Source organism: Diabrotica undecimpunctata, chromosome 5 (assembly GCF_040954645.1).
Source record: "Diabrotica undecimpunctata isolate CICGRU chromosome 5, icDiaUnde3, whole genome shotgun sequence".
Classification (NCBI taxonomy): Eukaryota; Metazoa; Arthropoda; class Insecta; order Coleoptera; family Chrysomelidae; genus Diabrotica; species Diabrotica undecimpunctata.
Window position 1 is genome coordinate 11,199,415 of NC_092807.1, and position 72,089 is coordinate 11,271,503.

Here is a 72,089-nt window from a genome sequence, read left to right on the forward strand (position 1 = left end):
AAAATTAAAAGAACGTTTAAAGAATGTTTAAATAAGTAAAAATTCTACAAAAATAAACTGTATAGAGGACAGAGAACTGTAAATCTACCTGTACAGAGGAATTGATATTAACACTGAGATTCACCGGATTATTTTGCATTCACAACTGAAGACTGTAAAAATGGAATTGAATTTGAATTATTTTGTATTTCTATTTTATAACATTGGAATAAGAATAAATTGTAAATAATGAGTTTTTCGAAAACTTGTTACCTAATATGTATCATATTTTCTATTATTTTTTGATTGAGTAAAACAAAAATTTTATCCTTGGTGTGAATTGAACCCCAATCTTCTTGTCATTAGACCACGTCTCTAACTATTACACCAATTCCACATACAATAATTGTTTTCGGACGGAACATACTTACCTTTAGTTTAGTCAAACATTTCAGTTGAGTAATTTTAAAACAACTTGGGAGACATTAAATATGTAGTTTTCATTGGAGGAAATAAATGTGAACTTGGGAAATAAACGAAGGATATAAGTAACTTTCACTGTAGTTTCAGTTTTGTCAATAATATGTCCTATACACATTATTTATATGCTTTTTGAGACACCTTCTTTAATGAGAACATAATCACCAACGTTTATTTTCATATTATCATCGTAACCCTTTTGGGTTATCTCTTCAACATAACTTATAAACGATCCCATACTTGATTCAGTATCAGCGGAAGAGAAAGATTCTTCCCATTTTTTTCTCTGAGTCAGAAGAATCTTCCATGTCTTAAAGTTTACGTGTCTTTGATTGAAAAAGGTTTTTTTTTACAACTTTTTTTCGCTCTCATTTTCATCTTTATTAGTCGACCCTTCGTCTTCTCACGCTGATGTCTGATTCTGAATCCTTTTATATAAGACATTTTTGTTATACCAAATTTTTTGGAGCTGTTTATTTCACCGCGTTTTCTAGTTGCATTCTTCTCATGCCTTACTTTTAGATCAATAATGAGTGCGTCTTTAATAGGTGTACCTGTTAATATTTGACTTTTACGTTTTCTGTTCTTTCCTTTTTCTTCTTTTCTAGCTTCTGCTCAATGATAAGGGTCAACTTGTTCTGGAGAGACTAGCAACGACAACGATGATAAAGTTGACGGAATTTCTGAGGCCAATGAAGGCCACTGAAATGATGCAGTTGCCACAGGCTATTAGTTAGTTGCTGTATTTTTATCCTAGCAGTTTAGTTGACTAGCTGTGGTGCCATATCAGGCGTTTCAGTAACGACTTGTTTTATTGGTAACGTAGCTGTTTCATTTATCATCTGCTGTACGGGAAACGGGTTGATCAGTTACTGCAGATGCTAGAAATTGTATTAAGAGAAGATCTGCCAGTTGACTTAAATCCACTGATAATGTTGTTTGGAATAAACGCAAGTGAATAAGCTTTGCCCAAAAGTTCAGCTATTTCATAGATAGCCAGGATTAATTATCATCCAATCTTCTTCTTAACGTGCCCTATCAAGTCCCCTTGACGTTGGCGATTAACATGGCGAGACTGTCTCTGTCTTGAGCTATTCTAAAGAGTTGCTCAGCTTTCCTAATTCCTGTCCACTCCCTGATATTCTTCAACCAAGAGGCCTGCTTTCTACCAATTCCTCTGCGTCCTTCGATTTTACCCATCATAATAAGTTGAAGAATATTATATCGGTCTCCCCTTACTACGTGTCCAAAATAGGCCATCTTTCTACATTTGATGTTATCAAGCAGCTCGCGAGCAGCATTTGCTCTCTCAAGGACTGCCACATTTGTCATCATAGCCGTCCATGGAATTTTTAGTATACGTCTGTGCAGCCACATTTCAAAGGCCTCCAGACGATTAATGGTGGATATTTTTAATGTCCATGCTTCGACACCGTATAAGAGGACTGACCAAATGTAACATTTAACCATGCGCTTTCGAAGTTGAAGTTGCAAGTTATCATTACAGAAGAATGACTTCATTTTTAGAAATGTCGTGCGGCTATCTCGATTCTACGTTTTATCTCTTGATCTGGATCTAGTTGTTCAGTAATATGGCAATCAAGATAATTAAAACTGGACACTCTTTGAATTATATGACCATCAACATATAATCGTGCATCTTGATGTGCTAAACGGCTAAACACCATGTGTTTTGTTTTTGAACAGTTTATGTTTAGGCCAAACTCTCTTCCCACTGTATCAATGGCATTTAAAAGGCATTGTAATTCATTCATGTCATCACTTAAAATAACTGTATCGTCTGCATCTCTGATTGTATTTATCAGAATTCCATTAACTTTCACGCCCCATTCCCAATTATGCAGCGCTTCTTTAAATATTCTATCTGAATATAAATTAAATAACAGTGGGGATAGTATACAACCCTGTCTGACACCTCTTTGTATTTTACATATTTTTGTTGATTTTCCGTTTATGCGAGCTGTCGCTGTTTGACGCCAGTATAACTTTTTTATGAATCGTATGTCTTGACTATTAACTCCTTTATCTTTTAATATTGTAATTAAATCATCCAATCATTGCAGGCTTTATTAAAGTGAGTTTTTAATTACTTTATTTAAAGGTTGTAGTTTTCCACTTATGTGCAGGGGTAAAGTTAAAAGTATAATTCGGTTAGACTTATGATAATAGACTTATATAATAATGTACGACTCATGGTTATCCATGACCCAACATGTTTTTATTACTGCTCCTGCAGATCCAGGAGGTTCTCCTTTTAACATTCTGTCCTTAAAATGGACTCTGGAAAATACAAGGAAGGGCGCTACAGAATTACCTATTGCATTAATAAAACAGCATGCCGTCAACAATACCCCTCTTTCACCAGAAGTTACCCGCCCAACTTGTTTCAAGCCTTTCGGACCTACTACATTTGGACGATTGTGAACAGTGGTAAGTGCTGTCTCATCCAAATTGTAGATATTTTCTGGACTTGGACCATTACGAAATGTTTTAAAAGCAATAGCCAAATTTTGTGTCATATAACCGTACAACCAGTCTACTCCAGCCTGTTTATTTTCGTGCCATGAATTTCGAAAACACCCAATTCATATGCCAACTGCATTACATTCTTTCTGGTTAAGACATGGTGCATTTTTACAAGCGATAATCAAATAATGTCTTAGTTGATCTTCTAACTCATTCGAGACATGACTGTAGACGAATTATTCCACGTTGCAAAAGGCAGAGAAACTTTTAGAAATGTGGTCGCCAACCTCCGTTAATGGGGACGGCATAGGAAGAAGAAGAAGAAGAAGAAGCTTATTCTGAAATTGGCTATTTCTGATGACAAAACCCAAAGCACGATAAGCTTTGTTAGTTATTTCATAAAAGTGTATATTGAACTTCATGTTGATTTGGAATTTAACTCCAAGATCCTTCATAACACTCACTCTCTTAACTCGATCATCAATAATATAATAATCTTCAATAACACTATTGAGTTTTCGCGTATATGAAACTACTGCACACTTTTTAACATTAAGAGTCATTTTTGAATCGTTAAACCATTGAATAACTGATCTTAGATCATCTTGCAATTTGACTGCATCTTTCTTATTAGAGATTGTTTTAAAATCATCGGCATACATTAAGCTGTTACAAGATTTAATACAGTCTGGCAAAGTTAATAAATAAAATAAAGAACAATGGTCCTAGTTTGCTCCCCTGTGGGACTCCTGAGGGTGACACATATTGCTGAGAAAAGCAATTACCTACTTTTACTGTATTTTTTCTATCTGACAAATAGCGCATATTCGCATATAATAACGCATATTCAATGAAATTATTCACAACGTTACACAAAAACTTTAAATTGTTTAAAGCAAACCACGTTTGACGTTGATGACACGAAAGAGATGCCTCTGTTGCTGACGTAGTTGACTCCGCCCGGTATGCGTCACATGCGCAATATCTTATCTCTTGTGTTTGTATATCGTGTTCTTTCTGGTTAAGCCATGGTGCATTTTACAAGCGATAATCAAATAGTTGATCTTCTAACTCTTTCGAGAAAATTTGATTTATTTCATAGTTTGGCGTAAATATAAAATTTAATCGCTCTTCTTCAGACAAAGCTTTGTATTTAATTCATCAACATATCTTTTAAGAGTCATATGCATTACATGAGTCTGAATGACTGCTGTCCTTACTGACCATCCGTTATTAACTACATTAAGGTTTTCCTTGTATCATGGGTAAATGAGGCTATTTTTCTGATGGATTTTCTATTACGAACCATTTTGGTTTTGAAAGAAAAATACAAAACTAAATAAAACATACTTTACTACTACCATATGCAATTTAGTACAAAATTATTATTGTAAATCATGCATCTTTTCATTGTTTTCCTAACAAAAAATAAAATATCGCATTGTTCCCCACTCCAGTACAGTAGTGTAACACTGTATCCCTTCATAAGTCGTAACTCTGTGCCCCCAACGACTATTATTTTTTCATTATGTGTAATATTGATTTACTAATAGTTAAAACAGTTTTTAATGCGTATCAATTACTTACTTTGGGGGTACAAAAACATAAAAACACTTACATGAAAGAATAAAAACAACCTGACTACCAGCATGAAGGATCTACTAAGCTGCTAGTTCAATCAAGTACTGAAATATTTAAATACATTACAATACAATATTTAAATTGTATACTTTGTTAAAAAACAAAATATGCAATTGTTTTGTACTCACTGCTAATAAACTTGATATTGCCGAAATGCCCATAAAATTTATTGAGACATGAAATTAAAATAAACTCTGCAGCAATTTATTTGGGAGTTACCCAAATAAATTGCCTGCGATTGGCCCACCCATTGTGATATTAATATTTTAATTAGTACGTGTAACGAAGGCGGTCCTTTACCTGACTAATACATTTTCAAGTACTGCCTACAAATCTTTCGATTCGTTAATATTAATCAGTAGTGCCGGACCCTGTGATTCATAACCAACTAATGGTGATATGAATAATTTGAAGGTTTTTGCGGATTCTAAACTTCAGAAAATGAAGGATAATATTTTTCTCTCGTTTTTATAAAGATTCTCTAATTTAACTAATTTTTATATTGTCTAACCAATCCACAAAAAAATATTCCAGTTCCACTCAACCTTGTACGTCGGATGTAGGTGTCAATTTTCTACCAAATGAATATAGCCGAACTCTTATAAATTTTATGAGTGTTTCATTTCACTAGATTCAATTATCTGTTAGACAATGGATTAATAGAATCCCCTAAAGTTGTATATTATGTAACAACCCTACAGGGTGGACGATCATTTTTTCTTGTGAATTATCCAAATTTGAAATTACAGTAAATTGACGATTATATATATATATATATATATATATATATATATATATATATATATATATATATAAGAATTACTGGATATTAGTGACTGTCAATATAAACAAACAACACAGTTTATTAGGGTTGCAGTCAGAAAATTGGCCAGGATGTTAATGAAACACTCTTATGACTTTTTGTCTAGCTTTCGGAATGGTTTCATTTCTTTTTCAAGACACTGTAATAAGAAAAAAAAAATGTAAATATTTATAAAATATCACAAATCTTCAGTGCAACTTGAGATTATTTATAAAAGCATAGACACTCAACATTATTAACACACACACACACCGTTTTATAAACTTTCATTCTCAACATCCATCTAAGATGAAAACAAATTTGGTTTTGTCCCTGAAAACTAGGGTTATCAACTTGTCACACATCGAGTTCAGAGACAAGGGAATAAAAAAGCTGAGATCTATATTACAAGAGAACTCCTATCCTATAGGGCTGTTAAATAAATTCATTTTCGGTTGTCTTTTTCCTTCGCATATTTCTGAAAACCAAAATTTTCATAACAATGAGGTCCGACAATTGACGTTGACACAGAACACATCAGTGATACCATCTAAAATAACTTATGGTTGCCTACCCTACATTCCAGTTTTGACACCGAAGCTAATGAAAATCTTCAAAAATGTTAGTGGTTTAAAAATTACAACCAAAAATGTGAAAACGGTATCGAAGTTATACACAAAAACAAAAGATCCTTTCACAATACAGGAGTCATCGAATGTTGTTTATTCTATACCGTGTAATAATTGTAATAAAATATATATAGGAGAATCATCTCGTAATTTTTACAGTAGGGTGATCTCACATCGTAGCGATATAAAAACCAAAAAAATAAATGCGTGTGCATTGACAGAACATGCATTAACGTTGAAACATGAATTTAATTTCGAGGATTCAAAACGTGTTTTCTTGGAAATGTGTTCCATAAAATCTAGTACATCTTGCATCAATAAAAAGTCAGACATAGATAAACTGAGCAACATTTATTGTTACTTACTGGAAAAACATCCACAATAAAATTAATAACTACCTGTACCCACACAAATTACACTTATATGCATAACATGTTGCATACCATTAAGACAGGTTTAAAAATTAAAATCACCTAAGATGGGCCTCTAGTATTTCTTAAAAAGAAATATAATATTAAGTACACCTAATTACTTTTTAATCACAGGATTTTTTCTTTTTGTTCTCTATGTGTCAGAGTTAAAACACACCACTAAAAGATGACAAACTAACTTTTTACTATCTGTACCTAAATTTTAAAGAATTTTAAAATGTATTTTGTCCACTATTTTATATTTTATATGTGTGTTAATAATGTTGAGTGTCTATGCTTTTATAAATAATCTCAACGACTAGTAAGTTGCACTGAAGATTTGTGATATTTCATAAATATTTACATTTTTTTTCTTATTACAGTGTCTTGAAAAAGGAATAAAACCATTCCGAAAGCTAGACAAAAAGTCATAAGAGTGTTTCATTAACATCCCGGCCAGTTTTCTGACTGCAACCCTAAAAAACTGTGTTGTTTATATATATATATATATATATATATATATATATATATATATATATATATATACGAATGATACAATTAAACCTAAAGCTAAGATTATTAATACTATTACAAGAATTAATATTAAAGGGTTCTGGGTTGAACCGCGTTGATTAGCACTGCGCCGAGCTTTCTACATCCTTTCTGATGTCTTCTTCGGGGTTTCCGAGGTCTCAGTTTTCCGATACGAGAAATTGCTTCAGTCTTCGTCAAAAATTCTTTTTATTTCATCGAACTTCTTAAATAATAGCTTCTCTCATTATCAGACATTCTAGTAAGTTTCGATATCGTTTCACTTTTTACAAACATTCCTATAGACGAAACTCTATAAAACATTGTATGTCCAACACTTATTTCATCTTCCAAAATCTGCAACAAGATTTTTAATTAAATAAATATCAATCTATTGACTTTTCTTTATATAAAGTGTTTAAATATTTAACCGATCTGTTGAGTTAGCTTAGGTTCATTTAAATACTCCACTTAACATCGATCTAAAAAGTAGAGTAAACTCAGACTCCATAGAGTAAAGATGAAGATGTATCGTTATTCTCGCTTAGCTTCTGGAATATTGTTAGCTGTTCTTGTTTTTTAAAGGTCCTTCCACATAAGTTCTTCTCAAAATAAAAATAATCAAAAAATTCGCAGAATAGAGAGTTGAGATGAATTTTGACTTGATAAAATGATGTCGCATCAGAATACTGTTGTCTCAATGGATTCTTCTTCTTCTTAAGGTGCCGTGCATTTCTGCATAGGCGTCCACCGTACATCGTCTTGTCAGGTGAGATGTTAAATAGTCAGGATTAAATAATTCTGTTTTTAGCAGCATTGCGAAGCATTTCATAGCTGTGGATTCCTGTCCATTGTCGAATATTGCATAGCCATGACATTTTTTTACGTCCCAGACCTCTGCTACCCTCTATCTTCCCTTCGAGTATCAATTGCTGAAAAGTATATCTTTTTCCTCGTAATATGTGTCCCAAGTATGCAGTCTTCTTACTTTTTACATAACTAAAAAGTTCCCTATCCTGTAAGCCCGCTCTTCTGAGTACTTCCTCATTTCTGACCCTGTCCGTCCATGATATTCTAAGCATTCGACGCAGGCACCACATTTCAAACACTTCAAGTATGTTAATGGAACTGGCCTTTAACATCCATGCTTTCATTCCGTACAAGAGAACAGGCCACACGTAACACTTAAGCATCTTGTATCGGAGGTTGAAGTCCAATTTGCGATCAGTCAGAAACTTACGAAGCCTCAAAAAAGTATTTCTGGCTTGTTCAACTCTGCTCTTTATTTCATTCTCGGGGTCCCAACCCTCGTTCAGCAAACAACCCAAGTATTTAAATTGCCTGACCTGTTCGATTTCTTCTCCAGAGACAGTATATCTTTGCGTTGGGGTAATCATTTCTACTTATAATCATTGTTTTTGTCTTCTTGATATTTATTTTCAAACCCTGAGCTTCACTTGCAAGAGTTAGGTCATTTAAAAGGCATTGAAGATCTTCGATGTTATCTGCCACTATGGCTGTATCATCGGCATACCTGATGTTATTAATAAATATGCCGTTAACTTTAATACCCTTATTAGAGTGTGCCACTGCTTCTGCGAAGGCTTTTTCTACGTATAAATTGAACAGCATCATTGCCAAAATCTGTCGTTGGGAATGTTTGTGTTAAGAATTTGGATCGTTTTATTCGAAGGATCTTCGAGTATGACTAGAAAAAAAAATCATTTATGACGGGTATCTGTAGTTTGATGAGATACATTTCGGGAAGTTTTACTGGGAATACTTGCAATAGGTCTAGATCTACAATCATCAATACAAATTGTTATTGTGGTATTTTAGATTGAGAAGATTAGAGTTACGATGAAGAATATTTTTGTGCATCCGAAGTTAATTTTATTTGCGATCTACAAATTCTACGTAGATATATTAGTTATTATAATATTTTGGATTAAGTGATAAAAGATTTTTGAAAAAGATAAAATGTAGAAGGTTTTTATAAGTTAAATCTAATATCTTTTGACTAGGTTTGTAATTTGCTGTTAATAAATCGATTCGAGTATTTCATATACACTGCGCTCCAAAATATTGGAGCATAATTTTAAAATTATTATTTTGAGTTTAATGAAAAAATTTTTGTTTGTTCTTTTCTGCTTTATGGTTGTTTTAGAACATCTTAAATAAAATACTTTTCTTTTTTTACAAAAAATGTATCGAAATTAACAATATAACATCACAAATCTAAACATCTAAACAAACAACTGATCTAAACAAACTAACATTATAAATTAATGACGAAATTGAAATTTTTAAAGTTGAAGAAAATACTAGTACCGTGTACTAGTATCGAGTATTGACTCCTCTGGCATTTATTACTGCTTGACAACGATCTCTCATACCGAGAATAATCATTCTGATTTCTTCTTGATCAATTTGATCCCAAATTTCAATCAACCGCAAAAACAGTTCATCTAATGTGTTTGGTGCATTAGGTAGTTGTCGTAGTCGTCTACCTATGATGTCCCAAACATGTTCTTTTGGGTTGAGGTCAAGACTTCTCGCAGGCCAATCCATTACAGGAATTCCAACCTCGTGACGATACTGCTGCACAATTCTTGCCGTGTGTGGCCTGGAATTATCTTGCACAAGCATGAAATTATCCCCAATAAATGGTGCAAATGGCACGACATTGCTCGACGAATGCGATGTAAGCCGACCGCGATCTATTCTAACTAATTCCGTACGAGCCTCTAAATTAATCCCTTCCCATACCATTACCGAGCCACCGCCATACTGTACAGTCCCTGTGGTGTTACACTGTACGTAGCGTTCCCCAGAGCTTCTCTACACTCCGTTTATCCTGTCATTAGAAAAAAGACAGTACCTGGATTCATCGGTGAACAATATTCTTCACCAATCGTCATTATTCCAATCAACATGTTCACGAGCAAAATGCAATCTTTGCCTTCTATGGTCTCTGGTCAATAATGAGCCACTTGGTGCCCTTCCAGGGTGTAGGTCGTTTTCGGCAAGTCTTCTTCTCATCGTATTTTAACTGATTCTAAAGTTATAACGATCCAAAATATAATTTTGTAGAGAAGTACTGGTAACAAACATTTGTCTCAGTGTACGAAGTGACAAAAAGGTCTTGATTAGGAGTTGTAACCCTTCTACGGCCTTGACCGGGTCTTCTCGAGTTACTTCCATGTCACCTCGGGGGAACAATTAAGGGTCTATACACCTTTTGTTGTCTCCGGGTGCTCTGTAGAGTGCTTCGGAGTTAACGTCGAGAGCTCCTCTACCTAAGTCCATTTTCGGGTTATGGACTTAGAAAATATTTATCTTCGGTGTCTTGCCTTGAAAAAGGCAAGATATTTCTTACATGACAATTTCTTCGTCGAAATAAAAACACCAAGTTAACTTAAAACAATTGTCAGCCACAGAGTATGGAAAATAAATGCAGGAAGCAGAGCCCCGAGAGCACTAAGCTCTCGGAAAGCCCGTGAGGAACTGCCCTGGCTGACCTGAAAATCGCCAATATTTATATCCGCTGTTCGAGCGATAAATAGGGATTTCCAGGTCAAGAGCCAATGGGAAAATTCGAGGCGGGGCGATGCGCATCGAAATGCGTACTAGTCCACAGACTATGGCATTCGATGACATCCAGTAACAGAAAAACGTGTTAACACTCTTGAAATGATTCACTGGATGACGTTAAAACGTTCAGCAAGTTCTACTTGAGTGTATCCTTCTTCGCGAAGAGTAACGATTCTAACACAGTCACTTTCTGACAAATTTCGATTTTTTTGCTGCTGGTGGTTCATTTCAAAGAAAAAACACTTAATAATCTTGAAACCCCCCTTTAAACGTTCAGCACAACGTAATCCAACCCAACTAAATTCGAAATAAAATGAAGCACAATTAGTACCTACCTATGTTTTAAATTTTTTTACAAAAAATGGTAAAAACATCAGCGTTTTTTACCGTTCTTTCGATAAAGTTTACAATATACCGGGGGTAACAATAATATATTAGCACAAAAAACGAAACATTAAAATTATTTGATTGACCAGGGTTTTTAAAATTATGCGTTATTTTTGGAGCGCAGTGTATTTCCCTTTGATGTATAACAATAGATTGTCGGCACATATTCTTCTGTTTAGGACCTTCTCAATATGTTTTATGATGTCCAAGAGGTTCACTTAGATTTTTAAACACTTTTATTGCGTCATTAATTTTTACCCGAGCAGTTGTTTTTGTATGAATTTGTATAATTTTTTAAGTGGTACTAGAAATAAATATCAAGCAGAATTTCTGCGTCTCTCGTAATTATAGCAATTCAGTTTTTGTTTTATATTAAAAACTAAAGACGAACTCCCGTATTCTCTGGATGCGACTGAAATACTTCACTCTGTAGTCCAATAAAGCTCGTATTAAATTAATGATGAGGCGGTCGATACAGTAATAACCTCAAAATAGATTACGATTGTCAAAGAGAGGAATAATATGCCCTGAAGATAAAAGCAGTTCTTCATTAAAGAAACTTTTAGTATATTGTAAAAGTTTTAGGAAGGAAGTTCTACAGATTAGTTTGGTTAATTATTAAGAACAAAACAATGACGTAATACTCTTGAAAGAACAATGTAAAAGTTATGGTTTTTTTATTCTCGATACAAAACTTTTTAGTATGCACCTTTATTTTATAACTACAATCTTGCTTTCGGTGTTGTCATATTTCACGTATAAACTAAGCAAAAAAAAACCGTCTGTCAATAACTGAACGGGAAACAGAATTTTCTTTAAAATATTTAATTATTTTTTTATTTTTAGAGAGAAATTAATAAATTTTATAGTTTTGTACTATCAAAATGTAGATGCTTTCATCAAACTACGTGTTTACTAATGGTAAATAAACAGATTAATAACTTTTTTGCGACAAAATAAACCTTTAAATATTATAAAATTTATTTAACTGATTAAGCGTCCTATTTATAGACCACTGAAAATTTTATTTTTTTTCAACCCTTAAAATTTGTTTGGATTTTAACCCTCGGTTAGTGTTCTGGGGTATACCATACCCCAGGCACTCTATTTATTTCTATAAAATGGAAAGTAGATAAAATAGCGTCTTCTAGCGCCTAGTAGCTGTAGTTTATACATGTTTTCTCACGATGACGTTGTTACCAGATGTACATACAATTTCAGTTTGAATTAGGAGTTGCTCAAAGACGGTTGGGGTGTGTGATACCCCGATACACTACTGTTGTAACTTTTAGTTGTTTTGTGTTCTAGAGGTAAATTTAATATTTTTGATATTTTTTCGAGATGTATTATGATTTTTATTTTTCTTTCAGATATACTGAATTAGAGAATAATTATGTTTTACGAACAAGAGCAGGAAAGGTTAAAACGTTTATGGGCGGAGTTTGGCAGTATTTCTGACGATGATAAATCGTTCATTGATAGTGAATCTGAGGAAGAACAAACCGCATTAGAAAGTCAAGAGACAATCATATTGGAAGAAATGGCTCAAGGAGAGATAGCACACAAAAGAGAGGATTCTGAAGAAGTGAAGGCTGAAGAAGAAAGTGATTGGGCCTTTCGATAACTGGTTTACCAGTTATCCGCTTATGATCAATCTACTTTAGACTCATCATCTTACATCGGTTGGAACGGTTAGGAAGAACAAAAGGCAAATTCCAAGAGCACTTCTGAACACACGAGGAAGAAAAATTCACAGTTTAAAATTTGTCTTCAAAGAAGATATAATGGCTATCTCATATGTGCCAAAAAAGTCAAAAAATGTAATCCTCTTTTCTACATTGCATCATGATGATACTATAATTGAAGAAACTGCCGGTTAAGAAGAATTATGCCGACCATTGCTACAATGTAATATTTATTATATTGAATTCAGATCTCATTTTATAATTCATAGTATTCATATACATTTTTTGTAGCCTCTATTAGTTCTTTTGTATGTATTTTACTTTATTCCTTTTCTACATCCAGTTTTTCATTGATCCCAAAGCCTAATTTTTCCCCAACGCGACTACATTAACAAGTTTCCCGACGGTTTCTCTTATTTGGCACATTTCTTCCGCTAAAAACAAATCCCGCGCCAATCTAAACTTATCTTCTTTAAAACCATAAAAAATGCATCCAGAAACGAGCAACGTTAGAAAATCGGAAGCATCTAGAGTTCGGAGCTTGGATAAGAGTAAAATCCAGGAGTTTTCCATGAATTGCAAATTAGGGCACTCTCGGTATACGGTACACGATGCCAGGCCAACTTGTGTTCTCCGTATGAATATTAAAACGCGCATGAAGCAAGTGAAACAGCCACACTAAATAAATAGATTTAGCCTAACTTAGTTATATGAAATGATATTTGTTATAACGAGGGAGAGTTATAATGAAAATTTTGTTCACGCGAGCGTGTTAGAACTTTTTAAACTATATTTTTATCTTTTGGAAGTAAACCGCACGCGTCACATTGTTGAATAAATCTCTACCAGATTTAAATACGAATCAAACTGACACTACATTAAAAATAATTACCATCAACCACGCAATGTGCTACTGAACAAAAATATACCACGTTTATAAATTCATTTTTTGAACTACATGTTTCCAATTGAGTATAAAGATGCATTATTTTGACGACACAAGTAGAAAGGGAACTTATAGACAAAAACGGCAAAAAATTTGGAAAAAAGAATTGGACGATTGAATAAAGATATTGCAAAGCCCGTTCCGAACCGAACCGAAAGGTTGTGGGAACATAAAATAAAAAATGTTTCGCCAAACTGATATTATAGGAGAATAAAAGTTTAAAATTCCTAGAAAACCTTGTTCTCCCATATACGTCGTAATTATTTTAAGTATATTTTATAACTGCAATCAATATATTGACAACTCGAATAGTTTGTGCGATTGTTCCGGTCGTCTTTGTTAAATAGCGATATAACTTGTGCTCTTTCAGGCACCATTCAGGTACTTTCAATTTAAAGCAACACCAATTTATCAGTGATAGTTAGGTTATTGCTAGACGTGAGAACATGGAGAAGATCGGCGCGGGACCGACAAGGTTGGAGGCATAGTTTGGAGGAGGCCAAGGCCCGATTTGGGCTTTAGCGCTATTGGAGAGAGAGAGAGAGTTAGGTTATGTACAATAACAACAAAGTCTATTTTTGTTGATAATTGTTTTACACTTCTTCTTAGTCGTTAACCTGATGCAGGTATCGTGATAGCATGAAGCTATTAGCTAAATTTCCCAATGTTCCTCCACGTTTTTCTATCTTCTGCCATTCTAGAACATTCTGACAATGGAGCGCCAATGGTAGCAACAATATGGTCCGTGTATCGTGTGGGAGATCTACCTCTATTTCTTTTGCCTTTTACTTTTCCCTGGATGGTAAGTTTTTCAAGACCATTTCTTCGAAGCACATGTCCAAAATAGCTTATTATTTGTTCTGATATTTGTGTTCTTAGTCTTTTCTTTATGTTTAGCTGGTCCAGTATGCATTCACTTGTTCTTCGGGCCACCCATGGTATTCTCAGCATTCGTCTCCAGCAGTACATCTCAAATACATCTATGTTCTTTTTGTCGTTCTCAGTAAGGATCCAGCATTCCGATGCATAAGTAAAAACTGGAAAAACTAGACTTCTTACTAGTCTCATTTTTGTATCGGTAGTTATTTCATGGCTTTTCCAAATTTTTGTTAATTTTGCCATAGCGCTTTTTGCGATTGCTGACCGCCGCTTTATTTCTTCAGTACAGCCTCCTTTGTTGGTTATTAATGAGCCCAGATACACAAATTTATCTACAACAGCGATATTGTTTATCATGACCAGATGATTTTGATTGTTGTTAGCTCTGTCAATTATCATGATTCTCGTTTTATCTCTGTTTATTTTAAGGCCCATCGTTAAGCTTACGTCTTCTATCCGTTGTAGCAGGTGAATCAATTCAGCTTCAGAACTATCGAGGATAGTAGTATCATCTGCATATCTCAAGTTGCAAATCTTCTTCCCGCCAATGGTGATGCCACCGTTCCAGTCCTCAGTAGCTTTCCGCATTATCCATTCACCATGGATGTTAAATAGAATTGGGCTTAGTATGCAGCCTTGTCTCACGCCCCTTGTGACCCTGAAACTATCGGTTAGTTCCCCATTTATTATTTACACTTACTTATATTACACGTAATTAAATATAAATATTATATGAGTTACTAATTACTTAAATTAAATTGCTCGTTTGAAGATTGGTCTGATATGAAGATTTTTGTTAGAGGTTATGAGGCCTGCTTTGAATAGTAACAATTGTGGTGTATGTTCATTGGATTTGGGCCGTGATAAGAAACCAATCGTTGCTTGTCATAACTGTAAAACTAGATTGCACTTGGTAGAAAAATGTTGTGGGTTGTCAACCATGCTTATTACATATGTTAAGTTAAGAAGAGATAAGCAAACTAAAGAATAGATTGTGTCTCAGGGAGGCAACAACCCTAATAATACATACAGTGATGTTTAGAATATTCCTGAATCCAATTTAATCAATCTCAATGACCGTATTGATCACGATAAGAACTGATTAAGTGAGATTTTTAACAGACTTGACTAGTAGCAGGATGTAGCTACTATGCCATGTTATACTGGTAAATAAACCCTCTGGTCGAAATAGGTCAGTCAAAGTTATATGTAATGATCTTCTTCTTCTTCTTCTTTCTCTTTATAAGCAATTCTGCATGTTAATTGGCGGATTAATACCTCTATGAAAGGTTGTCACTCCATCTTTTGCGCGGCCGCAATTATTTCTTGCTATTTTGACGACACGGGTCTCCTCCATTCTGCTTATTCCATACTTTTTTTCTATTTTGTGTCCATTCATTTATACACTGTACGTTACATTTTCTTCTAATGTCTTCACTTCTCTTTCGATCTCTCAGCGTATTTCCTGTAATTCTTCTCAGTACTCTCTCTGCCGTTTCCAGTAGTCTTTGCGTTGTGGCTGTATCAGGTCTTGTTTCTGAGGCGTATCTATGTCAATATTGGCCATATAAGAATAAAAAGTAAAACACTAATAAAAATACCAGTAAAATTTGAAACGCAAGAGTTTATTTTTTGGCCAGTGAAAAAATAGTTTACCAAGATACTAAAAAAAATCAAAAATAGAATTGTTTAGGGTAAAGGAAGGAGAGATGGACCATCTTTTAGAAAACTGAAGCCTGTTTCTTTATTAAATAAACATTAGAATAGAAAAAAATTGTATAATATAACTTAACATTGGTATTTGTTTTGGTGTAAGTAAAAACTAGAACTTATAATTCTTAAACCTAAAAAAAATATAATGCACTGGCACGTCATCGGTCCATATCTCCTCAACTGTGGAGGTGAGATGGACCACTAGGAGTAGGAGAGATGGACCAAGTTAAACGTTTTTCTTTTTAATAGCAAAAGACTTTCCGCACTTGTTACAGAGATTAGCAAAGCCAGTACAAGTTTCATGTAACCAGCGCTTACAAAAACTACATTATAACCAGTGATCCTTTGTACATGTTTGGCGATAGTCCTCGTTGCACCCAACACAGTCATTTTCAATATCACTCATGTTTTCATCACCAACATCTTCAGATAGTGACGATTCGCTTGACTTTCTCTTACGTTTTTGTTTTTTTTTTATAGGTTTTGAGCTTTTTTTAATCAAGGCATCCTTCTTCATTTTAATAAAGTCTTGAGCAGTAATCTCTCCAGTTATTTTTTTACGAACTCACTTTACTGCTGCTGCCAATGCAGGCACAAGCGTTACCTCATCAAGAGCCTTTCCGGGAGTTATATCTTCATCAGTAATTGATGACTTGTTTGGGCTACCGTGCAAGGATATTTTATAACTGATTCTAGAGGGACCTGGTTGAGGAGATTCTGATCTAACTAGAAAATTCATTGTTTCTGTTTCTGATGGGGTGTGTGTCAAAAATGCATATTCTGGGAATATTAATGGATTAAACGGATAAATTCCCGTGGATTTAAATGTAGAAGCCGCATTTTGGACAGTTGCTGAGTTTCCCCATGCTCGACCTAAGAGTTTACCAAACTGAAGGCGTTTTATAAGCCCGTTTGTGTTATTCTGTACCATAAAACGGTATTCAGCATAAAAGTTGCTTTTAAGTGACTTAAAAAAAAACACGATCTAGAGGCTGTAGGTAATGTGTTGTGTGGGATGGCAAACAAAATAAAATTATTTCGTTTTGGTCTACAAATTCTAGTAGATCCAGGTTGGTCGTAAGGATGTGAGACCATCTAATATTAATAAGGTTTTACCTGGAGGCTCTCTCGGCAAAAAGTGTGTTTGTAACCATTCTAAGAAAATGTCACTGTTAACGTATGCTGATTTTTTCGACATCCTAATCTTGGAACCCGGTGGCATACCATAATGCCACTCGTCTTTTTTATTTTTCCCCTGAAAAATGCAATATGGGAACAAGAAAATTCCTTACACTGATCGTTTTACCTTTTTCCCCAGGGCTTACGCTAGGAACACATTTTGAACCTTTTTTTTCTGCTAGAACTTGACCGGCTCTAGTATTCAGTTGTAATCCTGTTTCGTCAGTAATAAATATGTGTCCGGGTTTATCATAAAAATTATATTCGGTCATAATTCTCTCGAGATCAGAAAATTAGTTATCGACTGTTTCTTTGGACATTCCTAAAGCTCGTTCAATTGAGGTGTTCTCAGTTTTTCTAATTGAAATTTCAGGTCTCCATTTCAAAAAGAGTTCTAACCATTTTTTACCAGCTTTACCTAAAAGTAGACAATAAGTAACTCTTGTATCAGATTTATGAATTTAAAAATTTACCTTCTTCTACATTAAATTTATTTGGGATTCCTAAACGCTGAGGTAAATTAAAGGCCATGATTCTTACTTCAGTTCTGATTGGTGCAAAGCCTGCTTTTTGTAGTTTTTTTATATGGCTAACGATTTTAGCTTCAACAGCAGTTACTAAAAAACAATCTGGAACCAATCGGTTCATCTTTTCCATATTGTTTGTTTTTATTCGACGTTTAAAAGTGGTTTTGGTTATTCTAAATGCTTTGGCGGCTTCATTAATACCCATATCACCATTCTTTACTGCATCTACGGCATCACTTAGCTCCCTAGACGTCCAGTTACCTCTCTTAGGTGTATTTTGTTTGCGAATATATTTATTGGGCATAATCCTAAAACAAAATATACTGGTCCAACTCTCCTCCTTGGTAAGTGGTCCATCTATCCTCAAACAGGAGGATATATGGACCGTATTGTTTTAAATAAGGAGACTACAGCAGTAGTTCTTACTCTATAATACACATTTTAAATATAGTTCAATAATAAATTAACAAATAATCGGTCAAACTCACCTGTTTTTACAAAAAATAAAATTTAAAAAACTGAAATAAAATTATCACACGTGGCAGTTTCAATTATCGTAAATAACACTCCTACAAGTAGGACTCCTACATATACTTTTGCCTTTTGTCCTATTGCCAAGTGATCATTTTTTATTTTTCTTACAAGTGCATGCGTTTCGTTTCTAATTGTCTTGTAATTATGGAATGCTTCTTGTGTTTTGGTTGACATGTATTTCAGGTAAGTTTTTTTCTTTTTTTTTTCATTTTTTCTTCACTTCTGTACAAAACCATGGAGTTCTTCGCCTTGGGAACAATTTAATTTTATTTATATTTCTTTCACCAAGAACTTCCTTGACCGAGGCTAAGATATACTTAATTTTTGCTCAGTTTTCTTCGACTCCATCACTTTCTGTGATATATGTGTTTCTGCTTTTTTCGGTTATTCTTTTTTGGAATAGGTATCTTATCCATCTCATCTCATCCTGTAAGCTTTCGACTTTTATCTTTGTGGTGTATTCTTGTGTTTTGTTATCACATACAATGTGTTGTATATGTGTTTTCATTCGGATTTTACACAATAAAAATTTATGATCGCTTCCGAGTTCTGCTGATGTTAGTACTCTTACATTAAAGATTTGAAAGGATATAGTAATAGAGGAGAATATGTAATAATGGTACAGTTAAATTAACTCGTAAATTTGAAAGTAAACGTCGTAGTACCACATTCAAGATCTCACGGAACCAGACAAACATTGAACAAGATGCTTACAAGGCAGCTAAAAAGGAATTCTTGGAAAGAACGCCAGCTGGAGGAATAACTCAATTATCGTTAGTGGTGTACCAAAAGTGGTTGTAGCTACTAATAACGAGTCTACCCCAGTAGTTGTATACTACTAGAAAGTAGGTGGTCTACGTACCAAATCTTTTGATCTTTCATGGTGTTTCATGATATAATTATTTTGTCCAACAATAACTGGTGTGAAGTATTTCATGGTGTTTTTATGATATAATTATTTTGGTGAACACTAACTAAAACAACAGCATAATGGACAATGAATTAAAGTGTAAATGTTTAAATAGATCACATCAGATTTAATGTTCTTTATTTAGGTTTGGGTCGTATTACCATGAAAATAAACGTGTTTTCAACTGGAACTGCGAGTAATTCGTATTAAAAATAGTAAATAAGATTATATTCAATTAGATCTAGAATCTTATTTGTTGTTCGACGTTGAATAAGTAGATTTTCCTGTGGATATAACGTCTCACATCTGCTTTCTTCACCTGCTGCTAAAACCTACCCTTTTTTCGTGGTTAATATCAAACCCCAATGTGTGTTCTTGACACTGTAGTCACCACCTGCTATAAATTTATTATCTAACCTGTGCAAAAAATCAATTTAATATTTATTTTTGATACAATGTTTTGTGGGACAGTTCCGGGAACTTATTCTTGTAGAATAATTTTTTAATTTTACTTCCATAATAATTGTTACTTCTTTTCTCCTATATTGTTTGTTATCATAATACAGGATATTTTTACTAAAAATTATAGTGTTCTCCTGTTTGGCAGGTTTCTGCAATAATACGTATATCTATTTTTTCTATGTCAAGAACTACTTATGGCTCTTACTGATGCTGAAGCAGCCCATTTGCAATCCATTCCATAATTCGTAGATTATCCACTTTTGTGTTATTCAGTAACAGTATTAATAGATACTTCAAACCAAATACAAATAAGCCCAGAACAAATAGCTAGGGTATGGAAAGAATATTTTGAGAAAAAATTTGATACCGAAGTGATAAAGGAAGACAATATAATCAATAAAGGCGAAGAAAACACAGCGCCAGAACAAATAAGTAGAGAAGAAGTAATAGAAGGATTATCAAATATAAAAATAGACAAGGCAGGTGGAGATGATGAAATTAACCGGAAATGGTAAAATACATGGGAGAAGAAGGAATAAACTGGCTATGGAAAATATATAAAGAGGCGTGGGAAAAACAAACAATCCCTAAAGACTGGCAGAACAATATCATCGTGCCAATATACAAAAAAGGAGAACATGTAAACTGCGACAACTATAGAGCAATATGTCTGTCATCGGTATGCTTTAAAATATATACGAAAATAATAGAGAAGAGACTGCGACAAGAAGTAGAAATGGTATTGAGAGAAGAACAAACGGCATTTAGACCGGGAAGACAGACAAATGACAACATATATATCATTAGAAACCTAATAGAAAGAAGCATAGATACGGGGGAAAAACTAGTATTAGCATTCATAGACCAAGAGCAGCATTTGACATGATAGACAGAAAGATATTATAGGGAAATGCTTGAGGAAAATAAACGTACCTAATGCACTGATAAAAATTATAGAAAGTACTTACAAAGAGGTAAAAGGAAGGGTACAAATAACAAGGGAAAGATCGGAAGCATTTAATTAAAAGAGATTTATTAAACAAGGAGATAGTCTCAGCCCTTTGCTATTCATAATAGTAATGAACGAATTGATAAGAAACACTAGAGTCAGAACTAATCAACTACAGATAATAATAGGTTACCGCAGATTACAACCGGTAACAATAGAGTCCTTAATGTATGCAGACGACATAGTACTAATAGCAGATTTCGAGAATAAAATGCAGAAACGAATAGATATATGGGTAGAACAAATAGAAGAACTTAAAATGGAGATAAACGAGGAAAAAAGTAAGATAATGATAATCAGCGGCAAAGGAGATAAGGAAGATAATCAAATAAAGATAAAATGTAAAAACTCAGAATTGGAAATAGTAACAACTTACGAATACCTGGGAAGTATAATAACTAATCCGGAAATAGACTGAGAAATAACAAATAGAGCAAAGAAATCAAACAAGTTATATTATGCGTTAGCCCCAATTATGGGAAAAAGAGAACTTGCACGAGAAACAAGAATAAAAATATATAACACAATAGTGATACCGACTGTGCTCTATGCAAGTGAAAACTGGACAATTCTGGAAAAACATAAGAGCAGGATAAACGCAATGGAGATGAGACATCTAAAAAGGATAGTTGCAAAAACAAAATGGGATAGATTAAGCAACGAGATTATTAGGAGAATGGCCAACCAGAAACCGATAATGAACAAAATAGCAAAGAGACAAATGAACTGGTATGGACATCTGATGAGGATGAAATCCAATAGAATAACAAGAAAAATGTATGAAGCAAAAAACATCGGAAAAAAAGAGGCAGACCAAGAAAAAAATGGATACAGCAATTAGTAGAGGCGGGAAAACTTAAACAAAAATCACTCGACGAATTGAAAATAATGGCAGGAAATAGAAAAGAATAGAGGAGGTGGGTAAATGGAAATTAAAATAGCTAGCCCAAATCCGACACCCTGATAGGGTAAAAGGAAGGGGAGAAAGAAAGAAAGAAAGATAGTGTTACTCAGTTTATCAAGAACCAACATCAGTTAAGAATGTTTTGGGAATATTTTTTTTAATTCTGGTAGCGTTTTTACCTAATTTCTTTTACATCACTTTACACTTTATATCACTTTACAATTATTATGGTGTATATAGAAATATATATTTTTCTTTATTTTTTATAGTCCAGGTAACGATTCCTTTTGAGAGTGTGACAAGTTGGATCATATTTTATTCATATTTTTATTTCCATATTTACTTATCATCCAGTTTCCTTGTATGTCATGAATAAAAATAAGGTGGCGTCCAACTGATTTTCTTTGTTTCGTTTTCCAGCTACATACTAACATTCATCGACGTTTTGGAACTTTACACAAAATGGCGACCAAAGATTGAGGCTTTATTACACTCATGTGATAGCCAGAGCGTGGAATGTTAACCAAACTGGTCACCAGCACATCCAGCTATCTACCATCTAAACATCAACCGAAGTTGGAGGTTTATTCGTCGATGAGTAATGTGCTCACCTGTACGATGAACAAACTTTGGTTCTCTCACATCGTAAGCTTGTGTGTTCAAAAGCCTTATTACACTTTGGGATTAGTTTGACTTTTTTCATTAGTTATATTTCTATTCTAGTTCTTAAACAGTGATTATTTTGAAAACTTATATGTCATTATATCCAAATGTCAGCAGAAACATTTAATGACTCTTTGGTTTTTCATTTTAATACACTCATAGCTAATAGCTTTGTACCCTGTAGACGTCAAATCACTGACAATATTTTCTGGTTGACTCGAATAACTTTTAACTATTAATTTGATCGATCTTCACTGAAAGACTTATTCCTTCTGTGGTTCGTAATTTATCCTTAACTTTCCACATTTTCCACCAATGTTGGAGATGGTAGTAATTTTTTCTCAGTAACAGTTTTATTTTCAGTTTTATTTTCAGGAGTATGTTGGAGAGGTGACAGAAAAGTATGCAATTTTTTTCTTTTTTGGAATTCCAATATGTCACCCTAATCTTTTCTGTTCCTCTGGTTAACTCATCTTAATCCGCCAGAAGACTTTACAATAAACAAGTTTACAGTAAACCATTGATGAGTGGGAGAGCTTGTGGTGAAAGATTTTGAGACTTTTACGTAATTTTATTGAACAAACACTATAAACAACAAACTATAACTGTATAATAATAACTTATTGGGATGGAGCGCGTTCGGTTCGATCGGGTTGGGTCGGGACGCAGTCGCACAATTGGTAGGGTTTAAACTATGATGTGCACGAGCAGATCCGTACTTAAAAATGGGATCGTAGCTCCTATAAACCATCCTTCTTATATAGATTGTCTCAAAGTGACTAGTCTGTACAGGGTAAATGCACAACATCGATGCCATACTTCTTTGCAAACTTGTATTAAAATAAACGTCACTTCTTACTACTTAGCCTAATCCATCTTTTGTGTTAAGGGTAGGTTAAGTACTAATGCCCACTAACGACCCTGCCTGGCTTCCTTCTGTCAGTGGTTCTCAAACATAAATAATATTTGCTACAACATACTTGGGTTAAATTAAAATAAAATAGAAATTAAGAAATGCCTTTTATTTATATCACACAAGCAGTTTGTTTTTAATTCTGCAGTATGTGCTAGCAATATAAACCATTTGTTTATAGATTTAAATAAAATCAAATAAAATAAAACTAAAATATAAAGAAACATTTTATTTATGTATTGTTCCGTTCAAAAGTTAAGGCGGGAAGGACTTTTAAAAACCGCACTGTATATGTAACAACAAAACGTAGAAATATCCGAAAATGAAACTAATGAATAAGTTGAAAATAAAAGAAGTCATTATATTAAGTTCCTTTTTCTGTCAATCGCTGTCACATTTAGTTTCTGCTTCACTATCATCATCATCATTATTATCGTCACTGTCATCACTATCTCCGTTATTTATATTTACAATAATTGGTTCGATATTATCCAACAAATTGTCGATTTCCCACCTTTGTTTTCTGTTGCTATTACGTGGTTTAAGTAATTTTTCCATTTCTCTGGCATAATAACCTGGTACGCTGCTGTAATTAAATTTCGCATTTCAGCTTCTTTAAAATTCGCGTTACATCCAGCTATATACCTTTTTACTTCACTCCAAACCATTTCGATGGGATTGAGTTCACAGTGATAGGGTTGGAGCCTCAGAATCTTCACATTGTGCTTTTTGGCAATATCTTCTATTATGTACCTGTCATATTTTGCTTTGAAGGCCTTGACTACGTTAAGTAACTCGCATTTTAGGTAGTCTTCTTCAAAAAATAGGTCCTTTGACAGAAGCCATTCTTGAATATCTTTTTTTAGTGTTGAACTGTTGGGAATTTGTTCTGACTTTTTGCTGTGATAGGAGGCATTGTCCATTACCACAACAGTTTTTTCTGGCAATCTTCGAAGATCGATCCATCCATTTCGTCGTGGTAGTCCTGAGTATTTGTCTTTGCCAAAAACGTGAGCTCTGCTCCATCAACAAATCCACTGGTAGATCCTGCGTGCAATAAAACGAACCGTGCACTACGAGCTGTTGGAGCGTTTAATCCTGTTGTCAGACCGCGAACAAAAGTATCGCGATGAGATGTAATTGTTTTATCAACCCATTCTTTTTTCACACTGTGGCCGATATTTACCCATAATTCATCCAAATACACTATGTTGTATCCTTCCGCACGGTATTTACGAATTGCGCGTAAATAACGATGATGCTACGAGATGATTTCTGGTTTTTCAATCAAAATTGAATTTCTGCCACGTTTTATAAACACAAAATCCATATCACTCAGCAAGCGATGTAGCGTGGCCCGTGAAAAGTTATGCAAAGTTCCTTCGACATTTACAACAGCTAATATGGTGTTTATTGTTGGTGGTATGTTGTCACGAAAAAATTGATGAACTATTCTACGAATTTGGCCCCTGACACCTTCATCGTACTTGTTGTCACGAGAATTACCAACCTTTCGCTTCTTGGGCTTGCTCTCTGGAGATTGTAAACCAGCAGGTGATGAATATTCCTGTCGTATGCGAAACAGAGTCTTTTCGCAAACACCACTCATTTCTGACACTTTCCTAATTACACTTGATACAGAATCGTTGTTATCCTGATTAAGATGATAATTAATACATTAGTATCTGCTTCTCTAAAAGTTTCAGAGCTTTTCCACGTTTCCATTGAACAATTTCCTCCATTTTGCGGTAAAAATTCGGCGTCAAATATAACAATAGCCAACAACAGAAAATAACAATAATTGCGAACAGCAAATCACAACAACAGCCACCAATAAATAATAACAATAACAAAACAGTAACAGTACCTACATCCAAGATGGTACAAATAATCGTAACTCGAATATGTTTACGCGCTACGAAGAAAAAATAAAGACTAATTAAGGCCCTGGATGTATCAAGCTTTTAAACATATTCTGTACAATAATTACTCTTATTGCTTCTAAATTACTGAATAACTTAGAAGAAAGTATTTGCAGTTGATTTCAACCAAAATTACAAATTCCTTACACATTATGGCAGTAATTAGCACCGCAGGGACATAAATAACTTTTTAAATTTGGCAGTTAGTAGAAATTACCAAAATTATTTTAAACTTTGAAACAAATATTTATTTAATGCACATTTTATTATACTACTGCTACTAATAAAAGATAAAAGTTGATAAGTTACTATTAGAAACAAATAATGTGTAGTATTATGTAAAATTATTAGCAAACGATATTTGTAAATTATTTATTTTGAAAGATAGATAATAGAGAACGCCATCGCTCACTTCATAAAACTGGCAACGTCTTGGCGAAATTCCCATAAGGTTAGCATTGCATATCTTACCCTGTACAGACTAGTCACTTTAAGACAAAGTATAGTATATTTACCAACTTCGTTTGTCTTCTCTTCTTAAAAAGGGACTTCATTACTAGAGGTTTTCGAGCATTACATCAAAATCTTCTTTATTCTGCACCGCTCTTAGTAAATGTTAAACTTTCTTGCCCTCTTAGCGTAGCCATGACATTGTTTTTCTGCCTACTCCTCTTCTCCTTCTATATTTCCTTCAATTTTTAGGTTACGCTATTCTGATAATCTAATTCATGCCATTCCTTTGGTATTAATTACGTCACTTTCATATATTTAGTTAAAGAAATGTGTTAGTAGTTTTATTATCTATTATTTATCATCTATTTGCTCGGTAAACAAGCTTTCTAATTCTTTGCAGATTTTGTATCTCTTGTTTTATCTCAATGTCTAGGATTGGGGGTTCTTCCATTTCCCACGTCGACGTTTGTTGGAATTCAGGTCTGTTATCCACGAAGGATTTTCCGATAAATTCCTCTCATACGGAAAATTTTAAATAGAATTCAATAAATAAAAAAGATATTGGAATTTGTTTTGCTTTATAACAATGCACAGTGCACACGAAATATTTTCTAAAACATGCACCAAATATGTGTGCTGGTTCATACTCATCAGAAAAATCTAAAAATAAACCATACGCCAGATCCGATTTAATTTCTGAAAACATTCGAACTATGAATTATAAGTTTATTTGCGATCGGTTTTATTTAAAGACTTGGTTACTGCTTTACGACCAGTGGCGGCTATCCAAAACGATTAAAAACTATAACAAAGCGATATTTGATTTGTTCCCAATCTATTTATTGGTGCCGTATCGAATTTGTAATTTTGTTGGGAAATAACATCACATTCGTTATATCATAAACTATTTCAATTATTTCTTCACATCTGAATTACAGCAGTATTGACGGCGACTGAATTTATAGATTAGTAGTTAAGAGTATAGAAAAGCAATTAAAGCGTTTATTTGAAAAACAACACTTGTCCAAAAATTCAAATTTTACAAACATATATAATATCCTCGTAGAAATGACAAAAAATTCTATGATGTCTATTCGCCACCACTGCTATTATTATCACTAAATAGTTCTACGATTGAAGTATCGTCCTTGGTTTCCCCGGATTCTGTTTCTAGATTAAGATAAAATTCTTTATTACGAGAATTCTTGAGATATTTAGTTAACTCCATTAGATCGCGAAACTTTGATTGCCTTATTTTATTTTTCGCTATATTTGGTATCAGATTTATTTGTTTTGGTGTTGCTTTTTCAGTAGTGGTGTGGAACATTCGTGGGCCATGATATTCAAAGGGTTTCAATGAAATTTTTTGGTTTTGGATTCTTTAAAAATAAATTCTTCAAACTTTCGTCCATAAGAAACCAGTCAGTTTCTTTCCCAGCATTAACCACTTTAAATGGAGAAGGTCCTGACTTTTCATTTCAGTACCTATACCAAGATATACTAAAAGCGGATAAAGATGACATGTAGTTTTTGTTCTGACCAGGGCAACCATCAGAGAAAAACCATATTTTATCCATTTTACCGATTATATGATCTTGTAGATAATGAAATATCATGGAAGTTACTTCATTTTGACCACGTTTAGCCATTCCTTCGTGATAGGTGTACATATGAACATCATTGACACACTAATACATAGTACCAAAGTTGTCTGCTATAGAAAAGTTGTCTGCTACAGAAAACTTTATTTGTAGTCAAATCGGATAGCGAAACACTTTGCATAAAGTCAAAGGCTATTGCAGATACATTATTACTGTGCTGAAATTATTGTTCGTTTTATATCATAAAATGCCTTTGCTTTAGCGTGATGAAGATTTCTCACTTGAAGCAGTTCCTTTTTTGTTGATTCATCGATATTCGGTAGTTTGATTTGGTTTCATTTTTATCGCATAATGTACAAGTGTCACATCTGGGGCAAGAAAAAGATATGTTAAATCGAGTTTGAAATATGTTATAATAAACAAATTAAAAAACCTTGGCCTGTAGGTAAAGTTCTTTAAAGGCCCTGTACATATTTTTTACATTTAACTCTGATGGTAGATAAATTTTCTTTTTGTCCAGTCTCCGGGTACAATGACTTTGGCGACCTTTGAATTAAGAAATGTGAGCTATTATGTTTTCTATATTAACAGGGTGTGTCTTCTTAGTCCTATTTGTATGCTTGCCCCGGACATCTTTTACAAAACATCCACTCATTGCTAAGCTATTTCTAATTCGACGGATCTGCATTTCAGTAACACCGAAAATACTACGAAGAGCTTTGGCACAGATACTTACGTCTTTTCCCGGTAGTCGAATTTTGTACATAAAAGAAGTAGCTTCTTGTTGATGAATATGGTGGATCTTGTTGATGTCGTGCTTTGTTTGTATCTTTATTGCCACTGTCACTAGTAGTACTGTGGTTAGATAAAGCAGCTTGAGGAATACGACTGCGTCGTCTCTGGTCAGAAGTAACGTTAATAAGGCTTGATAAATATGAATCCTGCTCATCTTTGGTCGTCATATTATTAAATATATTCAGTAAGTCAAAACGTTGTTCCTGTGTATATATACATAGAAGCATCGGTAACGTTTACATCTACAACCAAGTTTATAGTCATAAGTATTGAGAAAACAACTTGTCATTATCGAAAAACTTACCTACAGTCATTTCCTGTTGTTCGGGCTAAAACATCCTTATCACCTTGATGCGTTTTGTGAGCAACTCCATGTATTTCGATAAACTTTTCTTTTCCGTTTTCGTGGTTGATCTATAGTTCGAATTTCACAATTGCTATCATCTATAATATTAGAGATATTGTGTTGAACAGTTTCCGCCATGCTGAAACAAACATCACCTATTATTAACAAAGAACGCAAACAACTGATAAATTTATAGACAAGATCATTCACGCTTAGCGATGACCGTTGACAAAGATGGGACAAGTGTTGCTTTTACAACAAACCGCATGGACATCTGTTGTTTTTCGAAAACTACCCGAATTTTCTAAGTAATTTACTTCGGACATCTAGGATTTTTACACAACTAATGTGTGAGATCGATAAAGAAACTTATTCTATGCAAACAACATGTAAAGTCAAATTTTCAAAAAATTGTTTTTCAGATAAACACTTCAATTGCTAGTAGTATATAGACATAGTATATATGCTTTCAGTGGTTTTGCGTTTAATAATTTTGGTTTTGGGGAAAACCATTATTTTGACGATGTTTCGGCAAGGTCGCACTTGCTAGTGTCAAGTCAAGTAAAGGTTAACAAGACATCTAAGAGTCATTCATATTCAGCTCAGCGTGGTGCTATTGTTAGAAGTGTGAAACTACATAAACAAGAGATCATTTCATGATCATTCATTCAAAACAGGTAGATTTTCACATCTCAGAACAATAGCACTCCACTGAGCTGAATATACATGACTCTCTTAGATATCTTGTTAGACTATAGTAACGCTTCTTGCTGATGTTTGAAGTAAAGTGACTCTCCAAGCAAGCACTTTGATTGAACCCAGCCTGTGAGAAATGTTCACCCCTATGAATTACGTTCGGGTGTAACAATTCATTGGAGCGAGGTGTGTTAACTCGAGTAAAACAGGAGTCACCCCACCGCGCTCCAATGCTCCAGACCATCCCTTTCCCCCCTATAGCACTCTGATGCGCGATAGGGGCACAACTATCAGCCAAATGCTCTTCATGTGGAGATCCTGGGTAATAGAACCCCAACATGGTTTCCTAACCGATTACAAAACTCAGGACAGCGCATTGTCGCTATGATCCTGTAAGTGACTCTCCCGGTCGAACCGGTTACTTATATAAAGGGTCTTGGAGCTCTTCTTGTGATTGGCCCTGTACATGTACAGGTAGGAGGGGCCGTACTCGTCGGTCTTGTTGCCTGATTTACTTGTGTTTTCTTCTTTAATGTCATTTTCCATGTTATTGGAAGCCTTTTTTATTGCAGTACGAGCATTGGAAACTCATACTATCTCTTAGGTTCCCTACCAGCATTTAGCCACCTGATAATAGTAGTTTTTAAATTGCTTTTTCTACGAGAAAAGATATGAACACAACTGATACCTAAAAGACGATTTAGTTTAAGATTATAAGATTAAAATTCCCTCTGTATCAAAATGAAATCAACGTTAACTGTGAATGTTACTGGTTAATTTTTAAAACTTTTATCTGTTTCTTATTTTCCTTCACTCATCTTTCTAAATGCCGTCCTACTCTTCTTTCATTCGATTTGTAATTAAGCATTTTCTAAATAGTAGTTTGTTTACTTCGTCAATTTTCAACTGGTCTGATATGTTCTTGTCATTTTGTTCTTTTATTTTCTCAATGTTCCAGTAAATATTCAATTATCATCATAGGTCCTCAATCATATGTCTAAAAGTCTTGATCAGAGAAAGAACTATTGTTTTTACTTGTGTATTTGACTAATTTGTATAGCTGTTGATATTGATATAGTAGCACATAGTAGTTGTGGTATTTGGAGTTATCCTGGAATAAGGAAGAGTAATTCTTCTTCTTCTTATTGCGCCGTCTCCTTTCGAAGGTTGGTGATCCAAATAGCAATTGTAGCTTTGGAAACTGCTGCACGAAAGATTTCTGTGGATGAGCAGTCAATCCATCTCCTCAGATCTTTCGGCCACGAGTTCTGGCGTCTTCCAACTGATCTTTTGCTCTGTACTTTACTTCCCAATATAATTCGGAATAATTTATATCTTTAACCTCTTAAAACATCACCCAAGCATTGCATTTTCCTCTCTGTGTCGACTAATTCTGTGAAATCTGAAAACAGAATGGTGGAACGTGGTTGCGAAGCAATTTTCCGGTATAGAAAATTCTGCTTTACATGTTTTACATTCCAATATTCAGATAATCACCAAAATTTTTTTCTTGTTTTAATTAACATTCCAGGTCACTTAAATTACAGAGTATTAAATTTTTTGAGGTATCTACTAACATTTATTGTTGTTTAATACCGTCTACAATGTAGAAATCAGAAAATATTTATGAAAAATATACTTGAGAATAATCGGATCCAATCGTTTTATATTTAGATATTACACACAACAAATTTCGTGTTTAAGTTATACAGTAAACGCTTCTTGTCACTTAAATAATTACTAACATCATGTTTTTCTATTCCAGGCTTACAACCATGACGCCAAATTTAAAATTAGACCCAAAGGTAAGTTTTTAATATTAAATTTTGAACATTAATTATATATTCTCAGTTAATATAGAAATATATATATATATATATATATATATATATATATATATATATATATATTAATACCCTTAATTATATAGCTATTTAGTTATTTTTTCAATATGATCAATACTCATATTTTACTGGATATATCTATAACCTTCTGGAAAGGCTCAACTCACGTCTTTCGTTTAGGTTTAGACTTTTTGACCGATTTGTAATTGGAAACCATTGAAGTAAAATGGAAGTGTCAATCAATGTACCAATGGCTAAGGTAAATATATTTTTTAAATTACAATTTGTCAAAAAGGTTCTCAAATTATTTTTTGTGTGGTATGTGGTAAATTGTACGGGGTAGAAACATGGACACTAAAAGCGCAAATAGTTAAAAAGATTGAAGCCTTTGAACTTTGGATATACCGGAGAATGTTAAGAATTCCATGGACTGCCAGGGTCACCAATGAGGAAGTGCTGAGAAGGATGGGTCGAGACAAAAAATTGTTGAGAACGATAAAAGTACGCAAGACTGCATACCTTGGACACATACTAAGAAATAATAAATATAGTCTTCTGCAGGTCATCATGCAGGGTAGAGTCGATGGCAAAAAGGGAATAGGTAGAAAGAGGAAGTCATGGCTGCGAAATATTCGAGACTGGACAAACATGACTGTAGACGAATTATTCCACGTTGCAAAAGACAGAGAAGCTTTTAAAAATGTGGTCGCCAACCTCCGTTAATGGGGACGGCATAGGAAGAAGAAGAAGATGTGGTAAATTCTTCATAATTTTACAGAAACATCCTGAGTTAGCTACGGAACAGCATTATTTCTCAGTGAGAAAACCTGGTCATCTTTGCCCACTGTCGTTGGCGGTCGTCTTTATTCTTTATATGTTGAATTCTTATCGATAAGATTCTTTATATGGTGGAAATAAAGATGATTCTTAATAGCATGAGATACAAACCATTCGCCAATATAGTGAATAAAATTAAATTTAACTTATCATCGCTTTCGCGAACACAAGATGCAGCTCGTTTTCACAGTGTTAGAGTTTATCACCAGGAAATACTGCTATCCTGAAGATTAGGACTGGAAAAAGCATGGAAAAATTTGGTTACCAATCAAAACTTTTAACGAACTCCTGAAATTAATTTTCTGTAGATGCAAGGGAAACTAAAAGTATGTATGGTAGCCGACCAGTAGGCCTTAAATAATCTGCAGTGTGCCTAGATTGTTCTGGAGAAATCTGCAGCGAAAAATTCGAATATTAATTACTCACAATGACGCCAATTCTAACTTCCATTTTTTTACAAACATTCACTTTCGATAGTGAATTAGATCCTAAAGCGCAGCCTGGATCATTAAAGAAAATAGAAAACAATAGCTGGAAAACAATTTTTTAAATATATAATTCTGCCCAATATGATCTCGTCTAGTGTTGCCCAAATGCAAGAACAATTGGTTCTGCAAGAACTTGGTCTTGGTCTAGCGCCAATACACCTGGTCTTGGTCTTGGTATTGCGCTCCCGGTCTTGGTCTAGCAGCAAGAGTCTCTCAGTTACCCATTAGCCTATTACTATTTATTAAACTTAACTTTGGATCTTAAACCAACGTAGCAGAGTATGTACATTTTAAGCTTGAATTAACATAGCCATAATAAAGACCAACCAAATTAATAAATCAACCACTCACGCAAAAATCTGCGAATAAACTCAGAGTTACACAAAGAGCCATGGAACGTGCAATGCTGAACGTGAGCCTTCAAGACCACATAACAAACCAACAAATCAGGCAAAAATCAGGAGTTCAAGACGTCATCGAAAGAACCACGACGCTTAAGTGGAAATGGGCAGGGTACTTAGCCAGAACACAAGATGGACGATGGACAAGACGTATTATGGAATGGAGGCCCAGAAACTATAAAAGAAGCCGAGGACGACCACCGACTAGATGGACCGATGATATAAAACGTGTAGCGGGAAACTGGTTACAAGCGGCCCAGTGTAGAGATCCTGGAAAGATCTGAGGGAAGCCTATGTCCAGCATTGGACGCGATTGGCTGATTGATGATGATGAAATTAATGAATATCTAAACAACTGACACCGTCAATCTGTTTCTTGATAAAAGTTTGCATTTAATAATGAGATAAACTTGACTCTATTTGAAAGAAAATTATTTGTCTAGAAAGGGATTGATGGACCCTCACCTTGAAATGAAATAAAAGAGTACAATTTGCCATATATTTAAATAAAAAATAAAATGCAATACAAATTAAATTACAGAACAGTACGCAATAGTCTTTGACATTACTATTACTTTACATTAATTCCTTTGACCAAGAATTAATAGAAAAACCATGTGGCTGCTCATCATTTAACGTATTTCTATGTTTTCTATGTTTTCTAATTACTAATGATGCTTTAGAAAATAATCTTTCAGTAGGCACTGAACTTGCAGGTATTGAAAGAAAATTATAAGCCATCTTCGATAAAGTCGGATATTCTGTCTTATGCGTCCTTTACCACTCTAAAATGTCTTCCGAGCTGGCGGCTCTGGGTTTACTTAGGTACTCCCGCAACTCGTCAATAACTAAGCCTTGATGACAAGATCCAGATGAAGTCGAGGGTTATGCATACAGTTTCTCAAAGTCTATTAAGTCTTCATCTTCATCGTATTTACATACTTTCTTTTCATTTCTTGGTGATTCTACAGATTTATTCACTAAGTGTAGAGTTTTATATTCTTTATACGGCTTATTAATTTGCGCAGGCTTTCTGTTTTAATTTGCTTCCCCCATAATGCCATGTCAAAAGTCTGAGCCTTATGCCTTGGGTCTAAAATTAAAGAGATACAATAAATCCAGTTGCTCTTCTTATAATGTTTAAGCATTTTGTCTCGAGCTGCTTGAAAACCCAGAATGAGCCTTTTATCCACCTCAGATCGATTAGGTTTCTTATCTAATTGTTTTACGATTGATTTAATTTTATCGAGCAAGAGATTGAATGATACAATGACCAGTAGTAATGTAACACACTTTTCTCCACCCAGTTTCGTTGACAAAAGTTAAGTTTATTAGAAACTTATGTAATTTTTCTCTCGCAGACTTTCTCATTTTCTTGCTCAAATCTTGCACGGCCAGTCTTGGTCTTGGTCTTGCTAAAATCAGGCGGTCTTGGTCTTGGTCTTGCGAAAACGCAAGAACAAGACCAATACCGATTTTGGGCAACACTACTCTCATCTGGAAATTGTCAGTGAATTATGCCTAAAGGGGGATACCACTAAAAAAACGCGTCTCCAGACTATACATCATAGGAGGTTGGGAAAAAGGTCGATAATAAACTACTAATACCATAGCAATGTTAACAAAATAATAAATTGTATGAATAAAAAAATATATAAAAAAAATTAAGCCTAATGGTTCGTTTTTATCGTATTCTTATGAGTATTAAAGAACCCAGTTAACTTCGGTGTTCTGTAAAACCCAGGGAAATTAATTAAATCAAACACATTTGTAGTGAAAATTATTGATCGAAAACCCTCTATAATGTTGCTCTGTTGTCTTTTAATTGTAAAATGACCATAAAAAATTATAAATTTTCTGTAGTGTTGCTAATTTACGTGGTACAGCGCGAAAATCCTTTGAACCCCTTATTCCAAGATGGCGAGTATTCAAGAACCCAAATTTCCCAAGTGAAAATCGATACGTCTAATTTAACTTATTTTAAAGTAAAATTGTGGCTTATTCCCAGGAAAAATGGTAAATTATATAAGATATCGCAAGAAAATAAATTCAGAACAATTATATTTGACAACATGCAATACCACTATTGTGGGCTATTGGGATGTGAGTTAAGTAAAGACTTTCGTATTGAATACTTTCTATTTTGAATATTTTTGGCATAATTTTTAAATTTTTGAAAGTTTCGTTCAATTTCGTATTGTTATTTTACCCTATTATCCAAAAAAAATATATTAGTAAATAATGAAAGTCTTCTAAAATAATTGTTGTCACTAGAAAAAATTATTACGCATCCCTGGAGATTACTTGCAAATTCAGAAAAATGATTTAATAAGTTTTATTCGATTGCATGACCAATACCTCGTATATTTCATATTTAAATCTAGATATTTACACCTATAACCTTAAAATCCTATTACATAATATCACTCAAAAACTTCATTTTTGTTTAACATTTAAGGAAACCCAACAATTTCCGTGTAACCGTGTCTGCCAACGAACATTTGGATCTCATTGCGTCATTTTATTCTAATAACCTAACAAGATTTAGTTACCGAGTGACTTGTCGCATTTTTCATCCCCCTGGAGTGCTACAGACACCATCCGAAGAAAGAGACAGATGTACAAGACGTTCCCGAGTGACTAGCGATCACGCTCGAGTTCCCAAATCCACGTAACAAGTTCCTGTCTGTCTCCGGTGCCCTGCTCTTCCTCTCGTAGGCCAATCAAGAGCGTGTGAGTCAGCTAAAATGTCGAAAGTGTTCCATAATTCGATAAAAAGTTCTAGAAGACTTTTTTTCTACAAAATAGTGAAGGAACTAAATTGAAAATGGTTGTTTTTTTTTCATTCTTCTTTGTTTCTAACTTCTCTTTTGTTACGACTTTCCTACTAAAATTTTATGAGAACTCTTACGAGCTCTAATCTTTACAATGTTCATTCAAACAATTATTTGTTTCTTTAATCCAAAAGTTTCTTGTTGCTTCACAATATACTCTACTTCGTTATTACTCATTATATCGCAAAGATCGTAAAAAAGTTTTATTATTTTTAAAATCATTTTGGAGCAGGTTGTATTAACATCAGTTATTAATGTTTCAACAAAAAAAAAGTATATGCTATGACGTGTTTTTGCAAAATCTTTAACTATTTTAGGATTGTGTAGTCTATGATTGATTTTAACCTGGTATATGTAGATGTTAAAAGAATCCCTTTGCAATTTTTAATTCATTGCATTTAGTGTGGTCCATCCATCCTATGGCTCTAGAGCGCAATTCGAGCCCTGGCCTCCTCAGTAAACCTATCTATTCGTTAAGGTGTGTAGCCATTCTCATCCACGATCGACTGCCAAGTAGATTCCTTGCGTCCCCAGCCACATCATCCTCCCATTGATTTTTGGGTTTCCCAATTAGTCTCTTTCCCTGCATTCTTGCATTCAACAGTTTTTTTTGGAAGCCTGTTTTCTTCAATCCTAATTATATGGCTTGTCCATTGAAAACGCTGCAAGTGGACATATGTGGATATGAAATTAATGTGCTTCTGATCTGATCTGATTCGCCACCTGTTGTTCTCATTAATAGGGCCTAGTATTCCTCACAGTACCTTTCTTTCAGATATGTCTATGCCTTCAGTGATCGCTCTGCTCATTGGTTCGTGGGTGGTATTTTATTTTTTACCTACTCAGCAGCCTAGATCATTCCTCATTTTTTAGATCACTGTACGTACTTGTCAGTAAACCAAAGAACAAAAGGCCTTATTATTGTCTTTAAAGCCTACAGTCAAAGAATATGCTATATTTATAAGAACATTGAGGACTAGAATTTCAAACACCAGTAAAGAAAATAAAATGGATGAAAAAAAAAATGGAATCTGCAACAAACTGAGAGGTGCGACAATTGCCGAACGGTACTCGGGAAACATCACCAACAGGCTAAGGAATCAAAATGTAAATGAAGAATGCCAGATAGATATAGACTCATACTTTACCAGAATAAAGGAACACATTGAAGCAGCAGCGATAGATGAAATAGGAACAGAAATTTGTGCCCATAAAAATCATTGGTTTGACGATGAATACAAGAATGCAATAAAAAAAAAATGAAGCCTACAGAAAGATGCTTACCCGACGTACTAGAAGAGCTGTAGAAATAAGGAACTTAAATATATAGAAAACCCCAACAGAGAGAAAGAATTCAGAGCATTCTATACGAAAGTTAACATCAACAGAAAAGAATTTAAGACAATACAGAAGTCAGAATGACGACCTATTAACAACAACGAAAGATTTATTGAGTAGATGGGTGAAATAGTTTAACCACGCGCTTAATATAGAGGAGGAAGAAGAAAACCTGGAAGACCAAAGAGATGACGTAAGGGGCACAGACGAGAGGGAAGAGGAACCACCAACGATTCTTGAAGTTAAAGATGCAGTTAAAAAACTAGCCAGAAACAAATCACGTAGATAATCTCCCAGCTGAACTATATAAAGAAGGTGGCCACGATACCATAATGGCATTACAACAGCTTATAAAAAAAATATGGACACAGAAATCTCCAATGATTGGAATATGGAGTACCATACGCAAAAAAGGAGATATCTTTGAATGCTCTTACCACAGAGGAATTACGCTTCTAAATGCAGCGTATAAAATATTTTCCACAGTACTATCTTACCGTATGGCACCATACGCAGAACGGATAGTAAGAAAATACCAGGCTGGTTTCAGAGGTGGTAAATCGACAATTCATCAGATTCCGACCCTGAAACAAATTGTACTGGAATATAGCATTGAATAGAAGAGAAATGTTCAAACATGAAAGAGCTAGGAATACCAAACCAGTTGGTGAATTTAACAAAACTAACTCAGAAGTTAAGAAGCTGAAAAAGTTGAATGTAAAGTACGAATTCAGGGGCAACTGTCTGAACCTTTTAAAACAAATAACGGGTATCGCCAGAGAAATCCTCTCTCCTGTGTACATGGAAAAATATGGCTCTGGAAAAAGTAATACGTATGTCACATATCACAACTATTGGTTCAATATATAATAATCAGTGCAAATCCTTGCCTATGCTGATGATATCAATATTGTTGGGAGAACGGAAAACGCTGTACGAGAGACGTATGTAGCATTAAAAGAATCAATTACAAAAATGGGTTTAATAATAATCACCAACAAAACGAAGTATATGAAAATAAGCATGCAACCACAAATCCTACGCCCACTTGTTATAGAAAAAGACGCCATCGAAGCAGTGAATGAGTTTGTATACCGGGGAGTGCAGATATACTACCGCAGAGATAAACCGCAGAATTTGCACGGCCAATAGATGCTATTTTAGACTCAATCTTTTCCTTAAATCCACAATTATATCGAGAAATTCAAAAATAAAACTCTACAAATCAATAATACGCTCAGTCCTAATATATGGTTCAAGAGACCTGGACTCTAATAAAAAGTAATGAACATATGTTAGGATTTTTCGAAAGAAAAGTACTAAGGCAAATCTATGGAGCAGTGAATGAAAATGGAGTGTGGAGAAGACTATACAACTTCGAACTGTATAGAATATTCCAGGAACCAGATATCGCAAAACATATTAAGATTGGACGTTTGAGGTGGATAGGGCATGTAATGCGGATGGAACAAACTGACTCAGCTTTTAAAACGCTCCTTGATAGACCCATTGGCCAGAGAAGAAGAGGGAGACCCAGAACAAGGTTCCTTGATAACATCGATGAAGACATGAGCAATATGGGAATGTGTGCTTGGCGGAGAAAGGCGATGGATAGGGACGACTGGAGAGAAATTCTTGAGGAGGCTAGGACCCAAGCAGGGTTATAAAGCCAGAATGATGAAGATGATGTACGTACTTGTCAAATATTTTGGATTTTATATATTATTTGGGCTCTATGCTAGATAATTTTAATAAAATATTCGACTTATTTTGTTTCCACAAGTAAGTAATATTCTTTAATTCATAATGCTGCTATATTATATCATGCTTTAGCATTTGAATATTATTATATCCTGTTCTCTGTAAAATGAGTCTTTGATATTAAAAGAATAGAAGATTGGAAAATATGTTTCCATATTTAAAAATATTTTCATTCTTGGAACTCTTCGCCTGGAGCGCTGTCATTCCTAACACGTATGCCTTATAATCTGAAGGAACAAGTTAATTTGCGGAATTTATCTTCATTTTATTATATTTACTATCGTCTGTAAAGTGGGTTTTAGATGCAACAGAATGGCGGTGTTAACGTCGTTTTAAAACTCTTACCTGGAAAAATTGGGTAGTTCCATTGAGCTATGCGAAAAAAATAACCATTGTTAATTGATTTATGACATAGTATACCATTTAAACAAGCTACATTATTCAAAAAGATGTTACTTTGAGTTACGTCTTAATCAGTTGTGTTTGCTATTGCTTCTTTATGTATATTGATGTTATGAGTATTTTCATGTGTCCTGTTTACGATAAGCTTGTGTGATTTGTTTGAGTTTTTACTCTATAATTTGCTGCATGATTTCCTCAACACAAGGCACATTCTACTAATTTCACACTCTTAAACGAGTAAGTTTGTAATGTGTCTCTATTTCTAACACTGGACTATTTATGTAGAAGCTCAAAGTTTATTTACAATTTGATTTTCTGAGGATGTTGTATTTCAAATATATTTGTTATTGTGACCTGATTATAGGTCAACATAGAACATTGGTATGGTTAATTTAGATATTCTTTATGTATTACAATAAATACAAATTTTCTTTTCAAATACATAAAAAAAATCGAATGTATAACAACATCTAAATACCCGCTACGATGTAAAATCGAAATTGATGGAAAAATAATAAAGGAGGAGGCAAGGTGTAGATATCTGGGAATAGATATAACTGGTTACGGAGATGTTGAAGAAGAATTACGACAACAAAGCTTAAAAGCAAGTAAAGCGGCGGGATCTCTTAATGACACAATCTGAAAGAACAAACACCTAAGACAATACACAAAAACAAGAATCTATAAAGCAGCAATTAGACCTATATTAACATACACGGCGGAGATAAGACCTGACACATCTAAAACGAGACAACTACTAGAAACAACAAAGATGAAAATACTCCGACGAATATCAGGGAAAAGTCTGTTGGATAGGGAGAGAAGCGACAACATAAGAAGAGCATGCAATATAGAAGACATAAATGGATGGGTGACAAAAGGGAAACAGGAGTGGAACGAACACATTAGTAGAATCGCAGAGGATAGGATAGTACGAATAGCACGATATAAGTCACCAAATGGACGAATAAGTATTGGCAGACCAAGAAAAAGAGGTTGCGATAATTTAAAAAATTTAGGAGGCTAATATCGAAGAAGAAACAGGTTTTAAAGCCTACATACAAGAAAGAAGAAGAAGAAATACATGGCGGATTTCTACAAGGTGTGCAATATCTCTCTGAAGATTTTCACATATTTAAAAAACTAGAATGGAATGATGAATGAATTATTAACATTGAGATCTGCTTCGTACTATCTCAAATTTGCTAACAACATTGTTTTAATTGGCAGAAACACTAATTAATTAAATTAAATGGTTTAACAGTTAAATTCAAAAGTCACCAAGTACAGAATTGAAAATGAACCATTACATTTGTATCTTTCACCTAGTTCTTTCGCCCTTTGTTCTTTCCACCTAGTCTCTTGAGTGCAAGCAATTTGTACTCTTCTTCATTTAAGCGCATCTACTAACTCCACACTCTTAGCTGTATTCCAATTCCAAGACTCTATCCTGAATTGTTTAATCTGCAATGGTTTTCTAACTGAAATAGCTCTCCTTCGAGCGACGGGGGATCCAATCAATTTCCAGCTACAGTCACTCAACTCAATTTTGTCTGGCTTCCTCCTATTTTATCGTATCTCCCTCCAATTTTTTCTGACTTCCTCAAATTTTTTTGACTCCCTAGGGCATCTTGTGCCAACCTTGCGTGTCGTTTTTCCTCAGTCTCCAGATCTCGATATCGACGACGCTGCACCAAGTCACGCTTCCTTCTACTGGTATCTTTCCCTTAAGTTTCCTGACATTGGCGCGCCTGCCGCAGTATTGTATCTCGTCTAGTCGACCTTGCCGTCCTACGTCATCTTCCAAAGATCTTAAGTGTTCTTTGTGCTTTTTATTACGCTTATTACGCTTCCTGAGCTCGTTTTTCTTCATTTTGCTGAGCACTGAATTCCCATCTTCGACCATTCCTAGCTTCCTTTCGTTTCTCATTGATAGTATATTCTTTAGAAGTCACAATATTTGCAGCCAAAACTTTAGGATCAACAAACTAAGTAAATATAAATATTAAATCTAAAACGGGTAGAAAAAAGAATAGTAACAAAAAATGTGATATAAGAAGACTCAAAGATGAGCAAACAAAAGAGACAGTCGCACAGATACTTTTAGAAAAGCTAAGAAATATGGAACAAACATATGATCTTGAATATATGTAAAACGGAAGGAAAAGACAGTTAAGATTTGATTTCAGGTGCAGTGTATCCGCTTATACTGATTTCACCCTAATAGGGATCATCAGAGACGGATATTCACAGTCGCTCTGAAAGTGAAAATAAATCTTTTCTGTCTTAGGAAGCAACTCTAACATGGCTTCGTATAGACGCAAATAGCGACATCTGACATTAAAATCCGTAAACTAATTTTCGAAACCAAATTTAGATTTTTGCTTTAATCTGTGCCTTCTAAGAATTGCAAGGTAAAACAGACGTTGATAAAGATGTTAATAGACAAGTCTATTAACATCTTTATCAACGTCTGTTTTGTCTTACAATTCTTCGAAAGCAAAAATCTGAATTTGGTTTCGAAAATTAGTTTACGGATTTTTATATGTGAAACCTTTAACAAGATTGGAAAACAACTTATGGAAGAAAGAAGAAAATCAAAGAATAACAAAAGAATGTACAAAAATATTGTAGACCAACAAGAACCGAAATACGAAAGGCCAAAGAAAATTGGATAAAACACAGTGTAAAGAGATAGAGTTGTTCGAACAAAAACACGATACATTTAGAGATAAAACAAGCAGCTGGTCTTTAAAAATCCAACACAGCTAGCAATCTGCAAGATCAACAGCATTTTAAAGCTTTTTTTTTAAATCATACATCTTATTATATATAGACTATGCGAAGAAAAAATCAGCCGTACACAGTTTGGTTTTCGGTGGTTACGAGGGAGGCTCTCTTTAGCATACAAGTGCTATTTCAACGATGTAGAGATGTGAATTGCGATATTTATGCATGCTTATTTATTACCATTAAGTGTACAATAGGTACAGTAAAACACGACAAGCTGATAGAGATATTACCAAATATTGGAATACAGAGGCCAGAGAATCCGATGATATCAAAATTAAACATGGGGTCCGACAGGGATGTATACTATCACCCTTGCTGTTCAAATAATACTCTGAGAAAATCTTTCAAGAAGCAGTAGAAGAGGTTGAAGCCGGTATTCGAATTACCGGAGAATATATCAATAACATCAGAAACGCGGATGACACGGTGGTATTCTCTGACAGTTATGAAGCCCTCCAGGACTTAATGAATAGAATCACAGAAGTGAGTCAGAGATATGAAATTTCCCTGAACATTAGGAAAACAAAATGTATGATGCTCTCTAAGAAGGAATAGCAAATTGAAAGGATCAGAAAGAATGGTCAATCAATAGAAACAGTACAAACGTATATCTACTTTGGTACGAACGTGAATGAAGATTGGGACCATTCCTTAGAAATAATATGTAGGATAGAGAAAGCTAGATCTGCATTTCAAAAAATGGCAAGCTATTCAAATGCCATGATTTATCAGTAACCATAAAAATCAGGTTACTACGATGTTATATCTTTCTTATACTGTTGTATGGAGTTCAGTCGTGGACTCTCACAGACGCTATCTGCAAGAAAATTGGGGCTTTCGAAATGTGGCTTTTTCGTCGAGTCTTGAAGATATCCTATACCGACCACGACTCTATCCAGGACGTTTTATTAAGAATGCAAAAAGGAAAAAAGCCAAAATTGAATACTTCGGGTCACATCATAAGGAACAGCAAAATATATGGGTTACTGCAATTAATTCTACAAGGAAAAGTAGAAAGAAAATGAGGACCAGGAAGGCGAAGTTGTGGTTCAACGCAAAAACCACAAATCTTTTCAGAACAGCGTGGAAATTATCACGTCTTTGCGATTTCCCATCCTTCACTAAATTGATCGCATTTATCATTCCTGCCTCATGAATATATAGTTTAAACAATAAACAAACTAATAATACACATTAAATAAAAGATTTAACCCAAATTCATAAAAAAAAATTCGACAATTCTAAAAAACGAGGAGGTATTTATGATATGATGTACTGAAAAGTAAAACTTCCGGACTTGCCTATTTTGGCACGTTTCCCTGTCTCCTGTACTTCATTGCTACATAGTCGAAGCGGGAACAGACGGCAACAGCAGGAGAAAAAGAAGAGAGAAAAAGAGGAGTCGGCGTGCACTTGTTGAATTCAACTCAATTCAGTGGCAGTGGCACATTCCTGTAGACAGGGAGCCAAAAACGGCGCCAGTCATATGGAAACTAATTGATTAATTGCGTTGTTTCTTTGTTGCGTGTTTTGGAGTTTGAGAGATTTAGCTAATGTTGTATCTTAAGTTTACTTGAGTCTTTTTCAAAGAAAAAACCAAGAAAGTTTATTTAATTTTATACAAGGATCAAATAGATAGATGACTGTTCAAACAGAAAAATTATAAAAATTGATAACAAATTATTTGGATAACAAATCCATTATATCTAGCTCTCAATTTGGTTTTAGAAAAAATACTCAATAACTTAAGCTTTATTAGAAGTAATAGAACATATTGTTCACGGTCTTGATGCAGGTGAACCTACTTATGGAGTAATGTATGATTAATTAAATTTAAATTTAACAAGTGTTTTACATTTAGAGTTGTCTTACATCTATCACATACCGGTTGATTCTTTCCATTAAATAAAAATGTATGCGTTTTACGTATATGATCTAAACGTAATCGATCAATTCTAACCTGATTGGCCCTGCTTGTGTTTTGTTTCCTCCAAGTTTTTATACACGGTTTAATTTCTTTTAATTTCGATTGGGAGTTATCCCATTCACTGGATTTTGGATTGAATCATTGTTTCAATATCACTAGCAACCACTTCACTCACTATTGTTGAATTTTCGTTGTTTGCTGCATCTCTAGCACAGGTATCTGCTTCTTCATCTCCTCGGATACCGACATGCGATGGGACCCAATGTATTACGATGTCGGTGTTTTTGTGGTATAAAATATCTAATTCAGTTTTCACAAGAGAACCTATTGGATGTTTTGGATACAGCTGCTGTTTTGTCAGAATGGAGCTTATAAAGTCACTGCCTTACTATAGTTGTTCTTCTTTATAATTATTAACGCTTGTAGGATGGCATAAATCTCAGCCGTATGAACAGTATTGAATGCTGATAATTTGAATTTGTGGTGTTGATTAGAATATATAACGACCGCTCCTAAGCGGTCTGAAGTTTTGAATGCGTCGGTATATAAGAAGGAATAATCTTTATAATATGATATTATTGAAAGGAAGGACTGAAGTATATTGGTATGGTTTGTTTCATCTTTATTGAAAACAGTGTTCAATTTTTTCACATGCGAAAAATCATGACATTTTTTCGCTGTATTACTAGCTACCATTCTGCCACAATTTACAAATATTTCTCATCCTTCAACCCTTCCTACACACAGACAGTTGTAAGATAGCAAACAAGAAAGACTCTCTTGATTGTTGACTGTCGCTAGGGACAGTCGTTGGCTCTTTCGTCTGCTGAGTCTCGCTAGGCAGGTGTATAACCCCTCTTGCCTATTGTCTATCGATGAGAACGGACGCTCTCTCTCCCCTGTTGACTGTCGTGTGGTGACAGGGGTGTTACCTCTACTGTTGACTGCCGCCACAAGTAGGTAAACGAAATCCACTTTTGGCCAAGTTACTTTTCTACTAATGTAGCATGTTTACATAAATATAGCTATTTTATTTCTTTTAGTGAAAATGCCAAACGCCCTTAAGAATAATAAAAGCAGAGTAGAAAAAGTAAGAATACCAAAATTTCAGTATGCACCTTCAAAATTAAATTTAGCATTAAATGCCATATCCGAAGGAATGCCTGTGGCCACAGCCAGTCGTCAATTTAAAGTTCCGAGAACTACTTTGCGCAACAAAATATCCGGAAAGTCTCCAAGAGATTCAGTGCACTGTGGATTCGATTCTCACTTGGGAAAAGAAACTGAAGACCTCTTAGTTGAATGGATATTAAATTGTGCAAAGATGGGATGTCCAATTGATAAAGACGGGTTATTGAGTTCGGTACAAAAACTTGTTCGAGAGTCAAATATTAAAACTCCTTTTGTCAACGATCGTCCAGGAAAAAAATGGTATTACAGCTTCCTTAACAGGCACAAGCAACTGTCCCAGAAGAAAGCAGAATACATTCACGGTGGTAGAGGCGCAGTAACTGAAGAGAAAATACGTAAATGGTTCGACGAGGTTCGTATGAATTTAAGCGATATGAGTGCTACCAGTGTTTTAGATCATCCAAAAAGGATTTACAATATGGATGAAACATGTTTTTGTTTAGCCCCAAAAAGTGGTACTGTAATTGGACCGCGAGGAAAAAACATCTATGATGAACGAACCTCATCAGATAAGGAAAATGTAACCACGCTTTTCACAGTAAATGCAGAAGGAAAATTCGCTCCTCCTTTGACACTTTTTAAATATGACCGGATTCCGTCCGCTGTATGCAAAGCAGCTCCTAAAGGTTGGGGATTAGGGAAAAGTGAAAGAGGCTGGATGACTGCAGAATGTTTTTTTGAGTATTTTTCAAACGTTTTTGTACCCTACCTAAAGGAGTCTCAAATAGAGTTCCCCGTTCTTGTCTTTTTAGATGGACATAAATCCCATCTGACCCTATATTTAAGTAAATTTTGCAGAGAAAATCAAATAATTTTAATAGCATTGCCCCCTAATGCTACTCATATCCTCCAGCCTTTAGACGTCTCTGTGTTTGGGCCTATAAAACAAAAGTGGAAACATGTTGTTCGAAAATATAAGATAGAAAACAATGGTCAGGAGATTACTAAATCATTTTTACCTATGGCACTGGCTCAGTTGATTGATGATCCAAAAATGACCCCTAATATAATATCAGGATTTAGAGCCACAGGTCTGTACCCTTTTTCAGAAAATAATGTGGACTACAGTAAAATTAAATTGAGAAAATCCTATATGTTTCAAACTAACGATATTAACACTGAAGCCACAGTTTTCCTTAAATATTTAGAATCAAAAATTGATGTGGTTGTCCTGGACCAATTTAAGACAACAAAAAGAAGAAACCATGAATGGGAAGGTAATGTTGAAGATAAATCGCTGTACAATATTTGGTTTCAAATAGCAAACGAAGTAGAAATTCAACCAACCGAAAGTAGAGATCCAGTTCTGGCGAGAGAAAATTCAGAACCTGATAATAATGCTCTGAACATAATGCTTCCAAATATATGTCCCCTGGTATCTACTACAAATGATAATATGGTAAATGCTGTGTTTTCGGAATCTTCCAATTCTGATTATTTAGCCGATCAAGTTCCGACCACATCGACTGCTAGCAATATTGTGATGGATAGCAGTTTTCGCCCAGATAAGGTAGAAGAAGTCAAACGTAATATTTTTTTTGCACAAAAACCGATTTCTTCAACAGTATTTTACAATGTGCTCCCGTACCCTCAACAAAAGGAACCGGACTCAAAGAAAAAAAGGAAAAAAGAATATACACCAAGTGTTGTCACATCTGATAAGTGGGTGGAGTATCATGAAGAATGCGAGAAACTTAAAAATGATAAAGAAAAAAAAAGCAAGAAAGGAAACAGGCTCGAGAGCATAACAAACAGATGAAGGCACAAAAAAAAGTCGAAAAAATTGAACAAAAGACAACAAAACTTAAAACGACGAAACCTAAAAAATACGATCTAGATTCAGGCTCTTCTTCAGAAGAACATGAAGACTGGGAGGAAAGTGGTAGTAGTGGAGACGATGTTGACTTCATGGAACCAGAACCAGAAAATATTCAAATGTACGATACCGATGATCTAAAATTGGGAGACTTTGTGCTTGCCAGATTTAAACAACTGGGTAAAAGATCGACGACAACATATAAATATGTTGCCAAAATTATAGATGTCCTTTCATCAGAAGAGTATGAGATACAATGTTTCAAAAGTGCCAATGAAGAAAAAACTGTGTTTTGTCCTATAGAAAATGACGTTTGCAGTATAGATAAAGGCGATATTTTGGGAAAACTACCCGAGCCTATTGTCCAGGAACAAGGAAGAAAATTTAAGACTATTTTTCCAGAACAATTAGACATTTATGAACAAATATGAAATCATAAGTACTATTTATAAAAGTTTTAATTATTATTTTCAATACTTTTTACTTATTTGTGTTACCATAAATTTATTTTGTTTTACCTATTTTTGTAGTTCAATAAATATTTAAGCACAAATATCAACTTGTATCTCTATTTTTATTTAGTTCTTGGGTGGCCAAAAGTGGGGAAAGTGTATGGCCAAAAGTAGAAACACATGGCCAAAGGTAGGGATTTTTGTTGTTCAAAATATAAAACATTATAATAATTTCAGTATGAATTGAATCTTTATGATCAGTTGGTCTCCTAGCAGAGCAGATTCGAAAGTCAAAATGGCATTGAGCGGAAAGATTTTATTCAAATCCTACATGTTTCTCAATAGAAAAATAATAAAGAAAGTTCTTAAGGTGGCCATAAGTGGTGCCTCTACCCTACACCCATTTTGTACAAACAGATAGACTGAGATTAATGTAAGGAAGAGGTATAGTCCAGGGAGAAGGTGTCTTAATATTAACTGGGAATAAGACTGATGGTAGTTCAATTGATAACGAATGTAGGCACTGTCGAGTTCTTTCATAAAAGGAAATATTTTTACTTTTATCTACAAGGAGTTCGGAGAAACGATTAGTTTTATTGTTATATTATTGCAGGATTATTTGAATTCGAGAGAACTATTGTAGCATAAGATAGACTAAGATATAGACTTCTTAAATGGAGTGGTAACTGATACAAGTTTGAACTGTACTTACTTCGATCTTTCCGCCTCTTTCTCTCTGCAACTTTGAATTGTCGAGTGCTGGACGCCGATGAGCTCGAATTAACGTGTCGTTTTGTTATATATCAATGATTTTTTTCGTTCGAATTACAAAGTACATAAAAATGTATTGATTTAGTTCGAAATATAAAGAGATTTTGTAGGGAACTCGTGATAACTTTGAATTATAGAGAAGTTCGAATTATCGCATGTTTGAATTAACGCGAGTCGACTGTACATGCGTTTAAAATTATCAGTTTAACTAGGTTTGTATGACTCTTCGAGTCTAACCAATTTTTTTTCAAAAATCTAGATCTATAAGTAGATTTGATTACAGCTTACACTAATGTACACACTTAATTATAATGTAAATGTTATCATTTCAACTATTTTTTCTTATTTATAGTCTTACCGCTTTCTGTTATTAATTATTTGACCTAATGTTTATAGTCGTATTTCCTTCTACCATAACCCTACAACGACTACTTCGATTAGAAAATAATTGCCGACGTAACGTTCCGAGTCGCAAAAAGAAAATAGAAAAGAAATAACTCCTCAGCTCTGCGTTCTATTTTTCTAGCATTCCCATTAATAATATATAAGTAGAGACGTTCTAGGAAACCAGTATAATTGTATTTTCACTAAAAACGGACTTGGAGAAACCCCCACTTGGGAGATTTGTTCTCGGGCAACGAGTTTAAAGCAAGAGACGGCTTATCCGAAACACAAATTTCCCTTAAGATTTCCCGGTGTGCTTTTCCAATTAGCGGAAAAACCGGAAACGAATCGAATGCGATTCCGGGCGACAAACAAAAGAAGAATATCTTTCCACGGCCATTCGATTTGTCTTTACGCTCCGATGGCGAAGAAGCGGTAATCTGAAGGCAGAATTAGGCATTTGAAAAGGCGAAAAGAAATAAAAGAGCTTCCAAATGGACTGATTTAACAATGTTTCTCGAGAGCCGGGGGAACAATTTAAATTTAAATTTGTAAAAGCCAAAATTGCCAGAAGAATTTGAAATGGCAATAACTGATGTCAATCGAAGAGTAATCAATATATAAGGATAAGCTTTTTCAATATTAACGATCGCGAAATTTTCTTACTTACAAAGTTAGGAAAGTTTTAATATTTGATACCCAGAAAAAAATTTGCACCGCAGTGTCGAAGGACAACGATTTAAACTAGCTCTATGAATCTAATTTAAGTTGGCGATATCGATATTTACAAATCAGCTTACTGTGAATATATTTTATTACTGATTCCAATAATAAACCTAGAAACCGCTGTAAAACAGTAAATTTCGAAAGACACAATACAAAATCCAGTTCGGTATAACCTGATCTACCTTCAGACGAAAGGAATCAACTTTTTTTCTACAATTGAAGAGAATATAATTACATCTCTTTCCACTATTAATGTCAATGTCCTCTCAAATAATAAAGTCTCTTAGTAATTTTGATTGTAGGGACGTTCACGAATTAATAGCAAAATAAGAAACTTAGCAAATAGTTTTAACACTTTTCACTTATCTTATTAATTTAATTTTATCAACTGGAGTATTACTAGTCTTTCTAATTGGCTCTGCCAAAACGAGTATTTTCGAAAGTACTAAAATACTAATACATAATAAGATGGAAAAGAAAATGCAAAGGCATGGGAGTACCGGTGCGAAACGAATACCCATATACGCTAAGCTTTTCAGACGATCAAGTAGTGGTTGCACAAGACCAAGAAGACCTCAGTTATATGATGAAAAGAAACTACAACAAGAATATACCAAAGCTGGCCTAGATATTAACCTCGCGAAAACAGAGTGCCTATCTACAAGTGAAGAAGACATAGAAGATCTACAGATTAACGACTGCGCTCCATGCATTGTCTAAAAACTGAACTGCATAAAGGATGATAATGTTCACGGATTCCCCATTGTTCATACAAAAAATCATTCTTTTCAAAAGCTGTTTCTGATAATGACACTTTAAACTTCTTATGACTTCATGGTCCATAGGCTGCAAGACACTTGTGGAGTTGACTGAACAATTGTCAACTAAGAGAAGAATTTTTCTTTTTTTTTTTGAAGAAAATTCCTTGTTCCATTTTCTGAGTTCTTCAAAAATAGCAGAAGTCATCCACGCTTTTTTTTGTTGGCTGTGTAGTTTTCAGGCAGTGTTTTATGTTTTTGAAACATCCAGAATCTAAACTTTTTCCAATAACCAAAAGCTTTCTTTTCTTTGCACCTGTCATGTTTGCACAAACAAAAGCCGTGACTCTTTGTTTTGAAAGCTTTCCACCGACACATTTTTGATTTTTGAAATTGAAAGTTTTGTCTGGCGTTAATTTGTAAAAGACACCAGTTTCATCGCCAATGAAGATATCTTCATCCTTCAGCTGGATTTAAACCGATCTAGCTAGCTGTTAGAGCATGTGAAATCTTCACCAAACAGTTTTCCGAACTCCGTAGCTTTCTCCTTTAAAAGTGGCGCGGACACAGGAATTTCTGAACTGCGACACTGCTTGAACCATTTAAGTAGAGCTGAATCTACATCACCACGAATACACTTGCTAATCTTTTTTAATATTTTCTCCCTCCTCATTAAAGGCTTTTAAAATGTTGTCCTTGTTTTAAAGGATTGAACCGACAGTCGAATTAACAAGTCCAAATTACCGAAATACATGCGCTTATAACACGCACTTTATCTTTAATAGGCAAAGCCTTCCTTTTAGTGCTACAACTTGCCATATTAAAAATAAAAAGTTAATTACTAAGTTAAAATCTAAAAACAAAGGGTAGGCGACAGAAGAAGGCTAAAATTGTTTTAAAGAATATTAATTTCGTTGGGAAGGAAGAATATATACAGGTTTTAGTTGTTTCGTAGTGTATACCCGTTGATTTATAAGCCACTTCTAGTCGGTAAGTTGATTCAATTATAAATAAAAGTGTAAAAACCATCAGCCATTTTAACTTCTATAATATCGTCATTTTTCCCTTCGTTAGTGATATATCTATCTGTCATTTATCACATTATTTCATTAAGAAACATTCTGGATTTAGATATAGTAATGTTATAAAATCATATCAATTTTCTATTTTACCTTCCGGCCTTAACATATAATTATCCATTTTTAAAACTATCTATTATCTATTAAGACTATCTGTAAAAATATTCTGCCCCATATCGTTCTTTTACATTCAAAAATATATCCGTAGCAAGCTTTTCGTTAAAAATTATCTATTTAATCAATTTATTTTACATCAAATATTGTCAGACCATGCGAAGGTCACATTATCTACAAAATCATTACAGCTTTTTTCTTTGTACAAGCTTCCCAGCAACTTTTTGTAATATTTTTCAAGTTATTTCATTTGTTAATAAACCTTGTATTTTTCCCTTCTTTTTATTAAGCGTAAGGAGGAACTGTAACACAATTGTTCTTTTTAGCCTACCCCAAGAAGTTAAATCCAGGATCGAGGATTTTTTTTTTTCATTTTTTTGGGGATTTTTTTTTACAAGCAGGAAAAGAATTTACGTTTTTGAATTAGCCCATTTGCCCGTCTGTTCCATCAGAGGTCCAGAGCTCTCTCAGACTACTCTCGGACCACTTCAGGATACCAGCCCGAAAGACCTCCCTTATTTAGAGTGTGGAACATTGTTCATTTTTTTTATATTTTTTTTATTCATTAATTGTTAATAATTTTGTTTATAATATTTTGTTTCCAATCTTAAATCATACTATTTCATTTAATAATAAAGACCCGTCATTTTTTCTAAATCATTATAAAATACATAAGCATTAAAATTGTCACGTCCAGGTCGAGGTTTTAAATCCTCCCATTTAACTCAGTTTGTACGATTTTATGTGTACACATCTAATCAGAGAGTTATTTATTAAGATTTTATTATTATTATATTTTCCAACCTTTGGACATTTATCCCTTCAGGATATTGTCCTCATTACTTTATTACAACCTTCAATTGAAAGCCAAAGTACAGAGTTGCATCTCTGAGGCAAGTAAATTGCCTTTTTAGGTGAATCATTACAATTTTTCCTATATCTTATTATTGGTAAATTTAGATCATCAAGGATCAGTTGCGTATAACCAGGGCATTTATTTTTTTTTGTATATAATTAACTAAGTTGACTGTACAAAATTGGTGGTGGGTATTTTAGGGTAAATTTAGATTGTATATATTGGATAGGGATTAAATTTTTGGTGAAAACTAAATATTTCAATTCATACCTGTATCCTTTTTTTGTATTTCAGCAAATAGCTTTACAAGATACCTTGGAAAGTTTATGTTAATACTTTCCTGGCCCCCACTCACATTTTGGAGCAACTTCTATAATCACTTTTATTTACCTTAGTTATATACCTTTAGATTGTTTATTACCTTGTCATTCATTTTCTTATTCTACGGTTGTATTCTGTAGGGCATGCAAATTGGCTGAATCCTCCTTTGAGTGTCAAGTAGTCACTCTCCGGCACCTTCTGCTAGCCAGCTTTAAAGTATACGTTATTTTATACATTACCCCAAATACTTGTGTTTCATTACACACTTTTATTACATTGGCGACCTAAATCTAAAAGTCCAAATTTTTTTTTTTGTTACAAACCGATTTTAATTTAGTGTATCTCATTTTGTATATCTTTTTTTCTGAAAAAGTTGTCTGTTGACAAATAGACAAGTTTTTTAAGTTATGGGCAAAAAAGTTTTTTAAGTTATGGGTTAAAAATATTTCCACTAAAAAATTAGAATTCCTAGATGAGACTCCTTTTATAATATTTAATACTACACATTTCAACTGCCAAACCCGTCTATATAGTTGTAACGAAAAAGCTTTATATTTGACAACTTGACTGGTCTATTTTAGACCTTTCAAAAACCTGTATTTTAAGTAAAACCAATAATTTTTTCACAGATTATATAGGTATATAAAAAGTTAAGTGACTACTATTTTTAGAACAAAATAGTAAAACATCTTATAGTCAACAAAGTCTTATTTAAACTCTTTAATTAGCCAATTCAGATATGTTTATATTTATGTGCATTGAGTACGTAAGATTTATGGCTCAAAAGCGATAAAAGTGACAGTCCTCAGTAAATGTTATTAACTTTTCTTGCCGGTTTTAAATAAAAAACAGTCATTAGTAACCGTAGAAAAAGTAATTATTATTTCTTTGATTAATTCAGTAGCTATAACGAAGTGAGTACAGGAAACCATCACAAACAATTTCTTCGCGAAAGTACCAACGTGTACAAAGCTGAAAAGTTGTAACGGGACCTGACCGCATCAATCGCCCGTCGTGGCTTACGAAACAAAGAAAAAGACGAATAATAAGAACGGAAAAGCATTAACCTAATCCCAAACTAGAAACTAATAGACCACGATCAGCGTATACGATAAAAAGTAACGCCCGCGCTCGAATTCAGCCATTAGCCATGAGAAAAGCAAGTGGTCTACGATCATAACAAATGATATCCATTTCTCAGCACATGACCGACAGTTCTTTGTTAATTGAAGATGGATTATGTGTACCCATTGGCATGGGTAGATAGGGAGAGTGGCAGGGAGGACTACTCGTATACTAGAAAGGCAATAAACTCTGTTGGAATATAAAAAATTTTGTTGAAATTCTAAAAAGCATGGCACACTGTTAAGTGTAAATTACAAACTATTTTTCTTATTTTTGTGTTATATCAACATTATCCATTTTAAAAATACTTTTATTTTGGCCATTCTATTTATTTTTTGTATTTCTTCTGTGATTTATTCTGACGAAAATCTTTAGAGATCTTTGTTCCATTAGTTTGTCATCTAGTTCTCACTTTTATAATAATTATTCACACAAATATAATAAATAAATAAGTAAATACTCTATTTTCTTTTAAACAAACAGAGTATGTGTAAAATTGGTCAGTTAGTACGAAATTTAATATCTGCCACAAGATATTGGTGATCTGATCCAATATCTGATATATTAGCTGCGAACAGGCTTCTGATATTCTACGAGTATACTCTCAAATTAAATTGCTCAAAATAGATAGATGAAGTTTTTGCCTAGATAAATGTCTCAAGATAATGTATTTTTCCTCTCTTATCGAATCTATTAATTTATAGTTATCCACTATCTTCTGCATCCTTATGCTGTTTACTATTAATTTGGTTAATCCGCTTTTGAGAGCGACTCATCCACTCGAAGCCATTAGTCACTGACTGAGTTTGCTTATATGTACTGGCAATCACTAGGTGAAGTTTCTACCAAATCTGGTTACTTTTACTTAGTTTAGCCTGGAGGCTGATGTCAGGGGTGGCGCTTGGAGCCATAAATAAGTGTTTACTGTTTTATGAGGAGGAGGAGGGGTTGTTTGAAATCACCACGAGTCTACGACTGTTGAAAACAGGTACTACTTCTTTACCCCATACAACTTTTAAACTAACACTAACACAGTGAGCAGGTATTAGTGTTACATTACATTAAAAATGATGGAAAAGATGTAGATAATCATATTAGAGCATAAATTCTGGTACTCCATTTATTTCCGCCTTACTACGGGTAAGGTCCTTCAAGAACTAACCCATGATTGCTATAGAATGATCACCATGATCTTCAATGCTATGTTAAGTCTGCCCTACTTCCTTTTGCAATTGAAATTGGCACAAATTATACTCATTCAAAATCCTGCTAAAGATCCAAAAGATGTCAACTCATACTGACCGATTAGTCTATTCCCAGTCATTTCTAAGGTTTTTGAAAAACTTCTGTTGAGAAAAACCAAACCAATATTGGACAATATGGGTCTTATACCTGACTCTCAACTCGGATTTCGTAACCATATATATACATCGGTTTAGAACGTCTTTCGACGTTGTCCGATACCTAAACACCATCTCTTCCTATCTTCGCAGTCGTTTGTTGTTAAATTTCTTTCGCTCATGGACTTGTTTACGCCGTGTTGCCATTCTAATCTGGGTCTTCCTCTTTTCCGTCGACCTATCGGTTGCCATTCTATTACTTTTTTGGGGAGTCTTGATGCTGGCATCCGTTGAACATGCCCATACCACCTTAATTGTTTCTTGTCTATATCTTGAGTTATATTTCTTTCTATTCCCATACGTTGTTTTATTACATCATTTCTGATTCGGTCTCGTCTGGAAATACCTAAAGATCTTCTCATTGCATCCATCTCTACTGCTTCTATTCGCTTTTTGTTCTTTTCACTAATTCTCCATGTTTCAGCGCCATAAAGAAGAGTAGTTTTAATCATGGTCTCATATATATTAAATTTCCTTCCTTTCGTTATCTCTTTACTCCACAGTATACTATTGAGACATCCTAAGACTTTCTTTGCTTGAGTGATTCGTTTTTCTATTTCCCGTGTATCAGTTCCTGTATTGTCAAAGGCAACACCCAAGTAGTCATAGCTCTGACAGCAGGAAATATGTTGTCCGTTTTCGAGGTCTATGTTATCTGACTCGTTTCCAATACAAAGATATTTGGTTTTTGTTGTATTGACATTCATTCCCCAGTCGTTATATTCTTCTATCAGTTTTCTTAGCATGTACTGCATGTCTTCCCTGTCGGTCGCTAGCACTACCTGGTCATCAGCAAACTGGAGTGTATATATACATTCATTGCTAAGCTCTATACCCATCCTATGTACCTTTCTTTTCCATCTTTCCAATGCCGCTGCAACATATATTTTGAATAAGGTTGGTGAGATACAGCATCCCTGTCGCAAGCCTTTTGTAACCAGGAATTCTTCCGTTAGATATTTTCCTGTTTTTATCTGTGCCCTAGAGTCTCTATATAGTTCTTGTACAGCATTTATCAATGTGTGGTTGATGTTAGATCTTTTCAACGTTGTCCACAGTTTTGTTAAGGGGATGTTGTCATATGCTTTTTGCAGGTCTACAAAAGTAATATGAGTTTCTAGATTCTTAGCCGATCTTTTTTCTATTATTTGTTTAAGACAAAATACGTTATCGGTGCACGATCTTCCTGCACGGAACCCGCTTTGTTCTTCCTCTTCATTGTGCTTATATTCTTCATCGATCATATTTCTCAAAATTCGTCCATACAGTCTGCTCAGGGTGCTGGTTACCGATATGCCTCTATAATTATTACAATTCCTTTTGTCCCCCTTTTTGTGTATTGAGGACATGTATGCCGTTCTCCATTGTTCTGGTACTGGGTGTCCATTTAGACACTGATTGATCACATAAGTTAATATTTCAAATAGTTTATGAGTTCCATTCTTAAGCATTTCAGCATAGATTCCCTCAGGTCCAGCGGATTTACCATTCGTTAGGGTCATTACAGCCTTCCTTACTGTTTCGATGTCTACCCTCGCTTCCTCTCCTTGTATATGTACTGACTGTGTTGGGGAGTTCGCTAGGTATTCTTGTCTTGTCTCTGTCAGCAAGCTTTCATAGTGATCTTTCCATTGTCTTGGTTTTATGGTGTGTATGTGTGCTTTGTCTTTTCCTGTATTTTTTACTGATTGTATAAAATTCCATACCTCTGTACATTGCTTCCCTCCGATGTATGTATTGATTTCTTGACATTTCTGATTCCCATGTTTTATTCTTTTCTTGTTTTATCATTTTTCGTAGTTGTCTATCGGCTTCTTTGTAAGCTTGATGGTCTTCAGTATTTTTTGTATTTAGCCATTTTAGATGCTGTTCTTTTTTCTGTTTTACCAACACGGTAAAATAGAACCAACATTTCGTTTTCGTTTCGTAACCAACACGGTAAAATAGAATAAGTTAATAGATTATACACAACAATAAGAACTAGTCTCGAAAACAAGCAGCCTTTTTAGATGCCTCTTAATCTTTTGATAAAGTGTGGCACACAGGACTACTGTACAAGTTAAAGACCTACCTTATTCTTCTTTATGTGCCGTCTTCTACCGAAGGTTGGCGACCATCAAACGATAGGTTTCTCTGTTTTGTGCCGCATGTATTATGTTCGCAGCTTCTGGTACCTTATATTTACTTTAAACTGTTTATATCATACCTTACAGAAAGAAGATATAGAGTAAGGTATAGAGAAGCCTGTAAAAAACTCTACCCCATCATATCCGGTGTACCTCAGGGTAGTGTGCTCGGACCAATCTCGTACCTGATATCTACGGCCTACTTACCAACAAGCAATAACCTAACGCCTGCAAAATTTGCAGATGATACTACTTCTCTAACGTCTCACAGCAATCCAGCAATAGCATCAGAGATACTGAAACTACATCACTACACAAAACTAAGAATGGTTTAAACTCTGGACAATTAAAGTAAATCCCTCAAAATCTATACACATATTACATTTACTCTAAGAAGAGGTATATGTCTATAAGTTAACCTCGATGGACATCCTTTACTCTAAAAGAATGACGTAAAATATCTAGTCTAGGCATTCATCTGGACAAACGATTAAAATTGATCAAACATATATATGAATGAAAAGACTACAACTAGGAATCTAATGGAAATAAATACAGAAAACTTTACTGGATGCTGGGAAAAAACTCACACCTATTAATCGACAACAAGCTACTGATATACAAAGTAATAGTTTGCTCATATGGTTCGCAGCTCTGGGGATCAGCTAGCAAATCTAATGTTATGAAAATAGAAAGATTTCAATCTAAAACTCTAATAACAATCGCTAATGCCCCTTGGTACATCCAGAATGACGCCTTACATAGTGATCTGCAGGTACTAACAGTCTCTGAAGAATGCAAAAGAATTTCTGACCAATATCAAAACAGGTTACGGGTGCATCCTAACACCGCGGCATACAATCTTCTCAACAACCAACAAGCGAAGTGATTGAAGCGATATGATCCCTTGGACCTACCAAACCGTTCCTGACAGTACCTTTAGTGCCAGTAGTGGAAGCTACGCCTATGTGTGTATGAGCGCATCCCACCGGTAAACAAGCCAATATTTGGTCACTGGACCTTACATCTCTCTGGCATTGTAAAGACAAACAATTTTACTTATTGTTTTAATTGTGAAACAGATTGTAAAAAATCTTAATAAAATTAATTTAATAATAATAATTAATATATAATTTAATAATAAAAATCATTTCCGCATTTATTTGACACGGTGTGCATCAATCACGGACAAACGTAGAGAGAAATGATTCCAGATTATACGATCTTTATCTAGAAAATAATGTATAATAGCCGTGAAAACCTTTATTGTTGGATATTGGCAGCAAGGCCTTTGATAAAGTGCGGCATGATCACCTAATCAGACTCCTGACAGAAAAGAATTTAGATAAACGAGACATCCGACTAATAGCAAATATATACCACAATCAGAAAGCAGTAGTGAGAGTAGAGAATAATACCACTGAAGAAATTGAAATAAAGCGAGGTGTGAGACAAGGGTGTATACTGTCACCAACCCTGTTTAATCTCTATTCCGAAGACGTAATGAATAGAACACTCTCTGAGCAATCCGTAGGTATTAAAATAAATGGTGATAGATTAAACAATCTGAGATTTGCAGACGACACCATTCTGATCGCAGAAACACTTGAAGAGCTACAGACATTGGTGAATAAGATAGCAGACTGCGGCGAAGAATATGGACTATCTTTGAACATAAAGAAAACTAAATTTATGGTAATATCGAAATCAACACAAAATGTCCAAAATTTATATTTCCACAATAAAATTATCGATCGAGTTCGCAAATACAAATATTTAGGCACTTTTATAAATGAAGACAACGATAGCTCAGCAGAAATCAAAATAAGAATAGAAAAAGCCAGATCCATATTCACTAAAATGAAGAGTGTTCTGCGGAAGAGATTTGAGCCTTGAAATGAAACTTCGCCTGATGAGATGTTACGTACTTTCTGTGCTGTTCTACGGAATGGAGTTATGGACGTTGAAAAAGATTGATACCAAAAAATTAGAGACATTTGAACTGTGGATGTATCGCAGAATCCTGAGAATATCATGGACCGAGAGAGTCACAAATTTCGAGGTCTTGAGAAGAATGAATAAAGAAAAGGAAGTCATATTTACGATCAAAAAACGAAAACTGCAATACTTGGGACACATTACAAGAGGCGAAAGATATGAACTGCTTCGAATAATTATGCAGGGGAAAATAGCAGGAAAAAGGTCCATAGGAAGAAGACGAAACTGCTGGCTAAAGAATCTACGCCAATGGTATAGCTGTAGCAGCAACGAATTGTTTCGGTCAGCAGTTTCGAAAATACGTATAGCCCTGATGATCGCCAACCTTCGGAACGAAGATGGCACTTGAAGAAGAAGAATTGGCAGGCTATATTTATTACAAAACAAATGCCGTGAAAGCATTTACCCTTTGATAATTTCAGCTGTCTGCTGTCTTTAAATTATTAACAAAATTTGCCATGTATTAATGACTACAACCAAGGATTCTTTCCCAACTCCATAGTAATTGTATCAAAAATCAAATTCTAGTAGAAATTGCAATGCAAACAACTTTTTCAAACTTGTTTCATACGCTAAAACTTTTTTGAAATGACACGTATAAAAGCACCATAAGTATCAGCAAGAGCAAATTAGTTGAACGTTCCCTGTTCGATTACCCACCTCCGGCATTGCCAACCGTGATTTACTAATAAGAATCTACGAGCCGCTCTGCAAAGTTGGCCATTCTCCCGTTTCTAATGGATAGAGACTATGAGCTCCGTATTATGAGATAGTTGCTCGATCCTCGGGCCCTTTGGCGTCAATCTATTTATCAATTACTCGATTAGGGAGGCGCGTTTTGTTTGTGCCGTTTCAATGGGAATAATAGGAATTGAATTCAGATGTGTAAGTAGATAGAGGCATGGGATGGTTAATAATCGGTCGGCTAAGCCTAGACCTGGGGAGTGTCGAGCCAAAGTGCGATGTATTAATCTTATCCAGGTATAAGGGGGAGACAGCGGGAGGAGCTGTAGAGGATTTAGGTATCTGTGTTGGAATTATCGGCTTAATAAAACGATAGAAGTTAGATAGAAGGAATTAATAACTTTTTTGTACAAATTAGGTTGTAGATTATAAAATAAACAGATTATTAAATATGATACTGTCGATTTTTGTCAATAACTGATTCGTCTTTAATGTTTTTAATTTCAGTTTTAAGTTGATAGTAATATTGTTTATTGTAGTTTTATCACATGGCATTTTAGAGCATTGTCAAGATCTTCTGAATTTTCTTTTTTATTTACCAGCTAACGATGGATTCCTATGCCTAGTCGCCATCGATGTTTGTCTTCGACGTCCTCTTTTTCCACATTCCTATGCTCCATTGCATTCCTGATGTTTCCACTCAAGGTAGTCTTGGTCTTCTTCTTTTACGCCTTCCTGGTAGATTCCAACTACTTTCTTCATTTGTAATTTATTCTATCTCTAATAGCCTCGGTAATAATTTCGTCCCGCCTTGATATTTTCTTAATCTATTCTGATTAAGAAGTTCTGACGTTGTTTTGTAAAGTTTTGTTAAAAAAAAAAGGGAAAGACAGTTAAGATTTGATTTCACGTACAGGGCGCTTGCGCATCCACTTATACGTATTTCGGCCTAATAGGCCTCATCAGAGCGGCTTTCGCAATCGCTCTAAACGTGAAATAAATCTTTTCTGTCTTAGGAAGCAACTCTAACATGGCTTCGTATAGACGCAATGTAACGACATCTGATAATAAAATCGTAAACTAATTTTCGAAAAAAGAACTAAAGATGGTAAAGCGGTAGGGCCTGACGAGTTTTGTGCAGAATTCGTAAAACTTATGGATGAACAGGGAATAAAATGGATAACAACTGTATTCAACGACATATATGTAACTGGAAAAATACCCCAAAGCTGGTTAAACTCGACCTTCGTGACCATACCAAAAAAAGTAAATGCCAAGACATGCGAAGACTACAGAACAATTAGCCTAATGAGCCACTTACTTAAAACGTTCTTGAAAGTGATACACGGCAGAATATATAAAAAATGCGAAGAACAAGTATCATGGACGCAGTTTGGATTCCGCGATTCCTTAGGCACCCGAGAGGCTCTAATCGCTGTCCAAGTGCAGTACAAAGATGCAGGGATGTTAACTGTGATGTGTATACTTGTTTTATCGACTACAAAAAGGCATTTGATAGAGTAAAGCATGATAAACTTATAAACATCTTGAAAGAAGTGGGGTTAGATGATAGGGACGTAAGAATCATCTATAATTTATATTACAACCAAACAGCCAATATTAAAGTGGATGACCAATAGACAGAGGCAGTCTCCATAGATAGAGGAGTGAGGCAAGGATGCATTCTGTCCCCGGTGTTATTTAATATATACTCTGAATATATCTTTGAGCAAGCGCTAGGCGAACTACAAGAAGGCGTATTAGTCAACGGAATACGTCTAAACAACATTAGATATGCCGACGACGCAGTAGTTTTTGCAGATAGTCTGGACGGTTTGCAAAGAATAATGTCGCGTATATCAGATATAAGTAGAAAACACGGACTTGATCTTAATACGAAGAAAACAAAGTACATGGTAGTCAGTAAGCGCGAAATATTAAATACACAGCTTTTGGTTAACCAACATCCAATTGACAGAGTGAACAGCTACACATACCTTGGTACCAACATTAACAGCCAATGGGATCACTCCAGTGAAATAAAACAACGCATAGGAAGAGCGAGATCGGCGTTCATAATGATGAAGTCTCTTTTCAGAAGTCACGATTTACCACTTGCTACCAAAATCTCTCTCATTAGATGCTATGTATTTTCTACGTTATTATACGGAGTAGAGGCCTGGACACTTTCCGAAGCTTCTTTAAGAAAACTCGAGGCATTCGAGATGTGGTGTTACAGACGTATTTTAAGAATTTCATGGGTGGATCGTGTGACTAATGTTGAGGTCCTACATAGAATAGGCAAGGAATGCGAGATTATTAACACCATCGAAGAGCGCAAACTAGAATATCTTGGCCATGTTATGAGGAATGAACAGAGATACGGCTTGTTGCAACTCATTCTTCAGGGCAAGGTATTTGGAAAGAGAGGACCAAGGAGAAGAAGAATATCTTGGCTTCAAAACCTGAGAAAGTGGTTTAATACATCGACAACCGGACTATTCAGTATAGCAGCAAGCAAAGTTAGGATAGCCATGTTGATCGCTAACATCCGGAACGGATAGGCATCGTAAGAAGAAGAAGAATTTTCGAAACCAAATTCAGAATTTCGCTTTAATCTGTGCCTTCTAAGAATTGCAAGGCAAAACAGACGTTGATAAAAATGTTATGAGAGACATGGGGAATCTATGGGGAAGTTTTGTTTTTGTATTTCTCGATATAATTGTGGATTGAAGGATTGAGCACAAAATACATCTGTTGGCCGTGCAAGTTCTGCGGTTTATCTCTGCGGTAGTATTATTTTCAGTATTAAGGAGTACTTCCAAGTATACAAATTCGTTCACTGCTTCGATGACGTCGACTTCTATAACAAGTGGTCGTAGGATTTGTGGTTGCTTGCTTATTTTCATTTTTTGGCGTTTATTATTAAACCCTTTTTGTAGCCGATTCTTTTAATGCTACATACGCCTCTCATACAGCGTTTTCCGTTCTCCCAACAATATTGATATCATCGGCATAGGCCAGGATTTGCACTGATTTTTTATATACTGAACCAGTCGTTGTGATTTGTGACATACGTATTACTTTTTCCAGAGCCAGATTGAACAGTATACAGGAGAGAGGATCTCCCTGGCGCAGTCCGTTGTTTGTTTTAAAAGGTTCAGACAGTCCCCTTTGAATTCGTACTGTACATTCAATTTTTTTTAGAGCTAGTTTTGTTAAATTTGCCAACTGATTTGGTATTCCTAGCTCTTTCATTGCTTTGAACATTTCTCTTCTATTGACAGAGTTGTAGGCTGCTTTGTTGTCTATAAATATGTGATGAGTATCAATGCCATATCCCATGGTTTTTCCTAAAATTTGTTTCAGGGTTGCAATCTGATGAATTGTCGATTTACTACCTCTGAAACCAGCCTGGTATTTTCCTACTATCCGTTCAGCATATAGTGCCATACGGTGGCACTATATGCAGACGTAAAAGTTCCCGGAACTGGGTACATTCGTCGCAAATGCGATGAAGGTGATCTAAACAATAAAAATTTTGGCATTGATCGCACGTTTGTTTAGTTTTCCGGTCAGATTTTCTAGAACACTTTTGACATCGTTCACGTCCCGTACGTTGCTTTTTCGGTAGAGCTTGGTCATTGTCTCCCAAAACTTGAACTATTTTGGATCGTTAATGTTTTGTAAGTCGAGGATTACTTTTTCGTTCTTCTAACTAATGCTAATCCCAGATCTTCCAGGAATATACGACGTTTCTTTGAATAGTCACTAGTGTTTGTTCTGTAAATTACCTGGCTGTTGATTCCAGCTGTGTCCATTAGTGAAAAAAATATTCTTAGTGACCACCTTCTACAATTACGAGCTACACTGTAACTTCCTGTCAACTCATCCACCGTATCAACACCTCCTTTTGTAAAGTTATAGAAATTTATTATTTCTGGTAAAAGTTTCTCGCCGGTAGATTTATCTATTTCATCATCGTGATGAAGTGATGATAATAAAATTCAAGAATTTCTTCATAAAAAAAAAGAAGCCAGCAGTCTAAAAGATTTTTAGCGTTTTTAGCATATGGTTTGGATCCTGGTAAGTTCGAAATTATGTTCTCTGACCTCGTTCGAACTGCGTTATTACTATGGTGTTTTCTCCATTTTGTTTTGGAATCCCTACCTAAATAATAAGGATATTTTTTATCTTCCTTTCGCTTATTTTCAGATTCCAATACATCTAGTTCCTTAATTTCTTTATTTTGTTCACCATCAGACTGATTACTTATGTGATCAATTTCGTTTTCATCGTCGGAGTCCATAATTTCGTACTCATCATCTTCGAGTTCCTGCCAAAGTGCCAATAGTTTGGCTTGTTCTTTTTCGTAATTCATTCTAGAGAACAAAGTTTATATGTACAACAAATAACGCCACGAATTAAAATTATCTTAGTTACCTTGAGAATTAAAATTGTGTCTTCGTCACCCAGGTGGGGTCTAATCGGATTGCAGAACACTGTACTCACTTTGACGATCAACTTACATACTGAAATTGGTTCAGAATACCCAATGGCAACATGTTTTAGGAAACTATAGGCAACCAATAAAACATACGTGTATTAACCATAGAATTATGCTAGTTCTAAGTGTGTTGGGGGTGCCATTAGACTCCACCTGGGTGACGCCGGTTCAATAGTGATATAATTTGTGTTGTTTGCCCTATTTCAGATATTTTAGATTCCAACTGACACAGAGTTATTGTGTAACAGTAATTTTCATTTGTAGCAAGATGCAGCAAGAATTGTTCATTTTTTAGCAGTTAGAAAGTTAAATTGTTCTGCTTCTGTTACTTTTCTAGTCTTTGTTGATCGGATAAATGCATTTGTTAAACCATTTTGTAAGCAATGTCCATGTAAATCATTTTCGTTTTTTTTGTGGCGACTTTATAATTTTGAAAAGTCGTATGCAGACTTATTTTCTTAACGATGCCTTATTTATCTACTGTCTCCGCTACGTACTACATTTCTCCGAACAGAAACCCTTAATTTTAGTTTTTTAAAGGAGATATCAACGATTGTATTCACCACATGCTTCACTGAGGTCCATGACTCCAAAATTTCGTAACAGTCCGTACACCGCCTACCAGAATTCCTCGAACTCGAACAATAACATTGTTTGTAACATCAGGCACGGTAATGCCGACAGACTCTTAAGTTTGTAATAATTTTTCCTGTCGACGTCCATTTTTCCGGAACTAATATGACTTTGTTCGTGTTAATATCTTCCCAGCAGAACGTTTAATGACAAAATAATAATTTTGTTACACATGTGACGACGAAATTGCGTGGACCTCGACTTTTCATTTTGTCTTCAGATCATAAAGTACAAACTCAAGATAAAGGTGGGATTTACGAACTATTATTTTGTAACGATGACTTTACGTATTATTTATGTATTGTGTATGAGTAAAATGCTTTTTAGGATTATTGACCGATGTTTCAGAATCAAAGAATTTTGTCGATAATTTATTTAATATTTAACATTTTAACAGTCTTGTCGATGTTGTGTGAAACATTTCTATTTCTTTGTTTCTTTGACAAAATTGAGTATAATTATTATTTAATTAATATGTGTTCATATACTTTTTAGATATCAATCTAAAAGATTAATCAAATGTTCAATTACCAGTTAAATCCCGAATTTGTAGTCTCACATTAATCTTAGCGTACTATACAGTGTGTCCGTAAAGTATGGAATAAATTCAATATTTCCTAAATGAAAAGCCTTTTTAAAAAAATCTAAAACACGTTGATTTTTAAATTTAATGTTCTACATTTTACAATAAAATTTCATTATACAAGGTGATACACATTACAGTGATCACTTCATCGGCTCTTTTTTTAATGTAAAATGAGGTGATTTCAAAAAAGTATAATACTGGGTGTCTAACGGATATAATTTGAAAGATATGCGCTTAGAAAATTAATTTTTATTGATTTATAATATTAATAAATTATAAATAAATTATAATAAATAACTTGAAAGTAATCCAGTAATTAATACATGACTTAATCTTAAATGTTCGAATTGTAGCCCTTGTTGTATTTGACAGTAACCCAAACGTTGTACAAATTCTTGTAGAACCTTGTTTATGCTTTCTTGAGAAATATTGTTTATTTCTTTACGAATTCTTGTTTTTAAGTCTCCAATATTTGCAGGTTTCGTTTTATAAACAACATTCTTTAAATGACCCCACATAAAATAATCCAAAGGATTGAACACCTGTTCGGAATAATTTCGTTTAGGTACCTTTGAACATCTAAAGCATAATGCGGAGGCGCACCATCCTGTTGAAACCATAAACTTTTATCAAAACCTCCAAGATTAATTGTACTGGGGAATAATGGGTCCAATGGTTTTATTTCTTACAATGCCAGCCCATACGTTTAAATTTTGCGGGCATTGTGTATGATGTTCCCGCATCCAGTTGGAGTTTTCTTTTGCCCAGTATCTACAATTCTGACGGTTGACCTCGCCATTTAGTTTGAATGTAGCCTCATCAGAAAAAATAATATTTTGAACTAAGAGAGGGTTTCGGTAGCTGTTACCCATCATTATTTCGCAAAATTGTATTCTTTTATCTGGATCATCCTCGTTTAATTCCTGTACAACTGTGCATTTTACTTACTTTACTTACTTTTACGTACTTTGTGTACCGTTGTTTTACAAACATCGAGACCACTACTAACCTTACGAACAGAAGTGTGCGCATCTTCTTCAAAAGCAAGTAGAACATCTAATGTTGTAACATAATTTACAGAGGGACGACCTGATTTGCGTGCATTTTCAACCGTACCAGTTTCTCGAAATTTCTTTTCAATCTTACTTACTGTTGACTGCGTGATGGGTATTTCTGGATATCTATTATTAAATAAATTACACACTTCCATCTGAGTTCGCGATTTGTCTCCATACCCAATCATCATGAGTATTTCAATTATTTGCTTTACACTCAAATTTATTTCTACTTAAAATTAATTCCAAGCAATAATACAGAACATTCACGAATTAATACAATTATTGTACTACTTAATTGTTATTGAACGTTACTAAAAATAATTACAGTTTACCAAAAACTAGAAGTAGGCTCCTTTTTTGCAATTGATAATAAATAATTTATTTTCTAAGCGCATATCTTTCAAATTATATCCATTAGACCCGAGTATTGTACTTTTTTGAAATCAGCTCCTTTTTATCGATCTAAAAATGTCCTAAATCACCTTGTATAATCACAGGTGTATCACCTTGTGTAATGAAATTTTATTCTAAAATGTAGAACAATAAATTTAAAAATCGACGTGTTTTAGATTTTTTTTTCATTTAGGAAATATCGAATTTATTCCATTTTCATTTAGGAAATATCGAATTTATTCCATACTTTACGGACACACTGTATACCTATATAGTTTTTTACCTATGTTAATTACAAGGTTATTTACAATCCGGTAAAAATAAGATCACTGGCGAAATAGTTTGACAATAAATTCCTAGTTCGAATTATATTTGTGTAGGTACAAAGGTACAATTTACAAGGTACAAGGCAATGGAATTTTGGATTATTTGTAGATTTATTTGTGAGCTTATAAATTTGTGTTGAAGTCTTGTGAGTTCGTAGTAACAGAATATTTACCTCAATTAAGAACGTTAAGTTAGTTGAAGTTACGTCGAGGGTATTTAGTTATTAGCTACCAATAAATCATTTACTCTGCGACTTCGACTTATTTCACATTGTCGTTCGAGAACTTGGGACATAGGTTATTCGAATTTATATTCCAAATTAAACATTGGTCCTTCGAGCCGGATCCAACTTTATTTTAAATGATAATTTTTTAAGACTGTAGCTGTAACTACTGTCTCTAATTGTTTTAGGTTCTATATGAATAAAAAAAACAAAAGTTATGCAAACTCATCCAAAATTTTTTTTTATGTTTTTATTTATTAACAATTCAAAAAATGGCTGATTTTTAGAATTTTCTTCTGTATGTTATAACCGTTATATTTTATCAAAACACTGAAAAAAGAATGGGTTAGTTAATTAAAAATCCTTTAAAATGTGCAAAAATTTTTGGGTGCATTAATTTATTATTAAACTTTAAAAGGAAGTAATAATTTTTAATAATTAGCAAAAATGATTTTACAACTTTCAATTTTTTGTCAAAACGAGGCTTTTGTAGTGGACAACATGTGATAAAAATTACTGAATTCTTCATGTGATTTGCGCATGAACTTACCAGAGCATCAGCCGGTATATGACAATGAAAGTCTAAGATAAATTTATTCTTTTTCTTTCATCTTGTTTGCTCTCAAGTAAAATTAACTGTAACGAAGCACTATCAAAGAAAATAGCTTCAATGTCCATCCGTGACACACTACTTTTTTCCAAACAATTATTTATAGTGTCTTAAAGTTTTTTACATACGCACATGTGAGATAACACTAACACCTAAGCTGATCAAGCTTTTTTTTTCAACAAAAATGAATGAATGACCGATGAGATTCTGGATCTCATGGAAGCAACGAGATTCTATAAAACCAAAGACAAAAACACGTATAATATACACACATAAATAAGAAGAAATATCATAGATGCAAAGGAAAGATGGTATAGTGACAGATGCGAAGAGATTGAACAGTTGGTAGAGAAACATGATAACTTAAACCTTCATAAAAAAATTAGGGAAATAACAGGCACTAATATTAAGAAGAAATTACTCATACTGCTGGATAAAAACGGCAAAATAATTATAGACGTCGGTGAAAGGCTTAAAAGATGGCAGAAATATATTCAAGAGCTATTTAAAGACAAACGGACTGAGATAGTCCTAGAGCAGGAAAATTTCGACAACGGCCCAGACGTAACAGAAGATAAGGTATTAGAGGCGATAAAGCGAACAAAGAACAACAAGGCAACAGGTCCTGACGAAATACCTGTAGACATAATACGGTTAACAGAAGAACAGCAAATTGGAATATTGGTCGACTTATTTAATACAATATACAATACAGAAATCATTCCCAGAGATTGGCGGCTGATGTCAACATTCATAACACTACCAAAAAAACCAAATGCAAAAGAATGCTAAGAGCACCGGATAGTAAGTTTAATGAGTCATACGCTCAAACTATTTTTAAAAATTATACACCGGAGAATACACAACAAACTTGAGCAAGACATAAATGACACACAATTTGGATTTAGAAATGCACTGGGAGCGAGGGAAGCTCTGTTCGCTGTGAATGTACTTGTGCAAAGGTGCATGCATGTTAATCAGTCAGTATATATGTGTTTCTTGGATTACAACAAAGCCTTCGATAAGGCCAGACATAACCGTCTTATCGAATTACTTGAAAAGAAAAACTTGGATATGAGAGACATTAGAATCATTACCGCTATCTATTATAATCAGATCGCTGTGGTAAAAGAGAACAACGTTTTCTCAAATGAAATACAGATTGAGAGGGGTGTCAAGCAGGGCTGTGTCCTGTCTCCTACTTTATTCAATTTGTATTCAGAGGAAATAATCCAAGAAGCACTAGAAGAACTAACTATGGGAATAAAAGTAAATGGCCGACCGACACGGTTTGCCGACGACACTATTTTATTAGCGGAATGTCTTGAGGATTTACAACAAATGGTTGACGGAGTGGTAGAAGTCAGTGAAGAAGACGGACTATCCCTAAAGAAAAAAAAGACAGAATTTATGGTAATTACAAAAGCCCAACAGCGCCAAGTAAACATAACGATACATGGAAAACAAATTGAAAACTTGAAAATTATAAATATCTGAGTACAATAATTAACGAAAATAATGAGTACACAGAAGAGATTAAGGCAAGAATAGGACAGCCAAGAAATTCTTTCAACAAACTGAAAAAAGTACTCTGCAGTAGGGACATTTCAATTTCTTTAAAGATAAGACTTCTGAGATGCTACGTGTTCTCCATATTATTTTATGGGTTGGAGGCTTGGACATTAAAGAAACATGTTTCGGACAGATTAGAAGCCTTCTAGTTATGAGCCTACAGAAGGATATTAAGAATAAGTTACGTGGATAGAATCACGGATGTCGAGGTGTTGGGAAGAATGGGAAAAAATAAAGAGGTTTTAAATACAATTAAAGTCAGAAAACTGCAATATCTGGGACATGTCATGAGAGGGCGAGCGTTATAACTTGTTGCAATTAATAATGCAAGGAAGAATACAGGGTAGAAGGAGTCGCGGAAGAAGACGCATCTCCTGGTTAAACAATTTGAGAGCTTGGTTTAACTGCACTTCTGGTGACCTCTTTAGAGCAGCGGTATCTAAAGTGCAAATTGCCATGATGGTTGCCAACCTTCTTACAGGAGATGGCACATGAAGAAGAAGAAGAAAGTGTTTTGGCATGAGTGACCAACAACCGCTCTAACGAAATAAATCTCTTAACTGACAATAATTCTGAACCAGAAGATATGTATCGAAACACGATTGTAATCTGCTCGTGATGCTCTACATCCGAAGTTTTATCGACAATAACAGAAATCGTAAAACATCTAATATTACGGAAGTATGTACATTTTTTTGGCATATTTTCTAAGTATATCTGGGTCATATCTTTGGAGAATCTTTACAATCTCGAGAAAGAATCATCTTCCATTGCTATCCTTTGTGTTATCAAGACCACGTATCGGTGTTCCTTCCTTAGTGAACATACGAAGAATATCAACAAGTTTTTTAAGTTAATTACATTTTTTTGGCTCTGTTTTTTACAAATCACTGATTTTGGACCTCCCATAATTTGCAGCCATAGGGTATGTGGGTTTACTAATCACTGTTTTTGGACTCCCAAAATTTTCACCCACGAGGTATGTGAGTTTACAGTTGTGAGTAAAATGACAATTTTAATAATTGTTTTTTATATTTTAAGAGTACTATTTGATTTCAGCACCTGTTCTAGATTGCTTGTAGGTGACACGGCACCTAGGCACTCAAAACACGCACTTGCCACTAACCTGTAACGTAAACCTCCGCAACTGATGTACATGGCTGGCGAGCGTCCAGTCGCGAATTGTTTTCAATCACACCACACTCTGTCGCTTATATTCAGGCTCGGTCACGTTCACGGAAGCGTCAAATTGAAAATACTTACGTGAAAAACCGAAGAGGTGACTATAAATAGAATCGAAGATTTAGTAAAAGAGCTTGAGGTGTCGGGGACACTCACACAAGGGAAGATTCTTAAAATTTGTATGTAACATTCCGTTATGATTATGTAACTTTTAACTCTCTAGCTTGCTACACCTATTGTAAAATGGGAGAGTGTGTAGGCGTCAAAATTATGCAGCTGCTATTACTGTAAAGGCTGCTGTATTAAAACTTGGTAGGTTGTCTAACAGATTTTCTAATTAGTCATTATATAGTTGTCACGTAAAATTATCCCATTGCTGTGTTTCACGATCTCTCTTAAGTTATATTGCTATAACGTTTTTCCTTTTCTAACAATGGGGTATAAGTTTTTATTGTCAGTGATTAAAGTGTTTCCATAATACTGTCACAAATAATAACCCATTCTCTCTACAAATGCACTCTAGCTCTTTTCATAGAATTTTATTCCTACATTTTGACTATTTGTAGGGTATTTTTAGTACAAAATGCCACGATATTTAAAACCGGCAACTTACTAACTTTTTCTAAACGTACTCAAACGCTAACGAAAGAAGCTAAACTACACGCTTTGTAGAAGTGAAAAGTCGAAATCGCCCATTTCGTTCGTTAATTCCTTCGACGTACTCCGTCTACGTTGCTTGGAAAACGTCCAAATTAAGGAGAAAACCGCTTTGCGAAAGTACTAATGGTCACATTTATGCAAATCGAGAACTAGCTTGATATCCTTAACTTAACGACTCTTTGTGTTTTCCTCGAAACTAGACAGAGATACACAGGAACTAATCACCCGAGATCCTAATGAGCTGTTAGTGTTTTGGAAATGGACAAAAATATTTCGGTGGTTGTTTAGCGCGTTGTATTTTGAGTTGACTAAAACATGTAAATGGAGTATAAAAATGCACAGAAGTTTAAACATGATTTCATTGATTTAAATAAATTTAATTTTACAAATTTCCCCCGAGGAACCGTAAAGTGTAATACTTTGGACTATACTACCGTAAATGTGTTTTTTGGTTTCTCGTCGAATTGTTTTTTGCCAGAGAAGAGAGTTTAAGTCACGGGTCGCTGCTCTGCCCTTGTTTATTCTTTCCCTGATTTCATCTGCGCTATTTCCCTTCTTGTTGAAAATGACCCCCAAATATTTGCAGGATTGCACGCCTTTGATTTTGTCGTCTTCCAAGACTAGGTCACATATTTCATCTGTTCCCACTGAGAGATATTCACATTTTGTCATATTCATGTTTAGACCTGCCACCTCATATTCTTCTTGCAGTTTTCTTACCATATAGCTAAGATCGTAGCTGTCTTCGGCAATTACTACCTGGTCATCCGCAAAGAAAAGTGTATATAGCTTGTTTTCTTCCACCGTTATTCCCATGTTTCTACATTTTTTTACC